The 70,479-nt window shown below is 32.7% G+C and overlaps 8 protein-coding genes across 15 annotated transcripts in view; 6 read left to right on the top strand and 2 right to left on the bottom strand.

Annotated features, from left to right (window-relative positions):
• Positions 1-9,995: 9,995 nt before the first annotated feature.
• Positions 9,996-14,175, top strand: LOC103496460 (uncharacterized). The gene is made up of 2 exons (XM_008458315.3): positions 9,996-10,791; positions 12,790-14,175. Exons 1-2 carry the CDS (start codon positions 10,082-10,084, stop codon positions 13,883-13,885), a joined length of 1,806 nt encoding a protein of 601 aa, XP_008456537.2. The 5' UTR covers positions 9,996-10,081; the 3' UTR covers positions 13,886-14,175.
• An 8,459-nt stretch (positions 14,176-22,634) lies between these two features.
• LOC103496462 (protein RNA-directed DNA methylation 3) lies at positions 22,635-34,742 on the top strand. 4 transcript variants are annotated; one of them, XM_051082529.1, is made up of 19 exons: positions 22,635-23,011; positions 24,758-25,020; positions 25,138-25,293; positions 25,378-25,536; positions 25,633-25,716; positions 26,994-27,061; positions 27,149-27,487; positions 27,594-27,648; positions 27,783-27,938; positions 28,033-28,176; positions 28,256-28,358; positions 28,433-28,585; positions 28,700-28,757; positions 28,843-28,895; positions 29,075-29,144; positions 30,674-30,710; positions 30,815-30,866; positions 30,957-34,087; positions 34,496-34,742. In XM_051082529.1, the coding sequence occupies exons 1-18, from the start codon at positions 22,837-22,839 to the stop codon at positions 34,079-34,081; spliced, it is 5,250 nt and encodes a 1,749-aa protein (XP_050938486.1). In that variant the 5' UTR covers positions 22,635-22,836; the 3' UTR covers positions 34,082-34,087; positions 34,496-34,742. The 4 variants fall into 4 exon arrangements, with proteins under 4 accessions (XP_050938486.1, XP_050938485.1, XP_050938487.1 ...); XM_051082528.1 differs by having other exon boundaries at positions 34,486-34,742; XM_051082530.1 differs by lacking the exon at positions 34,496-34,742 and having other exon boundaries at positions 30,677-30,710; positions 30,957-34,363.
• LOC103496461 (probable pectate lyase 12) lies at positions 34,706-39,280 on the bottom strand. The gene is made up of 5 exons (XM_008458316.3): positions 38,726-39,280; positions 38,492-38,668; positions 37,335-38,241; positions 36,328-36,533; positions 34,706-35,011 (listed from the first exon to the last, which is right to left on the bottom strand). The coding sequence occupies exons 2-5, from the start codon at positions 38,632-38,634 to the stop codon at positions 34,780-34,782; spliced, it is 1,488 nt and encodes a 495-aa protein (XP_008456538.2). The 5' UTR covers positions 38,635-38,668; positions 38,726-39,280; the 3' UTR covers positions 34,706-34,779.
• A 4,019-nt stretch (positions 39,281-43,299) lies between these two features.
• LOC103496463 (SHUGOSHIN 2) lies at positions 43,300-46,136 on the top strand. Of its 2 annotated transcripts, none has more exons than XM_008458318.3 (12): positions 43,300-43,448; positions 43,808-43,977; positions 44,055-44,092; positions 44,208-44,316; positions 44,440-44,463; positions 44,558-44,626; positions 44,707-44,742; positions 44,820-44,919; positions 45,004-45,055; positions 45,148-45,303; positions 45,415-45,570; positions 45,682-46,136. In XM_008458318.3, exons 1-12 carry the CDS (start codon positions 43,403-43,405, stop codon positions 45,974-45,976), a joined length of 1,251 nt encoding a protein of 416 aa, XP_008456540.2. In that variant the 5' UTR covers positions 43,300-43,402; the 3' UTR covers positions 45,977-46,136. The 2 variants fall into 2 exon arrangements, with proteins under 2 accessions (XP_008456540.2, XP_008456542.2); XM_008458320.3 differs by having other exon boundaries at positions 43,304-43,444.
• Positions 46,137-52,463: 6,327 nt separating this feature from the next.
• LOC103496464 (uncharacterized) lies at positions 52,464-54,115 on the top strand. Its single transcript, XM_008458322.3, has 2 exons — positions 52,464-52,806; positions 52,888-54,115. The coding sequence occupies exons 1-2, from the start codon at positions 52,753-52,755 to the stop codon at positions 53,590-53,592; spliced, it is 759 nt and encodes a 252-aa protein (XP_008456544.2). The 5' UTR covers positions 52,464-52,752; the 3' UTR covers positions 53,593-54,115.
• A 3,609-nt stretch (positions 54,116-57,724) lies between these two features.
• On the top strand, positions 57,725-59,634 carry LOC103496465 (zinc finger protein ZAT5-like). Its single transcript, XM_008458323.3, has 2 exons — positions 57,725-58,189; positions 58,897-59,634. The coding sequence occupies exons 1-2, from the start codon at positions 57,943-57,945 to the stop codon at positions 59,439-59,441; spliced, it is 792 nt and encodes a 263-aa protein (XP_008456545.2). The 5' UTR covers positions 57,725-57,942; the 3' UTR covers positions 59,442-59,634.
• Positions 59,635-61,074: 1,440 nt separating this feature from the next.
• Positions 61,075-64,713, bottom strand: LOC103496466 (ras-related protein RABC2a-like). Its single transcript, XM_008458324.3, has 6 exons — positions 64,310-64,713; positions 63,183-63,251; positions 62,876-62,941; positions 62,221-62,342; positions 61,897-62,025; positions 61,075-61,552 (listed from the first exon to the last, which is right to left on the bottom strand). Exons 1-6 carry the CDS (start codon positions 64,452-64,454, stop codon positions 61,436-61,438), a joined length of 648 nt encoding a protein of 215 aa, XP_008456546.2. The 5' UTR covers positions 64,455-64,713; the 3' UTR covers positions 61,075-61,435.
• A 4,595-nt stretch (positions 64,714-69,308) lies between these two features.
• LOC103496468 (NAC domain-containing protein 78-like) overlaps positions 69,309-70,479 on the top strand; it is a 3,543-nt gene continuing 2,372 nt past the window's right edge. For 2 of the 4 annotated variants that reach the window (XM_051082527.1, XM_017046507.2), the window contains exons 1-3: positions 69,359-69,779; positions 69,871-70,148; positions 70,243-70,440. In XM_051082527.1, the coding sequence (XP_050938484.1) occupies positions 69,614-69,779; positions 69,871-70,148; positions 70,243-70,440 (642 nt within the window). In that variant the 5' untranslated portion in view covers positions 69,359-69,613. Of the gene's footprint in view, positions 69,780-69,870; positions 70,149-70,242; positions 70,441-70,479 lie in introns of all 4 variants that reach the window. The other 2 variants (XM_017046509.2, XM_017046510.2) reach the window with 2 other exon arrangements.

The raw sequence follows: 70,479 nt of genomic DNA, 5'->3' as shown, positions 1-70,479 counted from the left end.
AGAGCAGTACCATCGTCATCGTCATCGTCTTGGAGACGCGGAAGAAAAGTTGCACCATCATTGTCATCTTAGAGAGGCGAAGGCAGAGCTGCTTCATCGTCGTCATCTTTGGAGAGGTGGAAATGAAGTTGCACCGTTGTTGTCATCTTAAAGAGGTTGAGGTAGAGCTGCACCGTCGTCATCCTCTCAGAGTTGCACCATCCTCATTTAGAGAGTTGGAGGTCGAGATGTACTATCATCATCATGCTTAAAGCTACAACAGATTGGAGATGAATGAACCCTTCGATGGTCGATATTGGACACGATGATCCTCTCGATGGTCGATATTGGAGATGATGATCCTCTCGATGTAACATATTGAAGGTGACGACCTTCTGAGCTACAACATATTTGAGATGACAACCTTCTCTTGACTGCAACATATTTGAGATGACAACCTTCTCGGCTGCAACATATTGAAGATGAAAATCTTCTCGACTGTAACATATTGAGATGGCGATCTTCTCTACTGCAACCTATCGGAGATGAAGATCTTCTCAGCTGTAGCATATTTGAGATGACGATCTTCTCGATTGCAACATATTTGAGATGATGGTCTTCTCGGCTGCAACATATTTGATATGAAGATTTTCTTGGCTGCAACATATTTGAGATGACGATCTTCTTGACTGCAACATATTTGAGAAGAAGATCTTCTCGGCTACAACATATTTGAGATGAGGGAAAGTTTGCTGCATTGACATTTTGGAGAGGAGGCGAAGCTGCATCTGTATCGATGAAGCCTAAAGTCTTCAAGCTTGAACTTAAAGAAGCAACGATGAAGTTTTTTTTTTTTTTTTTTTGCTTGAAAAAGACAAAACTTTTGAATTTACGTATGAGAAAGCGTTAATGAAGCCTTCGAGCTTGAATATGAGGAAGCGTCGAAGAGGCCTTCAAGCTTGAATATGTGGAAGCATCGATGAAGCTTTCGAGCTTGAATATGAGAAAGCATCGATGAAGCCTTCAAGCTTGAATATGAGGAAAGCGTTGATGAAACCTTTAAACTTGGACATGGAAAAGTAACAATGCAATCCTTGAAGTCGGTGAAGCATGGTGAAGTCTCCAGTCTTGCATTTGAACGAGCTTTGATGAAATCTTTGAACTTGAATTTGAAGAAACATCAACAAAGTCTCAGAATTTTGATTATGAGGAACTTGATCTAAATTTGAAGATGCAATGTTGAACTTCAGGGGAGTGATGCTCCCTATAGCATTTAGCTTTGCAGTATTTTGCTCCTAGTGCAACATCTTTTTAATTTGTTATATTGCCCCCAACAGGACATCTTCAACTTTAAGTTGATATTTTTTAATGAGATTGAACACCATCAATTACCTAGTGCCATGCTTTACGTGGTCATGACACCGCTCTTGTTTGTGTGCAACTAAACTTAAGATTTATTTTAAGTTGCCTAGTACCCTTATAAGAATCAAGTCAAAACATAGTTCAACTTGAGGTTTTTTTTTTCTTTTACTAGACTGAACTTAAAGTTCCTCTTAAGCTACCTACGTGCCCTTTACAATATAGGGATCAAGTCAAAACATAGTTTAACTTTTTTTTTTTTGCCATTCACCTTTTAAGCTCTTGTAGGATATGAGCACCATGCAGTTTAGACTCTTGTGATAAGAATCTTTGCATGTTCAGTAGTTTATATTTTTATAAAGGATTTGTTCACCTCCTTCGTTTGTAGGATTGATGAGTATAATAAGTCTTGGCCTCACGGTCAAAGGACCTTCTGTATTTATGTCAACAGACAACTTCCTCTTCCTACGTGATGGGACAGACTGCGAATCTTACCATCATCATTATTTTCTTCATGAGATAGTTTTACCTTCAATGTTTTCATCTCTCTTTGTTGTTGATCATTTGTCATCTTTAGACGATCAAAAACAGATGTTGAAGGTTGATCTTTCTTCAATGTGGAGATACTTAGTCTTTTGAAAGCTGAAATTCGAGTGGAAGTAAATGTTGGACATTGATTTTCTTCTTCTTTCGTGGCCATACTTAATCTTTGAAAGACTGAAGATTGAGTAGTTGAAGGCTTGATACGATCAAAGACAGAAGTCATTTGCTTAATTTCATTTGAATTGTCCATTTCTTTAGAAGATGCATAATTGTTGTCGACTTTTGCTATGCTGACAGCATGACATGTAGTAACTTTCAATACTTCTTCTGGATGATCATTAAGGAAGCTTCTTGGGAGGAATGCTGTAAAATTTATCGATCGTTGAGGTTGGAGGAAGTCCTCGTTTTTTTCTTTTGATAGGTTTAGGCTTCTAGTACATCTTATTTCTTTTTGTCTTCTTTTTATGGGAGATGCTTCATTTTGCATGCTTTTGATGGGAGTGTGACTTCGTTTAAATGAAATTTGTTTGTCTCCCTTTTCGACAAGCCATGACTATCTATCCTTCGCCATCATCTTTAATAGGCTCTTCTTTGTTTTGAGAGTTCGTCGTCATGATATTTTGCTGGAATCGAACAAGTATAGGTTCGAAAGTCCCAAATTGAATCAAACTTTCCTTTTGATCATGAAGCAACATTGATGGCAGAACACTTAAAGTCATCTTGACTGCAACATGATTTATTTGAGCTACTTCATCAATATCCAGCTCAATCTTATTTTCACGAGCCAACTTTAGAATTAGCTCCTTCAACACAAAGCACTTTTCAACAAGGTGACTAATGACTCGATGATACTTGAGTAGTTAGGATCATCTACTTTTCCTGCTTGCTCTAGTCATTTACATTTTGGCAACTGAATAAGTTGTTTCTCTATCAATTGCTCCAACATGTCTGCAACATCAGAGTCAGAAAAGGGATAAACTTTTTCTGTCTTTCTCTAAGAGTTGGGCGTCGCTTTTCATCGCCATTATGATTTCTTTCATGTTTTGTTTCTTTTCTTTTAGAGAAAGATTTCGATCAATGGAGTCTCTTGAACCATAGACTCCTATAAGACACTATTTGCAATATTTTTAGTGTCATTGATTTCATTTTTGTCACTCATTCTTTGAACCAAGATATCTGTTGCTCCTCTGTTGGCAATACTCAACTTATCCAACTCTTTGTTAGGATGGTAAGTTCAAATGTGCGAGGTTTTATTCCCTGTAAAATATAGAAAAGTTTCTGTGCATACCTTGGATACACATCTCCACTGCAGACAGTTCTATGAGCTTGTCTTGCATTCCAGGCTTAGAACTCTCTATTGGTTTATGTAGTCAATGACTGGCTCTCCCTTCCGCTGTTTGGTGTTCGTCAACTCCATTATGCTGATGACACACCTAGTGCTATAGAAGCGGTTGAGAAACTCTATCTCCAGCTGTTCCTAACTGTTAATTACTTCTAGCTCTAGATCAGTATACCACTCGAAAGCATTTCCTTTTAAGCTTCGAACAAATTGTCTGACTAGTTGGTCTCCTCTTGATCCTACGTTTTTGCATGTTTCAACAAAGTGAGCCTTTCCGTCGAATTGTTGAAACTTTGGAGGTTGGTACCTAACAAGCATTCGTAAGTCATTGATTCTTTTGGTGTATGGCTTGGAGTACATGAAAGAAGTTTGTTGTAGTCCTCCATACTGAGCTCTTATGGAACTTGTATCATATCTTGCAGCTATTGTACTGACAGGAAGGCGACAGAGATGAACTGTTGCATCTGATTTTCCTGCAACATAGCTTTTCCTTTGTGTCAGCTTTGATGGTAGGAGTTTTGCTCGACTCAAAAGTTTCACAAGCCTTCATTTGATCTTTCAAGGCGGCGATTTCATGATCTTGTTCCTCGACAGCTTTCATAAAGAAATTTATTTTTCTATCTATCTCTGTAATGGCTGCCTCAGTTGTCACATCTGCCATCATGACAGACACTACTTCAAGGTGTGATTCTTTATCTAATAAATTAGAAGCAAGCGCAGAGTTGTTAAACAAAGGATTCTCTCTGATGATGATCTCGCCTTTAGGAGATTATATCAATTGTTTCCAACTTTTGTTCTTGAGGATAGAACTTTGTTCTTGTTCTTGCATGCTTCTCTTTTTTTTCTTTTTTTTTTGAAAAGGTAATATTATTATACAACAACAAGGAGGACCTCACAGTCTGAGGTCAAGGCAACAGAGCATAGAATGCTTACAAAACAAAGATAGACACCAAGCATAACAAAAGCACAGACAAAAAGTACATAAATGTAAAAAAAAAAAAAAAAAAAAAAAGACAAATAGACAACAAACTCAATATAGTCCCACAAAATAGGGAAAAGTCAACATAACAGGAAAAATAGGAAAAACCCCACAGCCTGGGGACAAGCAGATAAAACCAAACAAAAGAACAAGTTAAAAAAGAAGTTGAGCATCCTCCCGCCAAGAGCCAGCATGAGCACGAATACATATACAAATAAGGTGGAAAAGGACATTAGGATCACGAGCCTGACCACCATGGAGACGATGATTCCGCTCGTTCCAAATAAAGTAAATAGTTGCACACCAAAGAACGCGCCACAACTTCCTCCTTACACCCTTCCCAATACCCTGATGACAAATCCAAGACAACTCAACCTCTCAATGCTCAATCCTATGAGAGGAAGCCATAACCCAAAGAACCCGAGACCAAACATCCCCCCGAACGAACACGAAAAGAACAAGTGATCGCGAGACTCCACACCCCCTAACAAAGAATGCACGACATCGATACCGAACTATCCCACCTATGCAATCTATCTCTAGTGTCCAACCTATCTTTAATGGCCAACCACGCACAAAAGGAATGCTTTGGGATATTCCCCCGACCCCACAATAAACCAACCCAACGAACCCGACCACCCCTAGGACGAATAGCTTCCCATGCACTTGCAATAGAGAAACCACCCTGACGACCAGGAACCCAGACTCATCTATCACTAACACTAAGACACGGACTAACCGCCTGAACCCTATCCCATAAATCAATTAACTCCATAGACACTCGCGGCCATTGCCATTCCCCATCTGGGCCAATAAAATCAGAAAGTCTAGCCTCCCACCGACTTGCCGCATCATAAAGCACCCTTTCCCCAACCTGCTCAAGAATGGGACCCCCTGCAACCACGGATCAAGCCATACTCTACATCTACTACCATCTCCCACCTCCATCCTCACATATTGCTTCAACCTCTCCCACTTACGTAAAATAGCCCAAAAATACCAAGACCGACCCACCCTACTTTTCTTTAAGTGACTCTGGGTGACAAGTCCAGTGTAAGAGTCGTTTGTGACTGTAGCTTTGGATGCAACTTTTTTTAGTACATTAGCTTATTTGTAGATTTGGATGACGAGAAAGAGATGAGAGGTAGAGATGTCCCATTGGACGTGCCAATTTGTTCACACGAGATTTCTTGAGAAATTTGGAACTTGTGTTGATGTTGTATTTATGTTGATTTGTTGCGATGTGGTTCGATCTCTAAAATTTGATTCTCTGATTCTCTCTCGACTAGATGCTTACGCTTGATTTGAGGAAGCGAAGCACGTGCTATTCTTGGAGTTGAAGTCTTGGAAGAAAGCTCGTATCTTCAAAGGAGCTTCAATCTTCGAGGGTGTTCTTGAAGTTTGAGTCTTGAAAGGTGTCCTTGAAGTTGGAGTCTTGAAAGAAAGCTTGTATCTTCAAAGAAACTTCAATATTTGATCTTCGAGGGTGGTCGACTTCAGGAGTTAAAAGTCTTCTATCTCTCTAGAATTTTCTTTAGATGTTTTGGAGTAAAAAATTTCTCTCCTCACAAATGAAGAGAACTCCTCTATTTATAGAGTTCTCTAATGAGCTTTTATGAACTTGGACCTGGTCTGGTCCATGGACCATAGCCATAGGCTCAATCACATAGATTTGGGTCATGACTAAATTAAGCTTTTTTTTTTTTTTTTTTGTTCAATTGAATTTTAGCCCAAGTAAATAATATTTAATTGAATCAAAATAATTATTTAATTCAATTTTCATAATAAAGACATGTGACATCATTAGAATTGTCCAATTTGTCTTCAAATTTAATTTGGGACACATGCCAATTTTTAGTTAATCCAAAATACAATTATTTTAGTAAATGACGTGACAATTTGTAATTGGTTTCAAAATTTCTTATTCAACAATAATTTTTTAATTTTCTTGTTTATGAAAAATTGACTAAGATTTTAACTATTACATATAAGAATAAAAATTAGATGGTTACGAAACAAAAAAAGTCTTATATTAATTATCTTTTTGAAAGATAATAACCGACTACTTTTTTTACTTTTCTTTTCAAAAGTACACATTCACACGACACAAAAAAATCTCCATACTTTGTCAGATCGGCGTCATTAACCAGTTGGAAAATCTCAATTCCCATAAATATGATCTAGAATTCAATCACATCCGACTTACAATTTTGTTAAGCATCATAACAACTATATCTTGTATAACAATTATAGCCAAAAGCAACTAGAAAAGTGAGAATAATAATTAACCCTCCTTTTGATCTTAGAATATTTGAATCTTCAAAGGGTTGAAATGTCAAATAGACTATATATTAGTAAACTTTCTTTTCCCAACTTATCCAACTCTTTGTTAGGAGGGTAAGTTCGAATCTTATATATTTTTGTTGTTTGTAATATTTTCAAATAATACAATAAATTTAATCTATTATAAATGAAGTGGCCATTGGATATTGTTATAATTGTATCATTATCCACAGTATATCTGAAAATTATAAATAAATAAATAAATTTCAAACTTCAAATTTAAGGTCTACAATTTCAATGATGTCAATATCACCATGTCTTTAGAAATAATATCTCATAAGTTGGGGTAATCAATGTATAATAATTCATAATCAATAAATACAAATATGCGTATACTATCAAAAATAATAATATCAATAGTTTATTATTGACTTTTATAGGAACGATCATATGGTCTTTTTCCAAGTTTTACGTTAAAATTATTTCAAAATATAGGGTTTTCAAGAGACCGTTTGGTCTAAAAATTATTACTTTTAAGTTGGATTAGGCTAACCTAACACTTGTTTGGAGGAAGGGTTACCATAATCTTAGTTTCAGGGTTATCATAGCCCCTCTTCCATATCTTTTATTCTTCTTAAATTCTCTTTTAACTTCGTATAACTATATATCTTTAATAGTTTTATTATTTTATTTCTTTTTTAAATTTTACTATTTTATTTATCAAATGTCATTTATTTTTATTTAATTTAATGATCTTAAAAGAATATTATTTTTTAATTTATTTTATATATAGAATTAATTTTATTTAAATATTAATCATGATTAGTTTATACATTTTAGTCCTCATATTTAACTTCTTTTTTATTTTTTACTTTTATTATTTCATGTCTTTTATTTGTTTTTATTTTTTTATTTATTTTTCACATTTTTAAATATTTTATTTTAAAATTAATCTATCTATATCTAAACTATTTTTGATAAATTTAATATAAATGAATTTCTAAAAATTTGTTTTATTAAATTTATAAAAAATTAAAACAAAATAATATCAGACGATTTAATATTAAATTAAATAACTTTTGAATCCTTAAATAACCTAAAAAAATGTATAACAAATATTTTGAAAAGTACTTATACTTTAAACGTATAAGACATTTCTTTTTTAAAAAAAATTAATTTAATGGCGAGATTTGATTTAAGATTTATTTCAATTAAATTTTGAATCTAAAATTTTTACCAAAATTTACCTAGTTTCTTTTTCTTCTTCCTTATTTTATATTTTCATTAATTCATTATAATTTTTATGTTAAAAAGAAAAATAAGAATTTATTCGATCATAATAATTACTTATAAAAAGTAAAAAAAAAAAAAAAAAGGTCGTATTTAAAAAAATTAAGACAAATTGTTTTACGAAAACTAAGACGATTTGATAAATTAAATATATGAAATTGTATTAGATTTAGAATATGAATTTTAAAAATATGTATTCTTTAATTGGTTTATACGTAACAATTACGAAAACTAGAACGATTTCATAAATTAAATATACAACCTTTGCGTATTGGAGTTAAAATATGAATTTTTTAAAAATTAATAATTTATTCCCGCATAACAATTATGTAAAAAATGTTGAAAATGAACGTCGAATTTAAAAAAATTACTGGAAATTATTTTACGAAAATATGACATTATGGGAAATCAAATATAAGAAATTTGTGTATTATATTTAGAATACAATTTTTTTAAAAAAAATTAATGATTTATCTGCATGTAATTGTTGTAAATGGATGTCACATCTAAAAAAATTATTTTACGAAAATAGGATAACTTGATAAACTAAATATACGAAACTTGTGTATTGAATTTAGAATACGAAATTTAAAAATGTATAAAAAAATAAATTTCATAACACGTAATTTTTTTCCCAAATACATCTTATCATAAAGCAATTATAACACTACTTCCATAATCCTGCCACCAAACAACCCGTAATCCTGCCACCTACATACATATACTATCACAACATTAGGTTTATAACATTAGTTTTATCATAACACTAATACTTTATAATTTAATATTTTCTCCAATCAACCCGTAAAAGTACGAGCTTAAAGAAAATTATTAATGAAGTTTCCAAGTTTGGATACTCGTATGTAAAAATAATATGGCTGATTTTAATGAATAATCAATCGGCATTGATTCTTGCAATATAATTATATATAATCATCAAATAAATAAATAATGACAAAGTAATTCGATGTATTTTTGTTTTTGTTTTTTTTTTTTTTATAAAAAACATGGTGGAAAGATTTTATGAAGATAATTAATTTGTATGTTAATTGAGTTTGGTTTGTTTTAATAATTATATATCTTAATTTTGCTTTTTAATAGAAGTAATAGTCTCAATTTTACATGTGATAATTGCGTACCAAACACGTTTTAAAAAACAAATGTGAATTTTTACTACTTTTATATAAATAGTACTTATGTATATCATATATTACCACCTTTTTTTTTCTTTCTTTTTTGTGAGGTGTGCACAAATAATATAAAACACGAATACATTAATCAATGGAAATTGTAGTGACACAAAATGAGATGTATAAAATGGAATTGTTTGAAAAAAGTGAAAGTGTTATTTCAAAAAATGAGTTAATCCGTGTAAAGGTTGAAAATTTAAATTTTTGATTTTTTTTCCTCCATAAGTATATAAATTAAATTCAGTTCATACATGATAAAGTATATATAATATATTTTAAAATACGTAAGTAAGTTAATTAGGATAAGTATCAAACGAATAACTAAAATAAACAAATTTTTATAGTAAGATTACGAAGAGAAGAATTTCATTCTATCACATACTATAAAATGATCAAAAAAGACTATTCTTTTGTTACGAGATAAATAGTTTTAACTCTAAGGTGCAACCTTAATTATTTAAATTGTCAAATCTCAATTATTATTAGTTTAGTTTTTAAAACTTTTAATAAATATATTTTAATAAAAATTAATTTTCATAAATATGAAATTAATTTCATTCTATCACATGTTATAAAATTAATTCTCAAAATATTTACGATGAGTTTAACAAAATCAAAAAGTCCGCTAAACAAATTTTTTAAATATTATAGATTTGTTCTTCTTTTTCATTGTTTCCTTCTCTTCCTCTTGTGTTTTTCTTTCCATCATTGTATTATTTGGTTCAAGATTATATATTAAATATAAAAGATGTTAAAAATACGATTGTTTAGTCAAATCTGAACGATTTCATAGCTAAAACTAAACGATTGTAATTCCAAATTTAAAAATAGGGATGAATTTTTTCCGTTTCGAAATTGTGTAAATATATTTGTATTTGTGTATAGTATCAAATTGTTGAGTGAAGTTTTGTTATGCTGTAGATTATTCATATTTATTTTATGAAATGTTTGTTTGTTCCACACATGACCAAAATCGGGTAAAAATGAAGTCAACTCCCAAAGAAACTAATCTCTATATAAACCCATACGGTAACAATAATAATCAAAATCTCCACATACAATATCCCCAAAAGTTATATATAAATTTTTTAAAGAAAGAGTGATAGAAAAACCTTTAACATGGAGGCTACCGGGAGCGGCAGAGCCAGGGACCGCGGCGGAAGTTCATCAATGGAGATAGAGCGTCGTTCGCTGAGAGCAATTACGACCTCCTTCTTCGTCGAAGTTCTAACCGGACCTTGGTTCATGGTATTCGCTTCATTCCTAGTCATGTCCACCGCTGGAACGCCGTACATGTTCGGCCTTTACTCCGGCGCCATAAAATCCGTCCTTGGCTACGACCAGAGCACTCTCAATCTAATTAGCTTCTTCAAAGACCTAGGCACAAACGTGGGAATAATTGCCGGACTAATCGCGGAAATCATGCCACCGTGGGTGGTTCTGGCGATCGGAGCAGGGATGAATTTCGTGGGATACTTCATGATTTGGCTATCGGTGACGGAAAAAGTGGCGGCGCCGCCGGTGTGGCTGATGTGTCTTTACATTTGCATAGGGGCGAATTCGACGTCGTTTGCGAATACAGGGGCGTTGGTGACTTGTGTGAAGAATTATCCGGCGAGAAGAGGAGCGGTTTTGGGGATTTTGAAAGGATATGTAGGATTAAGCGGTGCAATTATGACGCAGTTTTATCATGCGATTTATGGAGATGATTCGAAATCGTTGATTCTTCTTCTTGCTTGGCTTCCGGCGGTGATTTTGGTGGTGTTCTTGAGGACGATTCGGATTATGAAGGTTCAACATCGGCCTAATGAACTCACAGTCTTTTACAGGTCACTTACTACGATGATTTCATTCTTCAAATTTAATTTTTTTGTTCTTTTTCAGAAAGAAATATCTTTCCAATATAGGATTCAAAATGTTATATTTTGGTCACTAAATTTTGGGTTTCAAATTATGATGGTCGTGTTCGTGGTTGGTTTTTAAAAATTGTTTCTTTTTTCTCTTCAAACTTTTATCATCGTTTTCATTCTCTCTCTCTCTCTCTTTTTTTTTTTTTTTTTTCTAAGTTGATTAGTTGAATTTTTAGTGGTGTTCGAAAAGCAAAAATAAATTATAGAAGATGGATTTTATTTCCGTCACGGTTTGACTTGATCTTTCGAAATATTACAATAAAGCAAGGTATGTATTTGTTCTAATTTGGTCTTAAAAACTCTGGGATTTACTTTTTAAGTATTGATTTTTTAGTAGTTTATGGTATTAAAGTCTACCAATTAATTTGGAACATACATTAATTTTCACTTATTTATCTTTTATTTTTAAATTTAATCAAAATTTTACTATTTAATTATTTTAAATTGAATAATGGAAAGTAAAACATATAAAATAATGAAATTTGTGAATAAAGAAAAATTAAATCTATAACTTAGAGATAAAAAGTGGATCATCTTACATAAAAGCCATCTTCAAAATTTATTAGACAAAAAGTTGCTTTTTTTATTACAAAGTTGAAAAATGGAATATAATACACTACAAAAAGATAGATACGCCTTTATATTATTGTTATAAACTATAAAGGGTAATTAGAATGGATAACAATTGTTAGAATAATTATTAACTATGTAGCAACATTTTAAAAAAATTGCAAATATAGCAAAATCTATCGGTGATAGACTTCTATCGTTGATAGACTCTTATGGTTTATCAGTGATAGACCAACATTTGCTACATGATCTATCGATGATAGACTCCTATCATTGATAGATTTTGACAAATTTTGTTATATTTGCAAATTTTTTAAAATGTTGTTATATATTTAATTATTTTGAATATAATTGCTACATTTGCAACTATCCCAACTATAAATTATGGTAAGGAGGGCAGAGTAAGAAAAATAATAATAAAAAAGTGTTTGCAATGTTAATAGATATATAAAAGAAGTACCAAAAAAGAGAATAAGTACCGACAGAATTATTATTATTATTATTATTTAAATTACAATAGATGGATATTTGGAGTCTCTTGTTTACTAGTTGAAATTGAAATATATGTCCTAATCTGCTAGCTAAGCTGTCTCAGACTCTCAACTCTCAAGTCAACGACATTTGTTAGAATTTTTATTTTTTATTCCATATTTTCTTTGAAAATTAAAAATTGTTTAGATAAACGTTGATTTACACATATGCAACAAAACATAAAAAGTTATTGGGACCATTTGGTTCAATACATTTCTTTCTCTTTCCTTTTATAATTTATTTTTTTCCGTTTCATATTGTTATCGTTATTTTATATATATTCTCACTTCATCTTATTTGTGATTTTTTCATTATTCTTTCAAATTTTATTTCTTCTTTATTCTAGAATTTATTTCTTCTTCACCTCTTGTTTTTTTTCTTCTTAAAATATTGGTATACGATCGATATTGGTATACGATCCTATACCAATATCTAAACAATTAGTTGTCTATCCCAAATAACAGATCGTGTACCAATATTTAAATGATTAGTTGTTACTTCAAATAAATAGAGGTAGACACGTTTTTTTACGTGTGTGATCGAAAATTTTGTATTATTACACATTGTCGACCTCGACTTTTTTATTTTTCAAAATTATTATAATAGTTTGTAAATATTTTACCACTTTATTCTATTTTTGAAAAAAAAAAAAACTTATTATAATTTTTTCCAATTTCGTTACCCTTGTGATCATGCTTTGTAATTTTACAAAATTATTTACTTTTACATTATTTATTGAATATACTAACTTTAATTATTTAATTATTTAATTAATGTTTCTGTTTTTCTAAAAAGATTAAATCTTATTGTTGGCAGATTCTTGTACGTTTCTCTTGGTCTAGCCGGATTTCTCATGGTGATGATCGTTCTTCAACAAAAATTCAAATTCTCCCGCATCGAGTACAGTTCCAGCGCCGCCGTCGTCGTCTTTCTCCTCTTTTTGCCCATCTTCATCGTCATCGCCGAAGACTACAAATTCTGGCGCGTAAAACTATCTCAACTCCTAAATCCTTCTCCACTCACAATCATCACCCAAAAACCAACACCGCCGCCGCCGCCGCAAAACCTCGAAACCTCCGGCATATCCCCCGCCGGGAAGCCAACGTCATCAACGCCGTCCTGCTGGACAACCGCCCTGAAGCCCCCTCCAAGAGGCGAAGATTACACGATTCTACAAGCGCTCTTCAGCGCCGACATGTTCCTCCTTTTCCTCTCCACCGCGTGCGGCGTCGGCGGCACTCTCACCGCCATCGACAACCTCGGCCAAATCGGCGCTTCTCTACAGTATCCTAAACGGAGCATTAGCACGTTTGTATCATTAGTAAGTATTTGGAATTACCTAGGGCGCGTAGTTTCGGGTTTCACCTCCGAAATTTTCCTCACCAAATACAAATTCCCTCGAACCCTAATTCTAACCTTAATTCTCCTCCTCTCCTGCGTCGGCCATATCCTAATCGCCTTCAATCCTCCTGGCGGCCTCTACTTCGCTTCAATCGTAATCGGATTCTGCTACGGCGCTCAATGGCCGATTCTATTCGCCATAATTTCAGAGATCTTCGGCCTCAAATACTATTCCACGCTTTACAATTTCGGATCCGTTGCGAGCCCAATCGGGTTGTATTTTGTCAATGTTCGAGTCGCTGGACATTTGTACGATGAGGAGGCGAAGCGGCAGTTGGCGGCGTCCGGGATGAAAAGGATACCCGGAAAAGAATTGAACTGCGTTGGTGTGAATTGCTTTAAAATGTCGTTCATTATAATCACCGGAGTTACGTTGCTTGGTGCTCTGTTCTCGTTTGTTTTGGTTCTTAGAACTAGAGCGTTTTACAAGACTGATATTTATAGGAAGTTTAGGGAGGAGGTTGAAGAAGATGAAGCTGGTGGAAATGACGTCGTTTCGAGTAATAAGTAAATTAAAGGTGGCTTATTGTTGGACATTTTGAATTGGATCCATCTTTGTGAATTCGACTCCGATCACTAGATATATAGTTTCTAAAGTATTTTTTTAAAAGAAAATTAATAGTTAAACGATGGAGTGAACTTTGCTCGATGCATCTACGCAGCAAAGTATTTTGCTCATTTTTTTGTTATATTACTTTAATTAAGTTGTAGTTATTGTTGTTTATCATTTCATCTTGTGTAATGGAACTCTTTTTTACACTATGAAAGTAGCTAATCTATCTACGTTTGTTTTAATTGAAATTAGAATATATTTCGGTATTCATGTTTATATGGATAGAATTGAAGTCACGTTTTAAAGTTTAATAGAAAAAAATACACTATTTTGGGCGGCTTGTATCGACCTCCTTAAGTCACAAAAGTGATTAGTGAAGAATGTTACTATTTCGTTTCATACATATAAGAGAACAACTTTGTTTCAACCATGAGAGAGAGTGTGTGGCAACAACTATAGTTTGAATTATATGATAAGAACAAACGAGATGGTTTGGACCCTAATTACGTTTTGGTGGAATGGGCTCATTTGAAGGTCATCATCTTTTTATTATTAATTTGTTACATGTTTACTATTTCATGTTCAAATTAAAATAGTTTACAACTTAACCGCGTATGATAATATGCCAAAATAAATAATATACATATAAAACAAATTATTATAACCCACAAACTACAATTAAATTTCAATATTAGTAACTACTATGTGAATGGAGGTGATGACAACACAATTGTGTAGACAAAGGTGATAATTAGATGAAAGAGAGTAGGGGAAAAAAAGACGTCTCTCAACCCCATAAAATTAAATAATGTTAAATTATTAAAATTTGTCAAGCCAACAAGTCGTATCGGTCCATCTATTTCATTTGTCAATGGTCGATGTCACATAATAGTCACAATTGTTGCTCTTGAAACGTCAAAACCAAGCAAACACCGATTACAAACTTAAATATATATACATACACACATTGATATGTATAGCATGCAAAATTAAATTATGTTTAGTCTTTTTCAAGGTATGTCGAGTTGGTTTCCAAATTAAGAATAATAATAATCCAACGGTGTAACATCCCTTCTCAATTCATCTACTTGAACCGAGAGAAAATACAACAAACAAAAAGAAAATGGCAATAATGTTAAGGGTGACATTTGATGCCTATAACATAATGTTATCGTTCTGCACGAACTTCCCCTCTAGGTACGTAGCTTTACACTAAGATGCATTTAGGATTAACTCTAGTTAGATACCAAGTACGAATAATGTGATAGATAATCATAAAAAACAATGAACTCAACACTTTATTAAATTGATAGGCTTAGACCACCCTAAATCGATCCATCAATCAACCAACCAATGGTCGATTTGTTCTCTTTCATGGTCTTAGCCGTTTTAAACATTTAACAAATCAACCAACAGTAGTTTAGTTGAAAAACTGACTTCTACCGACTGACCCTCACTCTTGAAATTTGGAAATTTATCGTAGGCTTAAAGAAATGTGCGAGTCATTTGATCTCTTTATTAGGACTAAAATTAACTTAATCCGTGGAAATGACAAGTATAAGAATAGAAAATAGAAAAATAGCAAACTATTTTTTTTTTCTTATGGCTAACTGATTTAAATATGTTATCACTTTTTTAGGCCAAAATTGCCTCTCCACGGATGAGAACTGTCTAGATACAAATACAGTGTATTTCATGAGATCGAAAAATTAAATAAAATATCACATATCCAATTAGAGTGTATTTGTAAGCACACCCCCTTATGATATATAGTTATTAACTAAATCAAAAAACTATTATATTCTTTTGGAGATCCTTAAACATATTCAATTGGTTTCAATATCCTCTAATTATTTCGATTTTTACCTTCAAATTAATGAAAAATAACTTCACATATTTAAATTTTTCACATATTTAATTTTTAATGCAATAATTATAAATTCAAAACTATATAATGCAGTAATTATTTATTATCATAAAAAAAATAAGAAATTAACGAAAAAGATATTCAAATCTTCTTTTTTAAAATTTTGGAATTATAACATTCGAAAGTGAATACGTCCTAAAATAATGGCAAAGATAATGTAATAATTAATTATTATTAACAAAAACATTAAAAAAGTAACGAAAAATCATTTAAAAGATTCAAATTTCAAAGCCCACGTAAATACCAATCATTCCCTAAAATTGGCAAATATAATGCAAATAGTTAAGTTTAATTTTAGATTCAAATCTCAACCCTTCCTAAAATCATGCCAAATACAATACAAATATTAATTATCTAAAAAAAATGCGGAATTAAGGGAAACGAAATTAAAAGATTCGTAAGACCATATTGACAATCAACCGGAATGCTCATGGTCGCAGAAACGTAAATTTGAACAAAGAACGTAGTAAAGGATATTGTTTTCGAAATTTTAACTGCAGAAATCCAACGGAAGGTTGAAGAACGAACACAATGGTATAAACGATTAGAAGGTTGAAGATTGATGGAAAGAGATCTGGGAACGGTTTCGATGAAAAGCAATTGGTGGTGCAAAGCGATTAAGTGGGGAGCGATTTTAAAAGTTCTGGTGAAAAGCAATTAGTGGTACAAACTGATTAAAAAAGGAAGGTCGAGCGTATCTAGAGAAGTAGAGTGGTTGCATGCAGAAGATGTGATGTTTTATCGAAGATGGTTTCTTTTTTGGGGAGAAAATTTAGAAGAGTGAAGGGAGTGCATAGTATATATTAATTATAGGGTATTTGTGGTTTTTTTTTTACTATTGTATTTAGGAATCTATATTGTTAATTAGGTAGGGGCATTTAAGGCATAGTTGTCCCATTTATTACGTGGAAATTAATTGTTTTGCTATTTTGACAATTTAAAAATAAAATTGTCATTTATCCAAGGTAAACCTTATATTTTGCTATTCTTCTTATCGCCCCTATCTTATATTTGCATTTTCTTTTAAAATTTATGCAATATAAGTAATTAAATTAGGCCAAAACGACATATTTAAAAACAGTCCATCTTTCAAAGTAATGGTAAAAAAACTATCTCAATTAATTCATTCACTCAAATTATAAGTTTAATTAATTTAAATAGTAAGTTTCACATGAAATTAGTCAAACAAGATCTAAAATATTATATAAATGGATACCTCTATAAAAAAAACGAAATTTAATTTGATATAATCCAAAAGTTTTAAAATGTAAGGTAGAAAAAACTACAAAAATCATCTTTAAACCAGAATGAAAGTTAAACTTTCGGTAACAATAATTGAACCCATAAAAAAGTGTTAAAATTTGACCCAAACTTATAACTATTGTAAAATTTGGACATATGTATTATATAAATCGGAAACTATCAAATTTATATAACCAAAATTTCAGGAAAATTTTCACCCTGACGTGACGAGGGACTGTAAAATATCTTTTGAAATGAAAATTCCTCTTGCTCAAGAGACTCTCCAATCCATTTCCATGGTGTTTTGCCATTACATTTTGTTATCCTCACCTAGGAATGCTTTGCATTTGATTTAATGTCGTTTTACTTCGTTTCCATAGCTATTTCCCTTTAGTTTCATAGAATTTCTGGTGTTTTGCGGTTCTTGTTCCGTCTTCTGCAAGCAACAGAGAAATATCTTGCGAAGAAGAGCATGGAATATTCATCGGGGGCTTATCGTGGTGCACCAGTGACCGAGGACTCAAAGACTCCTTCAGCCGTTTTGGAAGAATTCTCGATGCTAGAGTAACATTCGTTTTCTCCACTTTTTTCGTGCATTTTATTGATGTGTTGGCTTGTTTATGTCATATGTTCTTGATTTTTGGCCTCTGCGTTTATCGTGGACTCAGTTGATTTTTAGGTTTTCGTTTTTCTTGATCCAGTGATTGCACCGCATGTTTGGGATTGCTTGTGTTTTGAGAGAAAACTAGAAGATTTGTGATATTGTAATTTTGTTTTGGCATTCTCAATGTAGTGAAAACGACTTTCGTTTAGTTTGGTTTATGCTAGAAAAACCTAGATGGATGTGTTTTCCCCTTTTGTTTCTCTATTTTATATTAGTTCATATTTTAGTGCTTTGTATTAACACGAGGTGATAAAAATTAATCTTGCATTCATTTATCATGATTAATAGATGGCATATATAGCCACTGATACAAGGCAACTACGGTTACTAAGAAACTCAACTATAGTTAGGAGTAATTGTACTCAAACGAACTCTAAGACTTTAAGTTTTTTTATATGATTGATTAGTCACGATTATGTATTAAGAAAGTCTCATTTAGTTGTCTCTGTACAAGCTTTTTGTTAGTCTCAAGGATTATATGAAGAATGCAACTTATTCTGTTTGAGCTTCTATCCTTCTAAAAGTTGGTTTGTTTTCGTGAGAATGTAACTTGTCGTGTTTCTGCAGGTTGTTGTAGAGGCAAAATGCGAAGAACCAAGCTATTATGGTCAGGTTAGCTTTAAGAGAGAATCTTTGATACATGGTGGATGATGAATCCTTGAAGTGTTGACGCTTTGGGCATTGGGCACGTGATTGTTCTTTAGTTGATAGGTATAGGCCCTCTTTTTCATCTTATTTTTGGTGTGAAAGGGATGACAGCGAGGATTCTTTCGAGGAAGACCTTGATCAGTATGAGGATAAACATGATAATGGAGGACAACAAGTCAAGTATCATTTTGATGGATGCAATGACTACGAACATAAGGACTGGTATACTAACCTGTATTATTTCTATTCTAAATCCATGATGGTTTGATTTTGGCTAATAAATTAAGTACGGTCTTATATGTTTTAAAGTTGTTTCCTTGCTTTATTTTATATCATCTGATTGCCTATACTTCATCAATTCGGTTGATATCTCTCCCCTTGAGTTTCATTCACAAATATGGAAACATTGTTATATGAGGGGAAAACAGTTGTAGTTGTGAAGCAATAACAACTCGCATCTTTCGTCGATGATCTGTTTGCAGTTATTTGATGGAATGGTGTCATTTAGCTTTGATATTTTATTTTATTAGTTTTATCATTTATGAATAATGATATATGGATTTTAAAAAGCAACGAGATTTGTATCAAAGTCTGTCAGCTGATCTTGTTGACTGGGAGAAATTATTTCATTAACTACTTTGATTTTTTTTTTTTTTAAATATAGGGTGACTTATCCAAAAGGAAGTTCTTGCTCTCACTTGGTTGACTTTATGGTTGGAAATATACCTTTGAGTTTTACTGGTAATATTGATAAATAACGTGAGAAGTGGAAACACCTATTCATATTCCCTTGAGGATTGCGAACATAAAACTTCATGATTCCAAAATGAAGAGGAAAAGAAGGGGAATAGTAATGCTTGTTTAACAGCTATAAACTTTGCTCAAGAGGATTCTAGGACAATGCTTGCAACAATGGTTTCATTTGATGAGTTGTCATTTAAGATGGTGGAGAGTGAAATATTCCAGAAATTTTGTCAATCATTGCACCTTGAGTTTGTCATTCCATCACGAGTTACAATAATACAAGATTGGTTTCAAATACATTTGAGCAAGAGGAAGTGTCTGAAACATGTCCTCACACAGAATTGTCGAAGACTATGTTTGACCATTCGTAGTTGGACCTCTGTTCATGAAGAAAACTATTTGGTTTTAACTGCTCATTTTATTGACAAAGGTTGGAATTTGCATGAAATGATTTTGAACTTTTCTCAAATATCTGATTGTAAAGGAGAGTCGGTGGGTAAAACAACAGACAGAGAAGTGTTTGCTCCAATGGGGTATCAATAAAGTATTTACCATAACCGTTGGAAAAGAGAACTTCAATGATGCACTAAAACATGAAATTCCACATTTGTGTTGGAAGCAGTTGCGAAGTGTTGAAATGTTAAGAGTCTTACATTGAAAAAACAAAGAAGACTCACACTCCTTATAAGGTAGATGAGCTACTCCCCTTATTGTCAATTGGTTTTGAGATGAAATTCTATACTATCAAACATGTTATAAGAGCCTATTAAGCCCAAACGGGTATTCAGTCAAAAATAGGTAAACACAAGAGACACCATCTTGAGGGGGCATGTTGAGATGTTAAGAGTCCCACTTTGGAAAAACCAAGGAGATTCATACTCCTTATAAGGTAGATGAGTCACTTCTTTTATTGTCAATTGGTTTTAAAATGAAATCTCATACTATCAAACACGAAGTTCTAGCATACATTTGAGAGGATAAAAGATCAAGATATGAAGCCATAGCTTCACCGAAGGATTGGGTAAATATCTGGTCGTTTGTTAAATTATTGGTGGCTCTTAACGACATTGCTTTAAATAGTTATACACTTTACTAAGTCAACTCCAAATTAATATTTTCATAAGCTTTGCTCGATACATGTTTTGATTCAAGAACGTTCTCAGTATCAAAATGATAACCCGTATTTGCATGGCAGATGATAGAAAGCTTGCAAGCTAGGTTTAACAAATATTGGGGCAACTCTAATAAAACAAACTTGCTGCTATGTAGCTTTGGTTCTTGATCCCAGTTATAAGTTGAAGTATTTGATGGATCAGTTTCGGGAATTTTGGGGGATATTATTGGTGATGCGATGACTGCAAAGGTGGTAAGAACCTTACAAAAAAAATGTGGGGAGAGTACTTCAATATGACAAGAGATGAACTTAATACTATCATACCTGTTGGTTCTTCTTTTAAATTTCTTGATAAAGAAGCATCAGATGATTGTAGGGTTGAGGTAGATAATTATTTGAACAAAGGTTGCCATCGAAGAGATGACAAGAATTTTGGTGTTTTGAAGTGGTGGAAGTTGAACTCTTCTCGATTCTTAAAAGCCAAGTTCGTGTACTGGATCATTTTCGGTACTCATTTCCTCCCAAGACATTAGAAGCTCTCATTTGTACTCAAAATTGGATACAATCTAAACCTCATCTGGTTAATATAGGTGATCATAAATAGAATTTATCAATTAGATCAAGGTAGTACATTGATATCTTTTTACTGTTACATTATTAAACATATTTATTGTAATTATTTGTTCTTTTCTCATTCCTATGATTTTCCAAATTTCATTAAAATTAGATTTAAAGTATTTCTTTCTCTAACCAACTCAACTCATTCTGACTTTTTTAATGATGTTTTTTTCTCTCCAAATTAAACACTTGAAAAATTAAAACCAAATACAATTTATAGGTATAATGTAAGACCTATATTACTTTTTAAGTCTTTTAAATAGTGAATTAATTTAGGCTCATTTATTTTATAATAATCATCCATGTAATTACTCACCATCAAGAATTAATGTGAATGGTTTCAAAAGTTATAGTAATAAACTATTTCAACTAATTGACTCAATTTATATGTCTAATTAATTTAAATAATAAATTTTACATGATATTAGTAAAATAATATCAAAAAAGAAAATATGAATTTTACTATATCTTTTAAATAGTCTTATTGTTTTGATACGATATAAATTGATACATCTAAAAATTAGAAATTTAAATCGATACAACTTAAAAATTCTAAAATATAAATTATGGAAATTTACAAAAATCACATTGAAGTACTTTTAAAAGTTCTAAAATATAAATTGTGAAAATTTGTAAAAACCAAATTGAAGTATAGCCGTAGTTGTAGTTATACCCTTAAACTTTTAATCGTAAAAACTGAACACTTAAACTTACAATCGTAAAAACTGAACATTTAAACTTCCTAAATGTTACTTCTTTATTTTTAAAATTTAAAAATAAATATATTTGGTCCGTATGATGTTTGAAGCCTACCTTTTTTCAAACTATTTTATTTTTAAGAATGTGTATACATTTAGTTCATACATTTCTTTTTTAAATTTTAGTTTTGGAATTTTTCCAATAACAAAGTGTAAAATGTCCATGCATTTATCTTTTAATAAAGTATATTTAAAATGAATTTAAAACATTATTTATTCATTCTAAAATTATTTCTTGAAGCATAAATTTAATCTAGAATATCATAGAAGTATTCAACACAATAAAAAATTACTTCAAGAAACTTAAATCCAATAATCTACACGGCAAAGTTTGGAATCAATCAATAGAATGATTAATTTCATTGCGTTTTAAAATTAAGCAGAATACATCAATGTTTGTCATTAATAGGATACTTTAGAACAAATTTCATTTTCTCTTAAAATACCGTCAAATACAATTATTATTATAACACTAAAAGAAATATCTCAAATGATAAATGTTGAATCTCAAACTTATAAAATCATGCAAGCATGAGTGTTAAATTTGAACACTTACATACATTTGAGGACTTAATTTTTAAGTTTGAAAGTTGAAGGGTATAATTAAAAACTATATTTTATGGATAGTTTTTGTAATTTATCGATTAACAAAAGAAAAACTTGTAAATTGCAAAAATTACTCTTAAAGCATGACGTTACAAATTTACCTACTTTTGAACTTCTAAAATTTAAAATCAAGAAATTAATTTTATCAAAGTTTTAAAATTAGGTTCTCAATTTTTCTCACGTGTGGATTCAACTTTTACAAATTTCATAAGTTCGGGAGTTAAATTTTCACATTTTTAGAAGTTTAGAAGTTGGATTTCATAAGGTAGAGAAGTAAAATTATTATTTCTAAATAGTTCAGGAACGTAATTGCAACTCTGCCACTACATTTTTTTTTTCTACGGCGAGTTTGGTAATTTCCAAAGGAAATAAAAGAAAGGAAAATGTTACGGAAAAAGGGAAAAGGAAAAAGGAGAAAGGAAAAGAGAAAAATGGCGCATCGACGGTAGAAAAGAGAGGGAATTGGCTACAGAGCAGAGCTAAGAGTGGAAGACGATTCATTTTCACTCACAACTCTAACATCGCACTTCCATTTCCACTCCCAATTTGCATGCTCTTTCTGTTTCTTCACATTTCTCCGCCCTAGCCATGGCGTCTAAGGGCAAAGGTATTGCCAAAGATTCCCCTTCCGGTAAACGGAAGCTTCGCGATGACAATACTTCCTCCGCTGCCCGCAAGAGGCGCGACCGGAACGTTCTCCAGTTCTTCGAGGATGTCGCTCCCGAAGTCGGTGGCGAAAGCGACGACAGTGATTTTTTTGATGGTAGATTCTATCTCTCTCTCTCTCTCTTTTTTTTTTTTTTTTTTTTTTTAATTCAACTCATCGTCGTTGTTTTCGTCGCGTTTGGGGGTTTGGTGTACTGTTTGAAGCTTGTTTTTGTGTTTTGTTGTTCTACATTGTGTTGGGTTTTGGTATTTTGGTGTTGTTTTTATTAAAATTGGTCTGTTGGAGGTAATTTGTGAAGATGGTCGTATTCTAGGCTCGTTTTGTTCGTTCTTGATGATCCCTTGCCTAAGACTATTTTTCTGCTTTGAGAAAGCTCGTTAAAGTGAAAATTTTACTCAAACGGTTTGATTTGAGAGACGTTTGTCTCATTCTATAGGTTGATGATGATTTTGACTTATTTGCTTAACTTGTGGAGAGACTCGCTGCGGATAGTATCCGCTGCTGCTTCTAGCGAGATCGATTGAAGTAGCTGGAGTGTATCCGCTGCGGCTCTCTCGTTTTGGGGTTTGATGCTCTGAATTTGTTTGTTCACGATTGAACTGATTTTGGAACTCTAAGCCGCCAGTGGTTGCATTGTTGTGGGTCGTTTTTTTTCCTTTCAAATTTCTCTTGTATCACTGTCTTTGTACTAGAAGGTTTTGGTTTGGTTTTTGACTATGAAGAGGATAAATTTTTGTTTTAAAGAGTGCAATTTTTATGCTAAACTACGAGCTTCCCCCCTCTATTTTTGCACAAAATATTTGGAAAGGAACGTACTAGAATCTAACAGAGAAGCATGCCAACTAAACTTTCTAAACCAGAACTAGGCAGCTGTATACGAAAGCAGTTACAGGAAAGAATTAATCTCAGAATATGGGCAACTATGAAAGGTGTGGGAGTGTACTCCAAGAGGGCATATGAACTTTAGCCATCAGTTCAGTATTTTAATTTTTAATGTTTACGTTCATGTTAACTGTGAGTTGGGTGCATCTTCACTATCAGTTTCTTAAAACCATGGTTTTAGCATACATAGGCAAAACTTACTTTTAAATAATAAATTTGGTCTTTGAAACTCATACTCGGGAATAACAACTATGGATAGGGAGTGCTCATTTTTGGCTTCTTTGCGCTCAATTGGGCCTTTTATATGTGCAGGTCCTTCATTTTATAAAGAACGTTTTAAGTTTTAAAATATTTGGTCTACTTGTTGGAGGTTGCCTAGAATCATGCTCGAAGTTGACACTTCGGCATTGAAACCTGAAGGTTAAAATTTTAAGAATGGGATTACTTCTTTGGCTAAAAATTGCAATTTACTCTATTATTTTTATTTTAATTACTTCTCTGTCATTCTCTTTTCTCATTGGTATTTATATTGTGGATAGAACTATATGATATTTGTTAGTTCTGTTTGTACAATCAATTTGGATTTTTGAAAAAAACTGGATTCTGGTTTTCCCCTTTCTTTCTTCTTCCTTAAATGATGGGTTGGTTTGGCCCTATTTTTTTGCCACTAAAAAAATCAAGCTGAATTGAGTCCCTACCTTCTTATCTTTCTATCATGGGGAATTGAGTGCCCTTGATCCGTTGGCTGGATTCCCTAGTGTCCACTGTCCATTAACAAGTTCTTATATCATTCAAGAATTCTGTCAGAAAGTCTGTTATTTTCTCTTTTTTGCCCGTGGTTAACGAAAAAAATCAATGTTTTTCTGTCCAAGTTGGGGTGTACATGTTACCTCTGTAAAGATAAGCCTCTAGACAACCCATTCTTTTCTTTTTACTCAACCCTCTTACTTGGCAAAATAGATCTCATGGACATGGAGGAAAATTTGGGGACATTACCAACATTTAAGAATGATGATGCAAAAGCTCAAGATATTCCATTCTTCCCAAAAGAAGAGGAAATGAATGAAGAAGAATTTGATAGAATGATGGAGGAAGTCTACAATAGAGCACCTGGATTAGGTGCATTTGCAGATGAAAATTATGAGAACAAAAATTCCACTGGAAGAAACCCTCCCGCACAATCTGCCAAGGAAACTATCTCTTTGTGGAAGGTTAAATGCATGGTATGGTGCTTTATTGATGGAAACAAATGCTTCAGCCAATAATTGAGCTTCCACTTTTCACTTCCATTTTTTCTAACTTCATACGTTGATTCTTATGGTTTGGAATTTTATTTGTAGGTTGGGCGTGAGCGGCAATCCGTTTTTTGTCTTATGCAGAAATTTGTTGATTTGCACTCATTTGGTAACAAGCTACAGATAAAATCTGCATTTTGTGTGGAGCATGTAAAAGGTTTTATTTACGTTGAAGCTCCAAGGCAGTATGATTTAATTGAGGTAACCTGAGATTTTCTGGTAATGCTAGCATAATTTTAGTGTTCAGTAATAAGTACAAAATTTGATGGATAATTCTGGTTCCAGGCATGTAAAGGCATAACTGGAATATACTCTACCCGTGTAGCTTCTGTTCCTGAGAATGACATCTCTCAGTTGCTTACTGTTCGAAGTAGAGTTAGTGAAGTCACTGTGGGTACGATGGCCCGTGTAAAAAATGGAAAATACAAGGGAGACCTTGCTCAGGTAGAGCGTACTAATTTGGGGAAGATTGGGTTTAAGCCTTATTAAAAACAAAATTCCCCTTAGTTTTCAAAAAATAATATTCGGTGATTCCTGTAGATTATTGCTGTCAACAATGCACGTAAGAGAGCAACAGTGAAGCTGGTTCCAAGGATTGATCTCCAAGCTATGGCTGAAAAATTTGTATGTAGTTTGGAATATCTTTTAAACTCTTTTATGTTGAATGGGTGTAGTGTAATATTTTTCTGCTTGTTGCGTCTTTTAACTTTTATATGATCCTAAATTACTTGAAACTAATATATTTTTCCCACAGGTTTTTTCTTGCCTATTCCATTTAAATATTTTGATAGTAATCGTCTTGGGTTGGCCTAGTGGTAAAAAGGTAAACATAGTCTAAATAACTAACTAAGAGGTCATGGGTTCAATCCATGATGGCCACCTATCTAGAAATTAATTTCCTACAAGTTTCCTCGACATTCAAATATTGTATGGTCAGGCAGGTTGTCCCGTGAGATTAGTCGAAGTGCGCGTAAACTGGCAAAGACACTCACGGATATAAAAAGAAAAATTTTGGTAGTTCTTTTGTTACATTTGTACACCACAAAATGTAGGTTTTTTTTTCATTCTTTCAACCTTAACTTGGTTTTTAACTTTTTATTTAAGGATTTTATCCATCAGATTCTCTGTAGAGTTTTTCCCAAAAAAAAAAAAGCTGAACCTTTTTTAAATGGTAAATGCACTTAAGAGAATTAGGAAAAGGAAGAAATAGATCCTTTTAGGATAGGGAAGGTGATGCTTTAAAGATTTGATAGTGCGTAAAAGTAATTATATTTTTGGTCATAGGGGGTATTTTTTTATGGAATTGATGTCTTATTTAAATCACTTATTCTTTTTTTTTGGGGGGGAAGGGGGAGTCAATTTTCTCCTTGTGTTGATAATATTATGCCCTTTTCAGTTTCTTAAGCTTTTACTTCAGTCAACGAATCTGGGAAAGTGAAACAATCTTGCGGGGAAGAAAAAGTGTTAAATGCCCAAAAACTTAATTGATTTTTTTATCGGTGTAGCCTTATGGATGCTAAACCCTAGAAGGGTGGGTGTGTGTGAGGTGGAGGGGGTGGGGTAGTTCTTCGATGTATCGTTGCTCCTTGGTCAACTCCGTGCATATTACTATTAGATTGGAATGAAAAGATATATCTGCTTTGGGAGGAAGGTATTGTAGTTTAATGAGTTTATGAAGTTGATTGAATACAGTATCTCATTTCACATGTTTTTCTGCATGAAAAGATTTGGTTGTAGATTTTCTCATAGAGTGTTCAATCGTAATTTGTAGGTGCAGTTTCTGATATAAAAATCTCTCTCTGTCTCTCTGGTTTCTTCTATATATACTTGATGCCTTAATGTTTTAAGAGAAATGTTATGTGGACATATTTGAGCTGAAATGATCTCTTTTCTCATTATAGGGTGGAGGAGCTGCTGCTAAGAAAACTGTCAATCCTGCACCACGATTGATCAACCCTAGCGAACTTGCGTAATAAGAAATATTTTGTTGCTTTTATTAGGTTTACTCTCTTTATGGGTACATTGACATCGAGATTTTTTTCCTTGCCTTTTACAGCGAATTTCGACCACTTATGCAATTTAGACGTGACCGTGAGACTGGAAAGCTATTTGAGTTTCTTGATGGGATGATGCTCAAGGATGGATATCTATACAAAAAAATATCTTTAGATTCATTAAACTGCTGGGGAGTGATGCCTTCTGAAGATGAGCTCTTAAAGTTCAAGCCTTCTGAGAGCAACGAATCCAATGATCTGGAGTGGCTTTCTCAACTTTATGGTGAAAAGAAGAAGAAGAAGAAGGTTGTTACAACTGAAAAGGGGGGTGGAAAAGGAGAGGGCTCATCAGGGTCTAGTTCCATGAGCAGCTTTGGAGATCATGATCTTGTTTGTTTTGGGTGAGTCCTTCATTATATTTTCTCAATAATTGTGCTAACAGATTTCTGTTGGCTCATAACTTTAACTACTTTATAATGGTATTGGTAATCTTGCTGTCCCTTGCAGCCGGAAGGATTTTGGGATGATATTAGGAACATCAGAAAAAGATGATAGTTACAAGGTATATATGTCACTTCAATTTTATTTCATTTCTTTATTTATTATTTTTAAAAAATCATGGGTATCATCACTTAATTCTATTGCTTGTGATTGATCTATACTTTATTTTCTCCTTTCTTCATTTCTATTTTCTAGATTTTGAAGGACGGCCCTGATGGATCTGTTGTGGTGAATGTGCAAAGGAAGGAGTTGAAAAGTGGGGCTTTAGATGCCAAATTTACTGCTGCTGATCACAATGGAAAGATCATATCTGTTTCAGACAATGTCAAGGTTTTGGAAGGATCATTGAAGGTTTGCTCTCGTTTTTTCTTTCTAAAAAACGATCTACCTGTTGGTGTACTGCATATAAAGTAGCCTGTTTTACACAATTCATTTGAACTTACAGGATAAGCAAGGAATTGTTAAGCATGTGTACAGACACACACTGTTTGTGTATGACGAGAACGAGGTGGACAATGATGGTTATTTCTGCTGCAAATCTAATATGTGTGAGAAAATCAAGATGTCTTACGATGCACCTGGTGGAAAGGTTGTGTGAACTCTCGTTAATATTTTTTAATCAGTTGTTTAGCCTGTGCCCTATCCAACAATTTTTCTTCTCCATTTAGGAGGATGACAAGGGTTTCTCTGGTTTTGAGGATTTCTCCTCTTCTCCCAAGTCACCTTTATCACCTAAAAAGTCGTGGGCAGAGAAGGAGACTGGTCGTGAGTGTATGTGTTATATTACTGATGCATGGCGTTTTTGCTCTGTATATTATTTTTTTGAGGACCTTTCTTGTGTGCAGACAATCGTGATGACAGAGCAGATGGAATGTTCTCCATTGGTCAAACCTTGAGAATACGTGTTGGTCCTTTAAAGGGATACCTATGTCGTGTTATAGCTGTACGCAAAAGAGATGTTACAGTGAAGCTTGATTCTCAACAAAAGGTTCTGACAGGTCTGTTGGTTGTGATTGTACCTTGGCCCTGTTGAATATTGTATGAGTACTGGTTGGTTTGGAGGGTAGTCAATTTTCCTCTGTTATTCATTTTCTTAAATTTAATTTCCACAGTCAGATCTGATTTTCTTTCTGAGGTACAGAGAAAGAGCTCTGCAGCAGCACCTCTAAGGTACTTTAACTACAAGTGTTAATGTTGATTGCACCTCCTCTGTTTCTCTACCTCTCTCTCACGCAATACAAAAATCATTTTACAGTGAGGATCCCCTAAAACCATTTGATATTCTGGGAAATGAAGGCGGCTCCCAAGGTTTGAATCCGTATTTGAAATTTTGCAACTACTTTCTTCAGTGAATGGGTTCACTTGAATGTTTGAGATGTTATATTTCTTTTCCTAATAAAGTTGTTTTATTTTGCCATTTTCTTTTCCTCTGAATTTTTTTTTTTTTTTGAAATGATTACTTGTTTGACACACTTGTTCTTTTTAAGATTGGATTGGCGGTGGGGGGTCATCTGCAGGTGGTGATGGCTGGAATTCTGCCGCGCCTTCTTCAGAAAGGTATGTTTTTGGATACCAATGTACATGGATATTCTTTTCCTTCCTTTCTTTCTTCCTCTTCTTCTTCTTTTTAAAAATATATATAATAATTATAGTAATTGTTCTTATTTTCGGTTCTTGATTTAAAATTAAGAAGCAACTGATAAAAACAAAGCATTTATGGATAAGTTAACCTTATTATTTTACACAATCAAGTCTGAACTTTGTAGAACATGATTATCTACCTGGTTTTCAATGTATTGTTGTTGGTCGAAGTAAGTTCTCTTGAAGTTATATGAACCCATAATCAGGTGAAGTTGTATAAGGAATTACTTGTGGATAGATCCGTGAGTGTGTACGTTTTGTTGAAATGCATTCAGTCTCATCTACCTGGCTTATGCTTTCAGTCTTAAGCCCAGTCTATTAAAAGCCCAAGTGCCCATCTCACATCCCATTTTATTTAAAAGCGTAATTAAATCTGGCAGTCCACTATCCGAATCACGATTCCGGCCCCCCCCCCCCCCCCCCCCCTTCATCTTCTACTCTTCACTGCTGTTTGCTCTACGATTGTCACCCAACCAACAGTGATTTTCGCTAGCACCAGTTATGCTGCTGCTGCTGCTTTTTCTTTTCTATTCAAGTTTACTGTCTTTTTAAATCTACTTTAATGTAACTTAAAATTCGTATTATTATGATTAATTGGGTATTATCATAAAATTCATATATATGTATGTAATATGTAGTATATATGTGTGTGCATACTTATGCATGCATCTATTGTATATGTATGTATCTAGAAGAAAATAATTAATCCTAAACACATTTGTATCTTAGTTTTTCAGAAATTGGTGCATCATCGTATCATATAATATCTGTTTGCACATCCATGTATGCATCTTTTTATCCATTGAAAGTTTATAGTGCAAACCATCATGGTTTGGCCTAGTAGTAAAAAAGGAAACATATTTCAGTAATTAAGAGGTGATGGATTCAATTCATGGTGTCCACCTACATAAGAAATAATTTCCTACAAGTTTTCTTGACACCCGACTGTTGTAGTGTCTGACGGGTTGTCCAATGAGATTAGTCGACACTCACGGATATAAAAAAAAGTTATGGTGCAATGGTGGGTGCATTGTATGATTTTTTCTTTTTGGTAAGGAGTGAGGCAGTGAATGGTGGGTGGTGGTTGTATGATTTTTTTTCAAGGAGTGGGGCAGTGAAATTAACTGGTGGAGATATGACCATTAGAAATTTATAGTGCTATGGTATGAAAAATTGTCATGAATATTTTTTGACTATGCATGCATCAAGATGTGTTATGGTCAGTCAAATGTTGAACTGTCGTTTGTTTATGTCTGAATAAATTTCTTTTATTTGTTATATCTAATCTATAAACCGTTTACTGTCGCACCTTAAATATAATATTTTTAGATTTATCTTATCTAGTATCCAATTGTTGCTTATTGAGACATTTGTATATATGGACTTAACTACCTTTTCCCTATGTACCTTTAAAATGTTATTTATGTGAATGTGCTTCCCTGCAGAAGTCCTTGGCCCAGTTTCCCTGAGTCTGGTACCTCGGTTAGTTTTTCTCTTCTTTCACCCTTTGTTGTTCTTTGTGCTGTTAAATGTTAATGTTCCAAAAAAAATTCAATGCATATCTTTGTTCCTCTTTCTGGTTGCAGAATGGTCCAGGGTCCAGTTCTACAAATCCTTTTGGTTCTGATGCTATAAATGGTACACTTAATAGGGTGTTTTGCTTTCGTAAATGATGCTTTATTTTGCACGAATGATATTTATGAGAAACTGATTGTTGCTTTATAACAGATGAAGATTCTCCTTGGATTAGCAAGTCGACTCCAGAGGCAAGCACATCCTGGGGTGCTGCAAAATCAAGTGTAGATACTGCAAACGATGGTCAAGCCTCTGGATGGGGAAAGGGCGATTCTAAAACTTGTTCAGATGGCAATGCCTCTGGTGCTTGGGGCAAAACAGTAGCACCTAGTGGACATTCTGCAGGCTTTACAGATTCAGAATCTGGAGGTTGGAAAAAGAATCAAAGTGCTAATTTTGGTGATGATAAAACTCCAGCCGAAACCGCTGCTGATAGGTGGGGCAGCAAAAGTAGATCAAGTGGAAGCTGGGGCGATCAAAATGCTTCAACCACTGTCTCTGAGGTTCAGCCAGCTGGCAAAGGAAATGCAGGTGCCTGGAATGAAGGCACTGCCCAGGATGAGTCAGGTGGGTGGGGTAAACCAAAGAACTTTGGGGATGTTGGCAGTTCTGCTTGGAATAAATCTACTGCTGGTGATCGAGATGGTGAAAATGACAGTTGGAATAAACCAAAACCTTCTAGCCACGATGGAAGTGTTGGGAAAAAAGAATGGGGACAGGGTAATGAAGCCAGTGATAATGGTAACAAATGGCAGAGTTCAAGGTCTGATGGTGGAAAAAAATGGGGCAGTAATGAAGCAGAACCCGAGGGTGGAAGCAGTTGGAATACATCCAAGTCATCTGATGTTGTTTCTGCTAGTTGGAAAGATAAACCCGACTCCTCAAGTTTGACAGCTCCTAAAGGAGATCAATGGGCGGGAGGTTGGGATAAGCAGCACAGTTCAAATAATACAAAAGCCTCTGATGACAATTCTCCTTGGAATAAAAAATCTGTTGAAAGTGGGAAAGATGGCGAGATTAAGAATCAAGGCAGTGGTTGGAATGTTGGAAAAACTTCCGGTGGAGATTCTGCATCCGGATGGGGTCAGACAAGCAAGGAAGCTGGTTTGAGCGATCAAGCAGGTAGCTGGGGTTCGAATTGGAAAAAGAATTCTGGTGCTGGGAATGAAGATTCTAGTTCGGCCAAGAAAAGCAGCTGGGGTTCTGGAGGTGGCAATTCTAACTGGGGAGAGAAAAGCAACTGGAACTCAGGAAACGAATTTAATGCTACCACCGGTGGTGCTGAAGCTCAAACTGACGTTTCTAATGATACCTCAAGTTATGGGAGTTGGAAGCCAGAAAGTAGTGATAGAGGAGGGTATCGTGGAAGAGGTGGTTTTAGAGGAAGGGGTGAAAGGGGCCGGTTTGGTGGCAGAGGCAGATCTGATAGAGGTGGTTTTGGCAGAGGTGGATCAGACAGAGGAGGTTTTGGAGGCAGAGGCCGTGGGAGGTGGAACAGTGAAGGTGGTTCAAATGATGGTGAAAATAAAGGATGGAGCGCTGGTGGTGGTAATGACAACAAGGGATGGAGCAGTGGCGGCGGAAGTGATAGCAAAGGATGGAGCAGTGGCGGCGGCGGCAGTGACATCAAAGGATGGGGCAATGGTGGTGGAGGCAGCGACAATAAAGGATGGAGCAGTGGCGGTGACGGCAGTGACAATAAAGGATGGAGCAGTGGCGGCAGCGGTGGTGATAATAAAGGATGGAGTACTGGTGGTGAAGGTGGTGGTGACAGCAAAGGCTGGGGTAGTAGTGGTGGCGGCAGCAGCGACAATAAAGGATGGAGTAGTGGAAGTGGTGTAGGTGGTCATGACAATAAAGGATGGGGCAGTGGTGGCGGCGGCAGCAGCGACAATAAAGGATGGAGTAGTGGTGGAAGTGGTGTAGCTGGTGGTGACAACAAAGGATGGGGCAGTGGTGGCGGCGGCAGCGACAATAAAGGGTGGAATAGTGGTGGTGAAAGTGGTGTAGATGGTGGTGACAACAAAGGATGGGGCAGTGGCGGCGGCGGCAACAATAAAGGATGGAGTAGTGGAGGTGGAAGTGGTGGTGGTGGTGATGGTACCGGAGATAAAGGGTGGAGTAGCGGTGGTGGTGGCAACAACAAAGGATGGGGTGGTGGTGGTGAGTCTGGTGACAACAAGGGGTGGAGTAGTGGTGGTAGTCGTGAATGGGAGAAATCTGGATCTGATGGAGGTGGATTTGGTGGCAGAGGACGTGGAAGATGGAGCAGTGGAAGTGGTTCAAATGACGGTGACAGTGGGAGTGGGGGGTGGAGTGGTGGTGGTGGTGACAGAGAGAAATTTGGATCAGAGCGAGGTGGAGGTGGATTTAGAGGTAGAGGCCGTGGAAGATGGAACCAAGAAGGAGGTTCCTACGATGGTGACAATGGAGGGCGAAGAGGTGGATATGGAGGCCGAGGACGTGGGAGATGGAATCAAGAAAATGGTTCGAATGAAGGTGGTGACAATGGTGGTAGAGGTGGATTTGGAGGTCGAGGCCGTGGAAGATGGAATCAAGATGATGGTGGTTCAGGAGGATGGAGTGGAGGAGGTGGTAGAGGCGGATTTGGTGGCCGAGGTCGTGGAAGGAGGAATCAAGATGGTTCAAATGAAAGCAATAATGACGATAAACCTGCAAGCTGGAGCGCAGGTTCAGGTAATAGTGGAGGGTGGAGCAGTAGTGGTGGTGCAGGATCTTGGAACCAAGGTGGTGATGAAAAGAACGAGCAGCAACATAGTTGGAAATCGAGCAATGATGGCGGTCAGGGATCTGGTTGGAAGGAACCAAGTGGGAATGATCACAATAATTGGAAATCATCTGGTTCTTCTGGTGCAGGCAATAGTTCTGGCTGGAACAATTCAACTGCAGCCAAGGAGATGGAAGAGAGTGGGGGTCAGAACAGCTGGAGCCAATCGACAAAGACGGATTCTCAAGGTGGAGGCTGGCAGAAGTCAGCATCTAGTTGGAATGCTGGAACTGAGAACCAGACAGCGACCAAGGATGTGAGTTCAGGTTCTAAAGATGGAGGTTGGGGAAAATCTGTTGAGCCATCAACCCTGGACAAAGAAAAAGCCAACGTAGGTGCCCAAGGAGGAGCAGCAGGTTGGGAGAAGCCTACATCTAGTTGGAATACAGAGCAGTCTCGGGGTGAAAATAACAGTGGAGGAGGAGGAGGAGCTTGGGGTAAATCCAGTTCTGCCGGCGAAGGGAAATCATCATCTGGTTGGGGTAGCTGATGAACGGTAACATCTCAACTCACATTTCCTCCTGGACAAACCTAATGGAGTTTGGCTACTAAGAAAACTGTTGCAAGGACATGTATGAATTATGTTAATATCTTTATAACATTTTGAATATTTTGGGTAATGCATGCTCCGAATGTTTTAATCACAAACTATTATTCTTTGAGCATGCTTTGATTAACCAAGGAAGTCGTTAGGATTCAAATATCTTTCTTCTTGGTTGAGAGTCTGTCTTAACCAATTGCTTCAATGATATTGTTTCTTGTTTTCCCTTTTCCTCTTTGCTTCTAGTTTTCTTCTATCGAGAATTTCACACGTTCGATCTTCAAGCGAATGAGTTGACAATTAATCTTGACAGTTGATAATAACTTTCAAATTTCTAAACGACAATGGTGCAGTACAATGCAGGTTATCTTTTGCTTGTTTTGGGGGAGACAGACAATCATCCTCATATCCATTTTCCACATGATGTGTACGTTGTAGACAAGACATGGCGGCCGTTTCAATAGATTCCATTTTGTCAATCTTTCACCGACTTTAAGATATGCCATGTTTTAGTGTTTGAAGTTCACTTATTTTAGTTTACTTTATCTTGTATTAAATATCTGCAACGTTGCGAAAGGGAAAAGATGGGTCTTTGCTCTTTTTTGTTTTATATTCTCTTTTTTTTTTTCCATGAAATTCTCCAATTACTACAATGACAATGTTAATAATAAGGCATCGTAGTTGTTTGTGTACAGAATTAAGACAGTAAATAGAGTTAGAATGACCATGTTAACAGCCGAAAGAGATGGTGGTGGTGCATTGTTTATCCCGCCCCCGCCGAATATCATCCCAAAATAGTCACCACCACCATCGCTGCCACTGGATCCTGAGCTGGAGGAGGTTTCGTCTCCTGGGTACGAACTGCTCTGTCTAGTCTCCCTATCAACAATGAGAACGAAACAAACTTTTAGTTGATATATATCAACTAGCCAACTCTGAAGCAAATATGCAACTAGCCAACTCTGAAGCAAAAATGTCAAACAAATAAACATAAAATCGGTTCGATTAATATGCCTCGAATTATTTACAGAAAAACACAACATAAAAATGAAATTTATTGTCTTGATTTCATTTTATTATTAGATCAAATCATGAGCATTAATAGAAATAAATTGATCTATAAAGCTCATAGCATACAGAGAAAAAGTTTGAAAACTGTGGTCTTCTACTTTGATCCACTTGGGAAAAAGGGGTGAGTGAGAGGTCATAAGTTTGATTATAAATTGAAGCTGATAAGTAGGGTCCACCATTTCCAAATAATACTGAGAAAGAAAGTGGGACCTAAAAGACATAGCTGGAAAGCAAAAACTTCATATATGTATACACATATAAATATTTATGAAAAAGGAAATAGAAAAGGTACAAAACTACTAATACCATACTACTAACCAAGAGATGAACTTTTCACCACTGCCATTCATTGATTAATTTAATGAAAAGCTCCTTCACTTGCCCCAACGGCTTATTTTTTCACTGTACATACACATGCACTTACTCTCCCTTTTTACCCTTTTTTATGCTTACAACTAAAAAAAGACAAATTCATTTTTTTGCTTTTTCTTTCTTTCTACTTTAGTCCATAGGACAACTCTACTCTTCTAATTGAGCTGATGTTATGGAGGTTTAAAATACTCCTAAAAGACAGCACGTCATGTATTTAATCTAATATGAATATAGATATTAACAACTATAATCATAACTTACAAACTTTAATAAATGACGATCAAAGTCTGAAAACGAGTGACTAATTACTCGTAAAAAAAATTACATTGTGTTGGATTAGACGAAGAAAAGGAGTGACTGGTGGGATTATACATTCTAATTTCATTTTTTAAGCGAATCTTTTACCCAATGAATAAATGACGATCTAAATAAGATTTTGATGGGTAATGGAAAGCAATGGGTCTTATTTTTCCAGTGGACAAGTGGACAGGACAGGCAAAAGACAAAAAGAAAAGAAAAAGAAAAACAAATAGGGCTGTTGTGTCAGGTCAAGATTCTTTCTTTAGATCACATTTACTTTCTCATTTAACTCGTATCCCAAAAATTACCACCGCAATTTAATCTCTCTTTTCTTTTGTTAAGAATATATCATTATCTCTCTATATATATATATATACTTGAAATTTGTTCAAATAGGAGTATGAGGGCGTTTTGGTAATTGGAGGAATGAATAGAAGAAAGAAAAGGGGTACCTGGAGCCACCGAAGACGCCGGCGTTTAGAGTGAGCTGGTCGACAAGAGCGGCGGATTTGGGCGGCAAACTGGAAGCTTTAACGTACATATTGCTCAGTCCTTCGCCGGATGGCACAAAAAATGCTCCATTTACCATTATGTCCCCCTCCGTCCTCCAGTTCCACTCCGACCAATCTCCCGCGTTCGTGTCCACGCGCTTCGTCACCTACCCCACCCGTCAAAACGACACCGTTTTTCATTGCTTTAAAACTAATAATTATAATTCTGTCGCACGTGTGGCTTTTAAATTCTTTTTTCTTTTCAACATAAAATTTGAAAAATGTAGAAAAAACTAATTAAAATTTGAACATTTCAAAAGTTTTTAGAGATTGAGTATTATGTTTTAAAGAAAGATGGAAATCACCGTAAATTTACATGGAGGAAGAATCGATTTAATTTTTTAAAAATGATTCAATTTTTATAACAGACAAAAATCTAATTTATTTATATATTAGGAAAGCTAATTAGTCACTTAATACAATTTGATACTTAATTTTGATATAAGTTTTACAATAAGAATTGAAAACCATTAAAAACTGAAGTTGAATTTTAAGAAACTAAATCATTATCAAATCACCATTTTCAACAATTGTATTCCCTTTTCAATTAAAGGTTAAAACCTTTGAACTTTTTTCCAAGTTCTTTTCTTTTTTCTTTTTTCAAGAAAATCTCTCAAATTATTTCACACATTATAATATTTTCATTGTCCAAATTTCGAAAACAATTTCTAGTCCAAAAGTAATTTAAAAGGAAATTATTTTTAAAATAAAGTACAAAAAGTTAAAAGATGTTTCTAATAATTAATCTCAATTTAATTTTTATAAAAAAACATTTTAGAAACCAAAAGGACCTTAAAAATCGAACAACCTCTCCTATGAAAGCCTAATTGCCTCAGCGGAGCGTCCCGTAAACGCGCCGGTGAACACTATTACGGACTGGATAAACTGAGAGAGTAAGGTTAACGTACCTCCTTCGCATTGGGATTTCCAGGAGCAATATACCGATTCCCTTGGCTGTTGATTGTCGGATTACCACTCCCGCCGATGGCGTACATCTCCCACGATCGGAAATCGTTGTTTACAACGTGAATGTATCCCCGTCGGCACCGCGGCATCCTCTGAACCAGCTTCTCCCCGAACAAATTAAACGCAATTGTCACCTGCATCCCTGAGTCCGGCGTGAACCCATCGTCATGCCCTAACAACATCACCTCGTCGTGGTGCGAGAAGTAGTTGTTCGAGATCGTGATTCCGGTCGATCCCATTATGGCGTCGATTAAGCCATCGGTACAGTACGAGAGAGAACAATGGTCGATCCAGATGTTTCGTGAGCTAAAGATCGAGATTCCATCGCCGTCGGACTTTCCTCTGTATCCGACATGCGTAGGGGACGATCGGATGTTGGTGTGGCCGGTAGGGACACAGTGGTGGATGTTGATGTTGTGGATGATTACATTCGAGATGTATTGGAGTGTGATGCAACCGCCGCCGGTAATGTGGACATTGGCGCCTCGGCCATCTAGGGTTTTGTAACTGTTCATCATGAGTTCGTATTTGAGTTTGATTGTCATATCTGCAGCAAAGACGATCCATAGAGGTTCATCTTGAACCACAGCGTAACGGAGAGTTCCAGGTCGAGGGTTTACAGGGTCGGGATCGGAGGAATCTGTAACTACGTAGATCTGACCTCCTTTCCCTCCCATGGCATCTCGGCCGAATCCAATGCCGCAATCGGCGAGTCGTTGACGATTAGCTTGCCAGTTTGAGTCACAACGCCAACAATCGTCGATAGGGTTTCCGGTTTGACAGGAATTGGATTGCCCTTTTGAATGAACGGACAGCATTTGTCTTCTGAAAAAGGAATCGTTCACACTCCTGCAAGAAAGAAAGATAGCCTTGTATTAATGTGGGGGAAGCCATAGAAACAGGGGAGCTGCAGCTTGAGCAACACAGTAATGCACACCAATTGTTCGATAAAATGTCAAATAGAGTTCAAGTGCAGACCCCATTAGGGGTGTGCTCTTTTTACAGCCAGGAACAAAGGGGAATGGTGGATACCCAAGATTCCAAACAGAGAAACCAACAAGATTGAGACAAATGTTATAATGGGTGAAGAGATTGTTACCTTTGAACTTGATAAGCAACAGTCTCAGGATCTGGTAGAAGATTTTGCACAGTGAGATTGAAGTTGAAAGTTGCCATGGTAAGTGGAAGCAGAGTGCAGCTTAAAATCCAGATGAAGAAAAGAACCCCAGTAGTAGCAAACATTGTATGGAGCTGCTTGAGAAGAAGAAGAAGAAGAAGAAGAAGAAGAAGAAGAAGAAGAAGAAGAAGAAGAAGAAGAAGAAGAAGAAGTAGAGTCTTTTTAAGAATGAAGACTCTCTTTCAGGTACCTTCCTCTGGAATGAACTAAGAACAAATCTGGTTAACTAAAAATGAAACTGCAAAACAACATAGGAAAAAGAGAGAACATGGGGAATGGCAAAAAGGGTAAAGAAGGAAACTGGAAAGTGCTTTATTTTACTTTGTTGTTAGGGTTTTTGAGCATCAAGAAGGAATGGAGAGCAAGACAACTGTGTCTGTAAGAGGGGATGTGAGAAGGAGAAGGAGAAGGAGAAGGAGAAAGAGAAATGGTTCTTTCTCCCTTCCCTTCTCTTTATTCTCTTTTGCGTGTCCTTTTGCAGCCTGTTGCTTACATTTTTCTATCTGGTTTTTTTTTGGGTTGGCTAAATTTATTATAGGCATATGAAATGTTAATATTCTTCTTCTGCTTCTTCTTCCTTCCCATTTCTTTCTTTCGGTTTTCTGTCTCTGTATTAAAAATTATTTGCTGAGAAGAGACAGTCTGTTCTAATGTTCCTCTGCATTCAAAGCCATACTTTAATTCTTATTCTTCATTATATATATCTATATGATATTCTTCATCTTACCTTTTTCTTCTTCTTTTTCTAACAACTTCTTGTGTTTCATGGATCATGATTACTTTCTTCAAATATTGGATTATTTGTAGTTTCTATTTTTAATTGTCAAACCTTTAGATTCCTAAACTATATCAAATCATGTGGGATGAAAGGAATGGTTAGAGGTTGAGAGCTTAAATCTAAAATGTTGTGTGTGATTAGTTGAAAATGAGATTTGAAGATTAAGGCAAATAGTCTATATTAATTGTTTTTTATGTCAGTTCATGGAGAAATATTTGTTAAATGTCACATAAATCGAATTTCAATAGACTACTATTTGTGTTTATTTTTATACTATACGCAATAGTTTAGTTTTTTATAAATGCTTTCAAAAGTTAATTTAAAGAATAAGGTAAGGTCCACCATAAACCAACTATGTATGTATAAATAAATACAACAAATATAGGCATGTATAAATAAATACAAATATCTCTACTAAAATGAGTTAAGGTTAAATAAATTAGAAATAATCATTTCATAAAAGAGAAATAAAAATAATGATTTAGAAAAAATATATATGTAAGGACCCACCTCCAACCTCCCACATGCTATTCTATGTGTCTATTTTTCTTAATGAAACCAAATTTGACTTAAATTTTGCTTTGTAATAAATGGTTGGAGGTTGGATGAATTTGATAGATGCCTCTCTACTTAAACACACACACATATATTTCTTATCTATTTCACAATCTAATTAATTTATTATCAACTTGCATTATATTCAATTTAATTTTAATTTTTTAATCAACAATATTTAATGTCACTAATGATTAGGAGTAGTTGGGTATAGGTTTTTATTAAAAGAAAAATGGACCAAAGTTCTATCATTTTAAAGATATTGTAATTGGGCTAACTCCAAAAGAATGAATTTTGTGTGTGTAACTGTGTAGTCCATATTAGAATAATGTGGTGGATAATTGAGACCTAACATATATGAAAAATATGGGATGAGAAATATTAGAAAGCGACATTTCCATTTGGTATGTGACAAACTTTGAAAGTTTAAAGGATATAGGTTTGTAAAAAATGCTCGTGAAAAAAATAAAAAAGTGACACGAAAGTACTTACGATAGTGTAGAGTATGTACATAATACGATGAGGATCAAACCTCCAACTTATAGAAAGTAAGATCATGTCGAGCTTGAACTAATAAATTGCATTTTTTTTTCTTATAATAACACAATATTCTTTTGTATTGTTCACTGCTGTTTTACTTTGAGAGGTCTAAATTTGAAAATAACGTTTCTCTACAAGTTGTTTTTAAATGAGCCTTTAACTAAAATAACCTAAATTGCTATATGATATTACACAATTGGTTTTTCTTTCAATATATTACATAAAAGTCCTAAATGGGCTAATTTATTTTACAAGAGAATTGGTCAATTTACTTTAATACCCGTATTTATTTAATGTAAACGAAAAAAAAAATTGAAAAGGAAAGTTTTGGAGATGCTTGAAAAGGGGAAACTATTTGCACGTACAAGGAATTTGCACCCTGTCTAGTGAAAATTACCATCATTTTTCAAAAATCTCCCAGTCGTTCGCCGTCTTCCATTCTTTGCTCACATTAGGGTTTTCATTCTTCGTCTCCAACAGTGCCGACACCGTCTTCCACTGTGTTGCAAAGCAATCTTCCATTCCGGTGAGTCTATTTCTTTAGTCTTATATGAAATAAAATGAGGTATATTTGCAATGCAGCCTTGAATTTCTTTAAAGTCTACAATTTTGGCCACCCTAACGAAATATATTAGAAATATATGTCACCAATAATTTTTTGTTGTAATTAAGGAAGAGTATATATTTACTAAATCACTGAAAAAACATATAATCTTCTTCGGTTACTGGATGTCCATATATATGTATTATGGTAAACAAGGAGGAGTATATGTATAGGAAATCACATAACACACATATCATATTCATCGGTTATTGTATGTCAATTTATATGTATTATTGTATATATGAAGGGGTATATATATAAAAAATCACAGAACACACATATCACATTCATTCGTTACTGTATGTCAAATTTTATATATTATTACATATATGAAGGGGTATATATAAAATTATATGCATTATTCACATAATAGACAATTCATATTCCTTGGCGACTGTATGTAAAATTATATGCATTATTGTATATGAAGTGGTATATATGAAGTATTTTGAAATATAAGGTTAAAGAAAACTACGATGTAATGGAATATTGTATTCGTTACTGTATATGAAGTGGTATATATCTAATACATTATTGTATTTGTCACTGTATGTCAATTTATATATATTATTGCATATATGAAGGGGTATATATAAAATTATATGCATTATTCACAGAATAGACAATTCATATTCCTTGGTGGCTGTATGTAAAATTATATGCATTATTGTATATGAAGTGATATATATCTAAAACAAGTATTTTGGAATATAAGGTTAAAGAAAACTACAATGTAATGGAATACCGAAAAATATAAGGAATTGAGAAAGAAAACTAATCGAAAATATGAGGAGAACCAAAGTTGTCGGCGGTTGAGGAAGACAACTAACTGGAAGGAATCGAGGAAGATAATTAATCGGAATTGGTGAACAAATTCCATAAGTTGTCGGCGGCGAAAAGTGGATGATGTACCAAAATTTGATGACTGCAGATATTACTAGTGAGAAAATTGAAGAAATTGACGACGACAGACGAAGAATTAAGATGATTTAGCTGCAGATGAAGAATTAGTACCGAATTAATCAAAATCTATTTTTAAAATTATTTTCATATTAAAAGATATATTATTTGATGATAAATGAAAATAAATTATATAAGGTAACGTTTTTCATTAATAATTAACATTTTACATTAATTAATATAATAATTAAGAAAGTTATTAATTAGATATTAATGATCAATATAATGTAAATAAGGAAATATATACTATTTAAATTTGAAATACCCATATAATTAACGTAAACGATAAGGTTAAAATTGTTCAAAAAATACGAAATCCTATCAAGAAAAAATAATTATTTTAAAACATTTGTGAAATTTCCTAGTTAAAGTAGGCATTTTCACTAAATTTTTTTTTTAATAGAGGGTTTTGTATTTAACACCTAACCAAACTCAACTGTTTTTCTTCAATTTCATTGCAAACATCTCAACAAATATAATAAAAACCTTCGTTTATGCTATGGAGAAATAATTTTGACGTTTGAATTAATTTTGCTACAAAAAATTGAGACACTTTTCGAATTAGACTTTTATTTTACGTAATTTGGAACACATCCATTTAAAATCAATTATTTTTGTGACTTGTAAGTCTAAAAAAAGTTGCAAATATAACAATAAGATCTAAACTATTAACGAATACATAACAATAATTTTTTCTTTTTCATAGACATAACAAAATTTGGATTTAGTTCTCGAAATTTATTAGTACAGTGATATAGTTTGTCAACTAATGAGTTTACAAAGAATGAGGTTTATCACCGAAAAAATTTGCTATATTTACGATTGTTCAAAATTTTTGCTACACGCTTAATTATTGTATCTTAAACGCTATCCAATGCAATCACCTAAGAGTTTTAAACCATCATGGATTGACCTAAGGTAAAAAGGAGACATAGTCTCAATATGTAATTAAGAGATCATAAGTTTGATCCATGGTTGCCATATCTACTTAGGAAATAATTTATGCAAGTTTTCTTGACATCAAAGTGTTGTAGGATAAGCCCAGACACTCACGGATATAAAAAAAAAAAAGGAAACAACTGTTTTTTCTCTCTCTTTTTTTATTTTGGAAAAAGTTGCTTTTCATATTGGGCTTATGAAAACCATTACGGCCCAAATAGCCCATCGGCCCAGCAGTGTTTGGTTCGGTACACGTAGGAAAATTTAAATTAGGTTCGGAACTTGCTTCGGACAGCCGTTGTGCTGCTTGAATAATATCACATTAGAAATTTACCCTCAAACTTTTATCAATTTCGCGCTCTTCACTCTCCTCTCAGCAGAAGAAACTTTTATCCTTCTTTCCAAGATCTCTTGTTTAAGCTGAAAGATTTCAGGGTTCCATCGTAGAATCTCCAGCATGGAGAATATCATTTCGCTCGATCCGAAGAACTGCGGCGTTGTAGGTACTTTTTGTTTTTTTTTTCACTCAGTGCAAATTTCTTGATCTTTTCCTTCTCTTCAAATTCTTCAGATTCCCGTTTGTTTCCGCCCGATTGGTATTAGTACAGTTGGATTTCCGGAAAATTATTCTGTTTCTAGGCATTGGGATTGCTTAATTCGAACTCTAGTTGCATCTGGGGTTTATATCATTTACGAAGGGTCTAGGTTTTGCTTAATTAAATCCTGTTGTTCCTACCGTTTAGGGGTTTTGTCAATTTTGGCTGAATTATTTAATTTAGGTGAACTACCTCGGCCTTGTTCTTAGTAAATCGAAGCAAGCGATTTTCAAGTTTGTCTTAGTGACTGAGAAAGTTGGTTTTAGGTCAAAACGTGAAAATAGCTGGGGAGAAAACGATGAAGAGCTCCAAAGGGCAGAGGAAAAGGCTTTCCGATATAAGCAACTTGAAGGAGCAACCTACACTGCAGAAGCGAGATACGAAGACGCAGCCGGGTTTGCTTATGACCTATGAATATGTTGATAAGTTACAGAAGGTAATTCTGATGTGTTCTATAAGCTGCCCTGTTTGATTGGCTAATATTATTGATGATGTTTTGATTTTTCTTTCCAGGAAAATATGACACTCATGAAAGTTATCGCGGAAAGAAAGTATCCTTTTTGACAGGTTATATTTATCCATAACCAGCAATAGCAATTTTTTTTTCTGAGCTTTCTTTTTCTTTTTAATTAATGAAGTTTTTCCTTGATGAGTATTTTCAAATAGTCGCATAATTGAGATAAGTGGAAATGAGTTAGAGAAATTGAGAACCAATTTTCAGAAATTGCAGCAGCAGAACATGCAACTTGCCCAAGCAAACTGTCAAATGCTAGCGGTAATTTTGAATCTGCTTTTTTCTGTCTTTAGTTTCTATTGTATCACTTGTTCATGAGAAACTAATAACCTAGAAAATAAATTTAATACCTGGAATGCGTTTTTTTTTTCTTTCTATTTTCAGGAACTGAATTCAAGTAAAGATCGGGTGAGATAAATTTCTGTGATCTGAAATTTGATTTAGTTTCCACATCAAACCCCCTTTAAGTTGCTGCAACTGAAACTAATTTTATTTTATGCAGTTAAAAGCGCTTCAGCATGAGCTTGGATGTAAAAATGGCATTCTTATGTCCAGAAAGCTGGTTTTGGAGGTTACTTCGATTCCTTTTAGTCATTTCAAATTTGCAACTGAGTGTTTATTGATTACTGACACTAAAAATTTTTTTCCCAGAGTAAAGGAAAATCAGCAACACTTCAACCTGGAGAGGTGCATAAACAATACTATTGTTATTCTTTAGTAAATATTTCTTAGGCTACTTACACATTTCTTTTCTGTACCTCAAGGTAGGGACCACGGAATGTAATGAGGCAGAGGAATCTATAAGTGCAAATCAGGATAACAGGCCTTGCAAATCTAACAGGAAACGGCAATCCAGACGAGAATGTAATTGACAGTGCACTAATTTACCTTCAGCTTCAAGATATATATATTATCGTTTTTTGAAAACCAATTCTCTTCTGAGTGCAGCTTTTGGCACGTCAAGTCTTCAGACAGAAGTTCCAAAGATCGAAGGCAAAAGGTCTTTGCGTGGATTTAATTGCTTTATTGGGTTTATCTGATTTTAGCAAATTAAAGATAAATCAACCATGATCTTGGTTTAATTTCTGATAGGCCTTGTTTGAGACAGCAGTCTGCAAAGTTCAAAACAGAGGAACCCGTGGCTGCCAATGATATTTTGGAGACAGAAAATTCCAATTCTAATGACGCTTCTCAATGTAAAGAGACTTCAGTTCTACAAACAGAGGTGCAAAAGGTTGAAGGCAAGAGGTTAGTGCATGGATATTTAGTTGCTTTATTTGAGTTTTTGTTTTCAGGATGTGCTCAAAATGACATAGCATTAATACATACTGAATATTAGCTTCATTGATTTTCCAATAGGCCTTGTTCGAGAAGGCAGTCTGCAAGATTCAAGGCTGAGGAACCAGTTAATACAAATGACTTGCAACAAATAGAAACTTCCGATTCTACCAATGCTTCTCAATGCCAGGAGACTTCAGTTCTTCAAGCAGAGATTCAGAAGGTTGAAGGCAAAAGGTCTGTTCGTGGATATTTAATTGCTTTGTTTGGCTTCATTTCTTAAACTATTCCAGATAATATAGCATACACGAGATCGATTGACATGAGCTTTACTGACTTTCTTATCAGGCCTTGTTTGAGAAGGCAGTCCACAAGATTCAAACTCGAGGAACCAGTGGCCACCAAAGACTCACTTGAGATTGAAAATTCAAATTCAACCAGTGCTTTTCCATGCAAAGAGACCATGTGTGAAGTTGTTCCAACTTCATCAGTAGGAAAAGAAGATTATGACAATTCTATTGATAGATCAGAAGTTCAAGAATGTCGTAGGACATCTGTTGGTAGACCGTCAAGGCGAGCCGCTGAGAAAGTTATCTCCTATAAGGAAATTCCAGTTAACATCAAGATGCGCAGACAGGTATAATCAATCCTAACCAAAATTGGCTCGTCCTGTTGTCTAGATGAGAGATTTGTGATATTAGTAGATATTGAAGACAAGACTGCAACACTAGTTTTGTATCTGTATTCTTTGATAGCATTAGATTCTGCTCTTACTGTAAAAAGCTCTAGTTTGCTTCCTTGTACCTTAAGACTTAAATGAGCTCATTGAATGAAACCAAACCTTACAACACCTTTCAGACTAAAATGACCAATTAGTTTTAGGACACAATTTTATCTTTGAAACACACTCTTATTTTGCCTTGGCAAAGTTAACTAATGCATCTAGTTGAATGTAGCACAATAGTTTTGCCTTACCAAAGTTAACTAAGTCTAGCTCTTGATCTGTTCCACTTGAAAATCTTCTGAACTATAATTCTGGCATGAGGAAGCAATGGTATTATGTTTCCTTTGCCATTATCTGATGCTTGAATTAGTTCAAGGGTTCGTTTTCTCTCACTTTCCATTGGCATGTTTGGGAGGATGAAATACAATGAGTTTGTAGTGGGTTTTAATTTCAAGCGCCTATATTTGGATTGAGCATTTTGGGGCATGGTTTGTAATATCAAACTCATTCCCTTCCCTCAGTTTTCAACTCAATGCTCTTTCCTATCATTTTCACACTTCACAATCCCATTTCTGTTTCGCTCTTAATTCTACACTCGTTCCTACACTCTCTCAAATTCTCGAATACCAATCTTCGCTCCTGTCTTTTTCATTTTCCTGTTTTACTGTCTTGCTGCTGCATGGCCTTAGTTTTTCTTACCTGATATGATTGAATATGCATATTCTTTTGGAAAAAAAAAAAAAAAGATGAGTCCCAGTTTGTTAAAACCAAGAGAATGTACTACTACTACTACTAAATACTGCTACATTCATTAGTGCTTTAGTCTGCTTTTAAACAGTTTTGAGTTTGGAAAAAATAGTAGGGGGAAGAATTTTTGTGGTGAGTGGTGGTGTGTGGACCCCCCAAAAAAATTTCACCTGCTCTCACATGCTAAAGCAGACAAGGAGACACTAAACCAAAAGAAAAAGGTGGATTTTATGTTTCATCTTTTTCTTCTTCAAATCCAAACCGCGTTTGATCCTTAAGTGTAAAAGAAAGAAATATATATATATATATACAAAAAAGGAATCAGAAGCCTTTGAATGTGTTCCTTCTGGCTGCATAAATCATTTGTATGATTTGCTGAATGTGTTTGGGATTCACCCAAATCACTATTATTATAACATTATCCGTAGACTATGCTAATTTTGTAATTCAACTTAATGTTTTCAAAGGTAAACGATTCATTGTATTGTTATGAGAAAATGCATCTGAAGGTATAGTGTAAATTTCGGGTAAAACCTTTTTGTGACTATGCAAAGAGGATTCCAGCACATCCCCCTTTTTATTTTATTTTTTTTTAATTGGTAAAGTTGAGTTTTCCATTGTCATTAGTTGTGTGTTATAGTTATTATTGTTTTATCTTTTTGCAATTTAGTCCTTGTTACCAACAAAAAGTTTCAATTTAGTCCCTTTTGATCCTTGTGTTTTAAAAAACATGTGTGCATTTGTTCCCTAATTTTCAAATTGACATTTTAGTCTCTAATTTTCAATAATTAATTTAAAAGACGTTTTTGCTAACAAACCTAATTAAATTATAAAAAATAAAATAAAATAATCTAAATATTAAAACTATTTCCAAAATACAGTAAAATTCATTAAACCTCTTAACTTATTTAAATTTGTTTTTGTTATATTTTTGTAAATAATTTCAATATTTTACTATCAATTACAATTTTTCCTTTTTAATATTTATTTTAATGCTGCATCATATGGGAAGAAAATATGAGGTAATTAAACACATTGTGCCTTATGATTGTTATTTGAAGTTTTAAGAATATTATATTCTCTTTTTAACTGTTCATAGGGTTTTTTCCCTCTCCAAAAAAGACAAAATAATTCCCATCATTTTGAATCTGAATATTGAATCCATTCATGACAGATTGAACATAATCATCAACCTGCACTGCATGAATAGGACAATGTAACCAATAGAAAATAAACTATATGTATGTTTGGCTAAATTATAAATACAGACATTTGCATATATAACCATTAAGTACACAATGTAAAAAAAATATATATGAATATATATATATATATATATATATATATATATATATATATATCTTATCATTAGTAGGAGGGGTTCTATCAGTAGTTAGAATTTATATTTATACATTTTTTTTTACGATATGCATAACCATTTAGTTATCATTTCCTTTTTTATTTTTATTTTTTTTCAAAATTAAGTTTATTTTCTCTCCATGTCTTACGATAATTTACATATTTGCTAAATAAAATGGTTGAATTCTAAGTTAAATTTAAAAAACAGAAACAATTTTTTAAAAACTATTTTTTTAGTTTTCAAAATTTAGCTTGATTTTTTAAACAACGGGTAATTTGGAGATATTATATGCTTAATTTCAATAAAAAAAAAACAAAATAATCTTCACAATTTAATAAAAAATACTCATTCTCTCAAAAGTAACCTTTACGATAGAAATCATTTAGAATATTGAGTAGAAAATGGAACCTAAGATGTTTTCATTTTTTATTGTTATTATCATTTTGTTTGCTCTCTGTCACAATTTTAATGGGTTTGTAAGAGGTCAATAATAAATATTGTATTTTGAAAGAAGTGTATTTCTAAACAAATAATTGGGTGTCATAATTTAATTAAAAAAAGAGAAAGGAAAAAGCAAAATTTGTTACAAAGTTATTGCACCAAACAAACAGACTCAAAGCATCAAACATAACCTTTGACTGCCACCGTTTTCTTTTTCTCAATTGGTCAAGCATCTATGTATTCTCCACCACACATAAGCATTCATATACACAAACACACACATACATATAGTTTCCATATTTTCTATCTTACTAATCAAAGAAATACGATATTTTTGTTTCTATTTAATCTTTTAAAAACATGTTTAACATGTTTATAAGCTTTCGAATTAAGGAATTAAACTTGTCACTTAACCGAAGTTTAATGATAAGAAAATAATAACTACCCGTGTATTTTAAACCCTAATTATAGTGAACTTCGCTTTTGGGGTGTGTATTAAGAAAATGGGGGAGAGGTGATTTCTTGTTTTTTGTTTTTTTAACTCTGGTTTACTAAACGCCAGATCTATACAACTCAATAGTTAGAATAGTCAACTCTTCCTTCTCTTTCGAACATTTCCTTTGAGTCCACGTTGGCGACCAAATCCAACTCTGATAACCACCTTTTGCTGCCAACTTAAGTGAAGATGATATATTTGACAACAACTAAAAAGACCATCTCTAACAAACAATTCCAACAACAAACTCAAATGAGCAACTCAATTGGCTATATATATACTAAAACAAGACTTGGAGGATGAATGTTTTAAAGAGAAAATTGAAATTATTTTGTTTATATATTATAGTGTTCAATATTCTCTTTTTTTACTACAAGTTTGTTTGCTTTGCCATTATTAATATCAAATCACTATTTTACAAACAACATAGAATAAGTGAGATAAACAACTTTTAATAACTATATATACAAATTAGGGAGAGAAAAGCCATGTTTCTAAAGGTTAATTTCAAATAACCAACTTATTTTAGAAACTTCGTTAGTAAAATGATATATTCCAAAGACATACACCATTATTAAATACTCTCATTTTTAGGCCCATAGATTATATTAGATACCTCTTTTTCATATTAGAGGAAGTAGGGATTTGGCTGTTTTTCTTTCTTGAATTTCTTTCTTTTTATGTTTCTTGCAACTTGTAAAAGTATCTCAAAAGACACTAACATTATCTCAAAGGCTCCATTTTTGTTTCTTTTATTTTATTTTGAGTGGGAAAGAAAAAAAAAAAGGAAAACTTTGGTCTCCCTCCCATCTCTGACTAATATTGAAATTTAGACTCTTAAATATTCATCCACATAATCTCAATGTTGTTTATGGCTTTATATTTCGGTGCTTTTAGACTATAGTTTTGGGGTTTTGTTGCCTTTTGTTTTTGGTCAAAAAGAAGTTTGGATTTGGACTAAAATTTAGAGCCATTTTTGGTAGAATAATGATGTATTTGAGTCCTCCTTCATATCACTTCATCATATATATATATATATATATATATATATATATATATATATATATATATATATAATCAAATATATAATATTTATTTTTTTCTATTCTTACAAAGGTTAAGTGTTTTTTAATGGGAATCTTGAATTTCTTTAAAGTCTATTCTTTTTTCTTTCTTTTTCGAGGGAATGTCTCATATATATATATATATATATATATATATATATATATATATATATATATATATCCTGAGCCTGAGCCAAACATGTTTATAACAAATTACCAACTTTCGTATATGATAAGTCAAACTTAAAAGGTAATTTTTTTTAAAGGTTTTTGTGTATGGAAATGCGACCAAAGTCTCATATTTGTTAGGTAAGAGGAGGATTATGGATATATAGTTAAGGATAACTATCACCATTGTTTGAGAACTTTTTGTTTGAAACAAAAAATAAGTCATAAGCATTTATGTTTAAAGTGAATAAGATTATAATTCATACTATCACTTTGCTTCATAACTAAACTTTTTTAGAAGTGATTTTGAAAATGACAAAAATGATTTTAAATATTTTAGATTTCCTCTTAAACATATGTTAACCAATGACTAGTTTATTTAAAAAACGAACCCAAAATCTAATAAGAGAGTATGATTTCTTACCCGATTAATTAAGTAGGGAAAATGACACACTTCCGAACTTGTTCATGATCCACATGATTTGACAGATGAACTTTTCTAACTTGTTTGTAATGACTTTTTAATAGGTAAAAGCATTTCTTTTTACAACAATGTGAAGTGGAGAAATCAAACCTCTGACTTCAAGATTGAAAATTACAAGTATTTTGTCGATTGAGCTATAATCGTTTTGACAGTAAAACAATATTTACGATTCTATGTAAAAATCTAAAGAAAAAAAAAGGGTTAATACTTTCACCCGTGCATACAACACGTGCCAGCTTTAGCTATACAATATATGTTGGGTTTACCTTTACATGTTGCTTTCACATTCCATCTCTCTTTCTTGTAGCCTATGAACCAAACATTCAAAAATCAATTCCCCACTCCACAATCCTAAAAGTATTTGTAGCATTTTCCCCTTTTCTATTTTTATTTCCATCATCTTAAATTTATTTTATTCTTTTTCCCAAAAAGAAAAATATAATAATAATAATTTTCACAAAAATAGACAAACAAATTACAACAAACTAATTGTTTTTTCATTTGAGGTGTCAAGCTCTAAGTGGACCAAATCTCTATATATAAGTCTCCATTATATATTACTTTAATGAAAGTCAAATAATATTTGTTAGCATATGCTTGAGAGAGTTGAGATGGACTTCTTCTGTTTTGTGTTTTTAAGCATTTCCTAATTCTTTTTTTTTTTCATATTATTATTACTATTATTATGAAAAGAATCTTTTCTTGATTTATATTGTGTTAGTCTTTTTAATTACTTTTAAATATACTTTTAATTAATCTTTAAAATGGTATTTTTTTTTATAAACAATACAAAAATTAGTCTCTAATAGTCCTAACTATGTACATTTGGGGAATAAGTTCATTTTTACATGAAAATAATTATCAATTTAATGCTTTTAGTTAATTTTACTGATACAACATATCAACGTCTTTTTTAAATTAACAGATAACGATATTTTTTTTTAAAAAAATAAAGGAACAATCAACCGTTGAACTATTAAAAGTACGTAAACTAAAATAACATTTTAACAAAAATGTGATTAAATTGTGGTTGAATTAAACAATTAGGGAATTTTTTTTTCCTTTTTATTATTGCAATAATAGATTGGAATAGGCAGTAACAATAACAATTAAATGTATAACATTTTTAAAAAAATTTATAAACATAGTAAAACCTATTTGTTGGTTGGGTCTATTTCTCGATTCAATAGCTTTCAATCGGTTTGGTAAACATTTAAACTTTAAACTGATTCTGACCATGAAGAAATACAAATCGACCGTTGGTCAATTGATCGGTCGGATCAAGTCTTTGAATTTTTTTTGAAATATTGTCGGTTTGAATTTTTTCAATACTCCACCAACCAAAGCCCTCCGTATCTCGAACCAATCCCTTTCGATTCAATCGATTTTGGTCGGTCGACTTGGTTTTGTAGTTATCAAACTCATCCCTAATTTTTTTTCATAATTTCTGATCGACTTCATAGGTGATATGATTTATCATTTATAAACTTAAAAGTATTAGTTTCAAATATAACAATTATAAATTCTTTTACATCATGATAGATCTACCGAATGAACTAAAATGGATAGAAAAATGAGTTTGAAGAGTGAAATTAGATCCCAACATATATTCAACAGTTTGAACTTATTTTTTATAAAAGAGAGCCTATATGGTTTTCTTTGTTTGTTTTTTCATTATATAATTAAATCTCTCTCTCTCTCTCTCTCTCTCTCTCTCTCTCTCTCTCTCTCTCTCTCTCTTTTTCTTTAATAATGAATATATATTTGTCCTATAAATAGCCTAATTAGTATGAGTGAAAGACCCATCATACAAAAAGTGAAAAGGAAAGAAAAAAATGGTAATGCCAACATTTCTCCTCTATCAATAGTTACGAAACTCCACAATAGAAATCTCCTTCTTCAAATTCTTCTCAATTCATCACTACTACTCAATCAATGGAGGCTGAATGCACATCTCTCAGCTGGGAATTCTCCGCTCATCAAGAAGATGTGGGTATCTAATTTTTATACCCTGTTTTTATGTTTCTGGGTTTTGTTCTAAATTGCTAAAGTGGTTCAATTTTTTTTCAGGGAATGGAAGAGCTTAGGCATGCTCTTTTGTACACAACTTTGGAGCTTGAAACAACAATCATGTCAGCAAAGGAGGAGATTTTGAGGAGAGAATGTGAAATTATGAACTTGAGAGATCTTTTGAACAGAGCCATTAAAGAGAAAGATGAAGTTGAAGCAAAATGTGGGAAGTTAATGTTTGAAAATTTGTTTCTGCTTGATCAACACAAAATTCAAGAACATGAACTCACTCCACAAAGTGATAGTGACTCTAGTAAGATCTTTGCTTGTTCTGATTCTGATGACAATAACACAATTCAATCTTCTCAGACTGACCTAATTGTGGGAGAGCCATTGTTGTTAAATGAACACCCACCAACTGTTTGGAAAAATGCCTGTGAGAATGAGAAGCCATTGTTGTCTCAAGAACTCCCTCCAACTGATTGGAAAAATGCCTGCGATAAGCCATTGCCACAGAAAGGCAAGCTTTTGCAGGCTGTAATTGAAGCTGGCCCTCTTCTCCAGAATCTTCTCCTTGCCGGGCCGCTGCCTCACTGGCAGCACCCTCCACCGCTCGTCGACTCGGGCGACATCCCGCCGGTGATCATTTCACCTCGCCCTTCACAACCCCTACCTCAAAGCTCACCCATTGACATTAGGAAGAGAAGCCATTCATTTCTGTCTGATATTTCTCAACGTCCTCTCAAGCATCAAAAAGTGGTTTAGTAATAGTCTCAATCACTCTAATTCCTCATTCTCTCTAGTTCTTTTCAATGCCCTAATTTATTTGTCATCTTTTTTTTAATTTTTTTCTTTTTGCTGTGATTGTGAGATGTGTAATTTGGAGTTTGTTTGTCCATTCTCTTTCAAATCACAATTACACCAAAAAAAAAAAAAAGAAGAAGTGGGTTGAAAAGAAGAAGACATAAGGGGAAAATTTCTCATTCACTTTGTTCTCAGTACAAAGTACTTGAACAAATTCTTTGTGATGCTGCAAATGCGGCAAATGCCATACATTTGAAGAACAAGTATGGCTTTGTTTATGGATCATTTTTCAGTTTTGTATCATATAACTTTTTATAACTAATGAAAATCCAAACTTTCGCTGCTGAATGTTGAGGTTTAGAGTTCATTTTTGTGTACATTTTAGCCAAAACTTTGGGCCCTTTTGTTGCTTTGGCTCTGTTTTAAGAGTTGAAGTTGTGATTGTTACATGCAAGGGAATAGATCTTCACAAAGATTCTGTCTTTGTCTCTCAAGTATTTGGAGATCCCCACCATTCTTAGTGGGTATGTTGTGGCTTTAATTAGTGCAACAATCTTTCTAGATTCCCTTTCATTATTAAAGCATTCAAAATATGGCCTTTGTGCAAAAGGGAACACCATTTACCCAACATTTAGATGGTTAAACACACTAAAAGTTAACTTCATGCATGTTAGGTTCCTGTTCTAAGTCTAGTTAGAGATTGAAAACTCAATGAGATTTTTATTTTTGTTATCATTGTGATTTTTTCGTGTAGTCAGTCATTATTGATTATGGTAGTGTTACATCAATTTTTTATTATGTTCTACACTAAATATGAAAAAAAAGAGGTGAAATAGGTGAAAATGTAGAAGTGTTTTGTTATAAGGTATGTTTTAACTAAAAGTTAAGTGTGTCCCTCGACGTGTTAAAGTGAGATGAATGATTTTTATGTTTTGTAAATAATATCATGGATATTACAAAATGACAGAAAGAATTTACGTTTTTAAATGTTTAAAGACATATTCTATTTCTATATATGCAACATTTGAATGATTTAAAGTTATATACTTAGAGATGAATTTACGCCGTTGGACAAGTATGAACGTGTTGTTTCGGTGGTTCTTGACTTTGTACCTTTTTTGAGTTGTGCTAACGAGATAAATAAATCTACTTGTATTTTATTAAAATTAATATTTTAATAAATCATAATCAATAGTATGAGATAATTTTCCCTTGGAATTTAAACATATGAGTTTCTTTTGTATTTTACATTTTCTTTTAAGCGTAATAACGGTGAAAAAAAAGCAAATCTTTTAACTTCTCATGAATAATATCGTATCAATTACTATTGAATTGAATTGAACTCACTTTATTTTTTTTATTAAATTATTTAAAAGTTGGTATATTTTAGTTAATGAGCTAGATTACTATCATATCACTAATATACCTACCAATGACAAGTATGTTTGATGACAACTAAGGAGGATTAGATTGAATTTGACTATTTTTGTAACCTTTATTATTTATTTTTTCTTAAAAGGAAATATTCATTATTCACTTTGTTAAGTGTTTGATTGTACAGTTTCATAGGGTTTGATTTTTTAGGACCACTAAAAGAAAAAAGAGAGAAAAATTTGAATATCCCATTGGAGCCAATGTATTTTTATTTTATAGTTAGAAATGATATATTAGGTCCAGAAAAAGTCATTGAAAGTATTGAAAAATAAGGCTCAACTTTCTTGAAAGCGCGTTTGGCTTTACCATCCAACCCCACACCCTCATCATCATGCCCTCTTCCAAATTATGACCTCACTTGAAAATGACAACTTATACACATAAGTATGTATGTATGTATGTATGTATAATGAATTTAGGCGATGATGGTGATAATGATATTAGTTTAAGTAGTTCTAAAAACCAAATGATTCATTCATTATCATGCTTCATGATGATGATATTATTAAGTTAAAACAAATGGTATCTGAACTGCCTCTTGTGTAAATGATAGTGTTAGACCCTCTTTTTGTTTAATGCCATATAATGATTTTATGTTTAGTATGGTAACAAGTTAATTTACGTCGGTTCACAAATTTTATTATGTAATATCATCTCATTTGACAATTTTTTGTTTTTCTAAAATTAAGTTTATTTTCTCTCAAAATTAATACGAAACGTTTGTTTCTTTTTTTCTTTCAAATTTTTTAAGTAAAAATGTTGAATTTTTAGCCAAATTTCAAAATTTGGAAACAAATTGTTTTAGTTTTAAAAGAAAAAATTGTTATTTTTTTAAAATGTAAGTCAAAAGTAGATGATATTACAAATTAAAGCATGAGATATAGAGTTGTAATGAGCGTCTATAGACTTGGACTTAATTTTCAAAAACAAATTCGACAAAATATTTACAAAATATAGTAAATTTTCATATTCTTTAATGATAGATATTGATATACTTCTATCAGCGACATTGATAGACAATAATAAAAATTTATTAGTTTTTTATCACTGATAAAATTTAAAATTTTGTTCTAATTTGTAAATATTTTAGTTTATTTTATTATATTTAAAAATGTCTAAAAGAGGAAATATTTTATTAAAAAATTGTATAGTAATTTACAATTATTTACTTGTTGACAAATTTTTCTCAGTAATTAATCATACCAAAAGGGAAAGTTTTACATCATCACAAGAGATCTCTTCTTGAAAAACTTGTGTTGAATGAGGCAAGTGAAGTGGGCAATTTTAGGCCCATTGCCAACCCATCAATTGCAAACCAAAATGGGCTTCTTTAAGAAAAAGACATATATTGAGTGATACAATTTTCATCCCTAATTCACTTTTTTTTTCCTTTTCATATTATTTTTGAAAAGTAAATATATATGTAATATTCTATGTTACACTTTTTTGTTTAAGCATTAGCTTAAAACAAATCATGAGAAATGTTTTAATCAACCAATTTGTTACAAGTTCATTCTCATGGCATTTGAAATATTTGGAAGTTAATTACGTGAAAAACGTTTTTATTCAATATCCTACCTTTTTTTACTTTTCTTACGACTCTCTTCTTAGATGTTGTAATGACTGGATATGACATTATATTTCTATTGCCTTACAACAGTAATCTCAATGTTTACTAGGTTAATTGTTGCATTGTAAAATTGGTTATTGATATTTAATAATTCAAACCTTGTAAAATATTTTCGTTTCAAACTTTTTATTCACTCCATGAAGTATCAACTTACTTAAGTGAAATTTTCTATTATATTTTATTCACAAACATATCAAGATTACAAAAGGTTGCAACCAAATTGGAAAAAAGACTAATACTATGTTGGATCACTTATTGGTTTACGAATAATTTCAATTTCCATTCAATCTATTTAAAAAAGTCATCGGTTTTAGAATAAGTTTTTGAGATGACGTAGAATTAATAGATGAGCTCTTCCATCCTTGTTAATTTAGACCAAAATTGAGTTGAATAACCTCTTTATGCCCTTAATTAGAATTTAAGAGTTGCTATATAAAAACAAGTGTATTAAAGTCAATGCTATTTTTAATTAATACAAATCCAAAATAGGTATACCTCCAACTCAACCTATCTTTACTCATTAGTCCTTAGTTCTAAAACATACTAAAATCCTAATAATATTTTATCATTACTCTATCAAATAGTTGACTAATTCATAAATAAAATGAAAACCAAAACATGTTGAGCTGTGTGAGAATTAGATTGAGTCTTTTTTTTTGTTTTTTTTTTCAATTGTTTTTAAATACATCAAAATAAATTAAAATATTTACAAAATATGTATACTGATAGAGTAGTATCGTTTATCACTAATAGATGTCGATAGATATTAATAAAATATAAAGATTTGTTATATTTATAACTATTTTCAACATTTTCACGATTTAAAGCATTTATTTAGGGTGATAGTGAGTGCAAAAACAAATGGACTATTTTTTATTTATTTTTTTATTTTTAAAAAGAAGTTGGAAAAACTTCATTGTCCTTCCTCTCTATACAAATCATTAACCAAATTTTTCTTTCTAAATTTGCAATTCTTTCTGTTATAACTCTCTTTTTATTCTCTTCTAAACTTGAACTTTCCATCAGCATATTAAGATAGACAGCTAACTCAGATTCACTGTTCTTTTTGTTGTCATTTTGACTTCAATATATATATATATATATATATATATATATATATATACATATATATATATATATATATATGACACAAATGTGTATATGGAAGTGGGCGAAGAAGATGAGAAATATTTGATAGCAAAAGAAAAGATCAGAGAAGAAGTTATAAGACTCAGAAATTGGAGATCATGGGTCCCAATTATTTGAGTGAATTATTGCCAAATAATTGTGAGGTTATTGGTGAATATCACACCTTCTTAAATCTCTCTTCTCCATCTAATTCTTCCAATATTGGTCGAGACGATGGTGGCAACGACAACGAAGACGAAGATATGGCGAATTGTCTAATCCTTCTTGCTCAAGGTGAACCTGCAGCTTCTCAACCATCTTCTTTTTCCTTGGGAAAATTCATCGGAGACCCGGAAGGGCAAAATGGTAATTACATGTGTCCTTTTTTAGCTTTGTAGAAATTCAAAATCTAAAATAATTTAGTAATTAATAGGTTTCTTTTTTCTTTTAGAAGAGTAATTAATAAGTAACTAAAATTGTTCATTTTACAACCAAAAAGAAGAAACTGATGTCGAGGCAGGAATGATTTTCTATTATAATCCTAATAAAATGCCTCAATTGATTGACTTTTAAAAGCCTACAAATTTAATTGGTTCCAGGTTTGATATGATATTGATATCAATCAAAACTCGAAAAAAAAATGTTAATTAGTACACTTTCTTACCATTCATATTTAATTCTTTTAAATTTTTACTCGTTAATATTTTAGAGTCATATATATATATATTTATATTTATATTTAATGAGTAATAATTTTAAATATATTAATTAAATATATAACAATATTTTAAAAAACTGTAAATATAACAAAATTTATTAGTGACAAACTTCGATATACTTTTATATAATCTATACTTGATAAACTAACCTGTAAAGTTAGAATAGTTACAGTTTGATATCATATGTTAATATTCTTTTAAGAAAAAATTTGAAAAATAGCTAAATTTTTTCTTCTAATAATTCTTTTTGTGTAAATGAGTTTGTTTATTATTATTATTACTACTACTTAGAAAAAAAAAAAGGACGGATTGAATCAAATTGCTACGTTTTAAAGTTCTTATTGACAATGGCAGGTGCGAGCAAGGCAGCCGATTGTTGTGCCTACAAATGCAAAACCTGCCGCCGAACATTCCCATCGTTTCAAGCCCTCGGTGGCCACCGGTCGAGCCACACCCACAAGAACACCGCCATTACCGCCACCGCCCTCGACCATAAACCCATCTCCAGTACATCGCCGGCCAATAAACAGCACGAACAACGATTCAATTACAACAACAACGTTTCAAACCAATTGGATCAGGTTCGTATGAGCCGAAGCGATTATTACAACAATTTCAAATCCTCCAATAATTATAGAATTAAGGTCCATGAGTGCTCTGTTTGTGGCGCCGATTTCATTTCCGGCCAAGCCCTCGGCGGTCACATGAGACGCCACCGCCGTGGCTGCGGTGGAACTTCGAGAGATTCTAGTGAGATTGACCGTCGTTGTTCTAAAAAGCAGAGAAGTAATTTGTTGTGTTTGGATTTGAATCTCAATCTTCCGGCACCTGAAAATGATAAAAGAGAGAACTTGGGTGTTGCAATGGGTGCCACGAATTTGGTGGACTGCCATTACTGAGAACATTGAGCATTTTTGCATATTGAATGTATGATTTCTAAATGAAAAATATTATGTGTATTTGATATATTTATAATTCCAAACCTGATCGAAAAGCATACAAGTAGATACAATCCCAAAACTGTGTCTAGCGAAACCAGTTAAGAATTACGTACAAATTGAACTTAAAAATCGATCCATTCAAACTAATAAAATTACACTAGAGTACAAATCAATTTCAGTATGGGTATCCAAACTATTTTTTTAGATGATAGGTCTCAAGAGTTTTTATTGTTTTTCAGATTGATGTTTAAAAATTAGGAAAGGGAAAAAAACTAGTATTTTTTTTTTGTTTTATATTACACAAGTAACATAATTTTAGAAAATTAGTAATTTTGTATTTTCGGGGTAAATATCGGCCGAGATCGACCCCAAAATTCTTTTCAAATTTAAAAAACACTTTGAAGGATCTAGTCATACTACATAATACTTATGTAGTTGAATCTCAATGCCATCTTATGGCAACTTTGGCCCGAGATCATTATATTATGCTATATTAATTTGTGTATTAATTGAAAAAATCCAAAATTATTCTATAATCTTAGATCAAATAAGACTTTAGAACACATAAATACCAACGGACTCTCTAGGAAAATTTGGCTCAAGAAGAGTTAACCTCAATTTTAAATTTTTAATGAAAAACACACTTTCTCGATGATGTGGCTAAGAGAGACCAAGATAAATCCTTCAAAAGAATTCTTTTAAAATTTGGAAAGAATCTTGGATGGATCTCGATCGATCCCGAAAAAAACATAATTACTAATTTCCTAAAACTGTGCTACCTTTGAAATATAAAACAAAAATGGGTTAGTTTTGTCAATTTTTTAAAAAACTTGCATTTTAAGAAAAGAAACCTCTAGTTGAGTTTGAATTTTTCTTAAAATTTCGAAACTTCTATTTTTATGCATGAAATTTAAACTTCGAGATAAATATACATATTCTTCACAACATCGTTTAATGAAATATCTCGAAGACTCCATATTCTTCGAAACATCCTTTAATGAGATAAAATATGTTTGTTATGTTTATATATTCACTAAATTATAAAACTTTCTATATGAATAATATGTTTGAATCTCCACTTCCTTAGGCAAAAAAATCACAAAATGCTTAATAAGATTTAAGATCAATTAGGCGATAATATTTGAACTAAAAGAGGTTTTAATGTTAGCTTCTTACTAATTAAAATGGAAGTATAATTAATTTAATACCATTCTTCTTATTTACAGATTTAATACCATTTAGTATCCATACATATCATTAGTTTGATGGAATCATAATTATTAGTAGCATTCATTATCCATACATAAATACATATATGTTATGACTGCATTTATTTATTATCTATGTATGCCATTGCTTTTATAGGACGTGAGTTCATATGCATTTGTCAACAAAATAAAAAGATCACTTACCAAAAGAAAAGAAAAAAAAAAGTCACTAAATCGGGTTTAAAAGTGAATTTTAAAATTTAACAACAAAATCGAAGATCTCTACTTCCTCACTTTAGGAGCATTATTTAAAGCATTCTATGGCATAAAGAAGCTTCTACAACATAATAGCCCTTATCAATATATAAAAATATAAATATAAATAAATAAATAAACTGTATTAACATCATCTACAGAAAATTTATCACATTTTCTCACTCAAAATCTGTCTCAACAAAATTCAGCAACTCGGTTTTTACAAGTCCTCAAACAGCCCAAAATATAACCAACCATATACAGTGATCTCAAAGATACTATTGAAATGCATTTTTATTCCCTTTTTAAGAAAGAAAAAGAAAACTGATGGAAACAGCGATAGCCAAAATAGAATTGCAAAAGATCATGTAATCTTCACTTTTGTGTATTTTCTTGGGTCTGTTCTGATCAACGTTTTCCATCAGCAGTACCTTTGGATCTTTTAAATCTGTTTCTGTAAGTTCTGTTTTGTGCCATCACACGGTTTTCTCAGTGGCAACAACCCCTGTCGTTCACTTCGACTTCTTTGTGTGCTCGTGTTTTGTCCAAAATTTTCTGTTTCACAACAATAGATCCATTTTCCAGTAGACTTGGAACTTCCAGTATCTGGATTATACATGATAAACCACTTAGACCATGCCCAAAAGCCATGAAATAATATACATTTGACATCGAAGATCGGGTTTTGATCGTTCTTTACAGCCAACCCAACATGGACAATAAATGAAAGTTTTCTGCCATTACCAGAGCCATTTTTAATTTTATGTTGAGAGAAAATGTCCCAACAAGCTATCATACTTTTTAGTATGAAAACGTAACACAGACGAGTTATTTTCTTGGTTTTCTTTGGGCTTAAGGGAAATTAAGATTATATGTTTTGTTCTGAAAGATTATAACTAATTCTGATTAAAATTCCTAAACTAATACTTGTGTATTAAGAAGAGTGTTACCTTTGAAGAGAGTTCTTTAAAGCATCTGTCGACATTTTCTCGAGTTCGAGCACTGCATTCAAGAAACAAACTTTTATGCTCCTTGGCAATTTCCATGCCTTCTTCTGTTGTTACTGCTCTTTCACTACCCTGTCAATAATATTTAGTGAACATGACAGCCACACTTAAAAACATGATTTAAAAATTCTCTCCTAATGTAATGTAAGTTGGAATGAAGGATTAAAGGTTTGACGAATATCAATGTTGTCCGACGCATGCTAATTAAGACAGTATGGAAACAGAATGTTGACAAAGGATGGATGTGGAACAGTAGTACAAACTTACCCGATCGACTTTATTTCCAACTAGAATCTTTATGCACTCACGATTGGTCAAGTACAGCTCTACTTCCTTTGCCCATATGTTTATCAAGTTTGTGAACGTCTCCCGTCTGGTAACATCGTACACTATTGGCGAAACATAGATCAGTGTCAGGCCTCATGAAGTTCAAACTAAATCCAAAACATTCAATAGTGAGAAAACATGCCATGAGAGATAGTTTCCAAAATAGAAAGGTATCGGATACTTATAGAGTGCAAGAAAGAAACACATGGGAAAAGAACACAACAAAAATGAGGAGAAAAAAGCTGTCAGATGTTGTTAGCGTGACAGAAAAAAAAACAGCCAACTGTTTTGAATGGAGCGTTTGTTTTCAATACTGCTTAACTCGGACAGGCAAACAAACGCCTCAACTTCTATTAACCATCTGTACGATAGAATATAAAAGATGAAGGGGAAGCACGATTCTCATCTCTTCAGTCTATTTCTAATGTCAATTCGCAATTCTAGTTGTCTCAGTTACCAAGAAAAAAGTCTCCATATGCTCTCAATTTCTGATTGTTTTTCGTTTAATATTATTGAACAGAGTCTTGGTTAAGAATTCAAAGATTATTTTCAGGACAATTGTGGAAAGAGAATTTTTGTCTCCTTTCTATCATACCTAGGATGATTCCATGTGCGCCTCTGTAGTAAGAGCTTGTCAATGTTCCAAATCTCTCTTGTCCAGCTGCATACAAGAACATAGAATAAAACATGCTCGAAAGCATCAAACTGGCAAGTGCCATAAACGAGAAAACCCTCAACAAAGAGCATTGAATCACACTAGTTCTTTACAACACCTGAACAAATGTTATTTTCTCACATTGGATGGGAAAAAGAAAACTTCATAAAATATCCTGTGTAGATAAGCTGGGACAAGTGAAATAGTAAAAATTTAACCAGAAAAAACTAGTTAATCATCCAGTTACCTGTGTCCCAAATTGTTAGCTTCAATCTTTTTCCACCAACTGTTACCATCTTGATCTTGAAATCCACACCTGAAGCAATGCACGAAATGGAGATTACTCGAGAGCAACGGGAAGTTAAAGAAGGCTGCTTCTCCCCAGCAAACTTAAACAGGGGAAGGGAGGAATTGTAAGGTTAAAATAGCATCAATCATCCAATCCATCTTACATAATATTCTTGCTTTTTGTTGCAACAATATTTTAAACTTAAATGGGACATGGAACATTGTGCAATAGTGATTAAAATGGGGAGTGATGAGCAACAGTCCAATCCATAAATCATGATGATCACAAGCTTCTCTCACAGAAATTAATTGTTTGAGAAAGAAAAGAAAAAAAAAACTACTCTCTCTAGGCGACCTTTTAATTGTCTCTACAAACTCCTCAACAACGAAAACCTTAAGGGCACCTTGCACCTGCATCACCAAGTATAATTGGCTCCTTCGAAGGACACATAATGGCTCTCCTAAGTCATGAATTGCTAAGTGATCCTAAACTCAAAACTTAGTTGATAGGTTATGATAAATTTAATTATATCAATATTTTAACACTTCTCTCACTTGTGATATGGGCTTGAGAATTCCTAAAATACCCAACAAATGAAAATCCTATGGAAATGACAATATTTCAAGCACAAAACGTCCTGCTCTAATACATGTTAATTCACCAATGAACCTAAAAGCTTAAATGCGTTGTGGTAAATTTAATGATCCCGATACTAAACAGCAAGTATATGCGAACAAATTTTACTAAACCAGAAAGTTGGTTCAAAGCCACTAGCTCACAGTACAGCAACACTGTAGCCCTTGAAATTCCAGAAAGCATTCTAGCATATAAATCCCAATTCAACAACAACTTGAAATATCAGAAATCAATCAGGAAATTAATTATAAACAGCAAAGTAATCAAAAAGGAGAAGAAAAAAACAAGAATATCTGATCAACATATGTTCAACCAACCAACAGAGCTATCGAGATTACTTTGAGGATTAAAATAAGAACAAAACTCAGAAATGGAGCATCTGGGTATGAGAATTAATCATCAAAACATGCATATATATATAAAATATATATAGAGAGAGAGAGAGAAACCGATGGTAGGAGAAAGATCATGAACAAAATTGGAGATGTAGCTAAGGAGAATACTGCTTTTTCCAACACCAGAATCCCCAATCAACAAAATCTTGAAAGAGTAATCGTAACTAATGCATCTTCCTTTTGAAGAAGAACCCATCATTTTTCTTCTTCTTCTTCTACCTCACAACTCACAAATAAGCAAAACAAGCAACCTTTTTCCGTTCCACCCCTTTAAAAGTTTCTTTGAGAGTAACCCTTTTTCAGAAAGAAGAAGAAGAAATCAAAATCATGGGGAAAAGAGAGAGAATTCGTTTTGAGAAAAATGGAAGTGTAACAGTGAAGGAGCTGGCGAGAGCCGGTAGTGTACGTGTGTACAACTAGTCATCAACGGGCTCTCCGCTTTTTGTTTACTTCTATGGCCTGCATTTGCAACAACACCCATTATTTGTCACTTTGTTGAATTGTTCGTATGAAAAAAGAAAAGTCTTCACAAATTTTCAAGTTTGTTTTTTCTTTTACATTTAAGTGATCCTATCGACTGAATTTCATTGCAATTATCTATAGTTTTCCTCCCTAATCCATTCTAAATGGAATGGGTTTGGAATCCTTTAAAGTCTAATTTTACATATATTGCAACTCATATTATTTGATTAATTAGTGATTTAATGGATTGTTCAAGTCTTAACGTTTTCATATTTTTGTCATCTATATCCATTAAATTTTTACAAATTATTAAGTTGACAAGTATAATGAAAGATTAATGCTCGTGTATTTAATTTTGCTCTAACTCAAACTTAAACTTTTAGATGAATTCACAATTTAACACCATCGAATTTAATGTTGTTTATTTGAAGTTATTTGAAATCATGAATAGAGTGCCAACTAAAATAGATAATTATTCAAGCGAGCTAAATGAATCCTACGTATGATAATAAACTTTTTTTTCTTCAATTTCTCTTTAGCAACGGAAAGTTTATATTTCATTTTATTTGAGATTATGCTATTTTTATTTGTTGAACATCCAAGAGGCTATCTCTTTTATTTTCTAAACTTATTGTTTATTTTGGTTCATGTAATTCTTTTTTACAAATTAATAGAATAACCTAAAATATATATGTTATATTCAGACATGCAAATTGAAGAAGAAAGTCACCGACATAAAAGCTAAAAGATCAATGATAATTGATATGACTTTTTCATCTTGTGAAACATTTTATATGATCTCTACAATTGTCGTACTATATGGTAAATAATTTGTTTTTTTACAAAATTTGTATAGTAATGACTAAATATTTATTTATCTATTTTTTAAAATTATTGGAAAGAAAGTATAATAATTATATCTTTTAAAAGAAAAGAAAATAGAAACTAAAGGAACAAACATACAGGTTGATATCTACCAAAATTGAAATTTAAACACAAGGAAGGCTGTTTGAAATTGTTTAAAAGAATAGATGTAGTTTTAGAATACTTACTTCTCAAAAAAGTAAAATAGTGTTTAATAAATTTCAGCTTAAACTTAAGAAAAAAAAGTAGGTTATAGTCTTTTTAAAAAAACAAATACAACATCTTATTCTTTAAATAATAATTAAAATAGGCTTCTAGTTAACTTTTTTTTTTTTTTTTTTTTTTTTTTGTAATTTATATTTAAAAATTATTGGTTAGTATGATAAAAAAAAATTGCATACTTTATTTTTAAGAAAATAAAGGCTAAATTATATATAAAAAATGTTTATCAAATTTGTGGTTCGTGACTTTCAAAAGTTTAAAAAATATTTTTCAATTAAAAAATCTCTTGTCATTTCCATTATTTTTTAAAAGATATTTTTGGTACTTTTTAAATAAAATTTAATGATTTCCATCGAGACAATTTTAAAGGTGTATTTTTCTTAACATTACTTAGAAGTTTAAAACACATTTTTGAAACATTTAAAATTTTAAAAGTATTTCTTATACAAACTACAAAGGTAGACATCTTTTTAAATTAGGTTATAATAGATGATAAATAAAATTTAAAACTAAATATTAACAAAAAAAAAAAAGACTTACCTGATTTTCGGAGAATCTATAAACTATTAGAATCCTATTTTTAAATATCAATAAAAATTAACATATTTTTTAAAAGTGATTATTTCGAAACAGTTGTTCAGACGTATTCAATTTAACCGTACTGTCGAAAAATAAAATATATCTGAATTTAAACTTTTACCTCCAAATTGTATTACAATACCTTTAGAAATAGAAAAAAGAGCTACCATATATAGGAAAGTTGTTTGGTTTAAGTTTAGAATTATTTAAGGAAATAAGTTACGTTTTCCTTTTCAAATTCCTCTCTCATCAATCACAAACAATATCTGATTACTTCAAACTTTTAATATAATAATAATATCCAAAAAGAGAGAATCTTTGGAATTATCTTTGAAAGCAAAAGGATTCTGTTTGTCCAAATATTTTTTTTTGGATGATATTGAAGAGATTCACCAAATTATACCTATTTTGTATTAATATATATATAAATTAAAATATCATTTTGATCTTTATACTCTACGTTTATCTAATTTTAATCTCTATATTTTTAAATATTTAATTTTCAATAAATCTCAAATGTAGTCTCTATCACTCATTTAGTATAGTTTTTCATAACTTTTTTATTAACATTGTAAATATGAATTTAAAAAATCAGGGACATTTGTAAATATAGTAAAAAAATTTATAATAATAGAGCCAACGTCAATTTTTTAAATTGCAAAACTAGCAAATTTAAAAGCAGACAATCTTCTGATAAATTATTTGTTATATTTGTCATATTCACAATATGTATAAAAAAGATGTTATGAATTGTTTTTTTCTAATTTTTTTTTTGTTATATGATGTAATTTTTTAAAAATATATGAAAATTATTAGGATTATTTAATTAATTTTAATATTAAAATGTTAAATTTAAGATTTATTAAAAACATAAATATTAAAAATGAATATTTAAAAGTTACTAAACAAAATTTAAAGTAAAAGCACTAAAATGTCCTTTAACCCTAAACATAAAATATTTGAAGTTTTGATTTGATGATGATTATTATTATTTAAGTTGGGATGTTTGAGTTTGACTGAATTAATTTTAAAATGATGTCAAATATTAAAAGGCATGGCAAATAGGAGAGATGAACAAGTGTTATCTGTGTTGTTGCCACTCAACAACTTCTTACCTTCCCACCTCATCATCTCTCTCTTCTCTTATTTAATCTTATCCTAATTTTATCTTTCTTCTTCTTCTTCTTCTTCTTCTTCTTCTTTTTTTCAAACTTATATTTAAACATTTACCATCCCAAAAAAAGTGATGTCATGGTGTTCTTTTTTTGTTGGATAAATCATCCTATCGTAAGATATAAATTTGAGATACTTTTCTCTCTATCAAATAACAAATAAGGTTAACCATGGTTTTATTCTTTTATTTTTTTAACCATATTGGGATAAAATTTTAGGATGTAGATGAATAATAATTAATAGATATTAATATCAATAACGAAAAGTGAATATTTTATGTTTTTGAAAAGAAAAAACTTAAACGTTACAAATAAATAAAATTGCAACCTCTTGAAATTTATTAACCATAATCAAAATTTAAATACATAGAAAAAGTATTTTTCCAAAATGGTAAAATGCACCCTTCGAGTAATTCAGCTGGACCCATTGAAAACCACCAATCCAAAATGGTCTGGACGTATAGTGGCGGTCAGTAGGCCCAATGGGCCGTTAATGATCTCAAAGCGAGATGTTTGAGCCACTCATAAAGGAGCGTCCAATGGGCCCCTCGCTACTCGTCTCGAGGAAAAACTAGGCATTGTTTGGATTTTTTTTCTTCTAATATAGTTAGTCTCTTATTTTTAAATATTGATTAAAGTACACTTATTAATACGAACATGTCTTTTATATCTTTATATTTGTATAATGTCGCATTTCGCTTACTACAACAAAAATGTCATATAAACTTGTGTACTATCAATCTCAAAGTAAGAATATTATATTATTTGATTTTTCTTCTTCTATAATATCACTAAATAAATGAAGTATCAAATATCGTGTAGTGTTTGAATAAACCTTAACAAGTAGTAAAATAATAATAAAATATATAAATATATATAAGTAGGTTACAAGGCATAATTGTACGGATCTAGTATTCTATGCATGTTTAGATTATTTTATAATTAAAAATTAAAATACATAGACAAATTTGACATTCATTTAAAAAGGTGTTGTCAATTATTTATAAAATAAAAAATTGATGCCTATTCTTTGAAAGAATATATAAATTTTGATAAGATAAAGCATAAAAAATGAATGGTCAAAAGTTAAGTTAGAGCTAAAATTGATGAGGAGATTAGGTAAGCCACCTTCATTTCTTTGACTTATCAATTAAGTAATAGCCTTGGAACCCTCCTACCACATTCTTTAGATTTTTACTTTTATATAAATATCAATTATACTCAGACATACCTTTATTTTTAATTTCCTAAAGAAAAATAATAATGTATTGGACAAAAATTTGAATTTATGTTTATTGGAGCTTCAAATTTTAATTTTGTGTATAGTAAATCTAAAAATATCCAAGTAATAATACTGGATTTGTGTTTAAATCCTTTTTTAATAATAATTTTAATTTATAAAAATTAGGATTATTTTCTTACTAATTCATTAACCACCAATTTATTAACTAACCATTTGAATTATTAACTATAGATAAATTATTGATTTTAAGTGTAATTCATTAAATACACTTATGATTAAGAATTTGTTAATAACATTGCATCTTAATTAAAATTTTGTAAAAACACAATTGAGAGAGGGTTTGACGATAATAACCCCTCGATTGCCGGTACATTAAAAAAGATTAATCTGACGGATGCAATTACGTCACAGTAAAATTACCAATTCCCAACAAACCTCTACAAGCTGTCCACGTTTAAACATTTGATTGGCAGCACTCCCACCACCAGCAATACCTTCACTTGGAAAGTGCGACAGACGGGTGATTTTAGGCTACATTAATTCCCGAACCTTCTCTAATTGTTTCGTGACTTAAAGAACAAGAAAAAGAAATGGACTTTTTTTTGTTTGGCAATGGTTCGGCTTTGTTCTTCCTCCGTCTGCCAATTCGTTCATCCATACGATTACGATTGATTGAAAATCAAAGGATTATTTGATTAATTCCCGAAGATAAATTTGGAAATCTAGTTTTCAATCCCACTTCTTCTATTTTTGAGTTTGGAATTAGGTTAAACCCTAATTCATCTTTGATCTTTGATCTTCTGGTTGTTTTTCTTTATGGGCTCTGATTCCTCTACATCTCTTGCACCGGGGTTTCGATTTCACCCCACTGACGAGGAAATTGTGCGATATTACCTTAGGCGCAAGGTTTCTGGCAAGTCTCTTCGTTTTGATCCCATCTCCGTCACTGAAATTTATAAATCGGAGCCTTGGGACCTTCCTGGTAAGATTTCTTTCATTTTCTATTTTGATTGGTGTATGTTTTGTTGGGAATTCAGTTGATAGAGTTATTTATTGGGAATTTTAATTGTTAGGGAAGTCGAAGCTGAAGACTAGGGACTTGGAGTGGTATTTTTTCAGTCCTTTGGATAAGAAGTATGGTAACAGTTCGAGGACGAACAGAGCTACTGAGCATGGGTACTGGAAGACGACTGGGAAGGATCGGCCGGTCCGACATAACTCCCGAGTGGTTGGAATGAAGAAGACTCTTGTTTACCACAGTGGCCGGGCGCCTCGTGGGGCTCGCAGCAATTGGGTGATGCATGAATATAGACTTACCGATGAGGATTTGGAGAAAGCTGGGGTTGTGCAGGTGAGGAAATTTGTTTTTGTCTTTTGGGGTTATTGTGCTTTGTGTACTTTCTATTCTTATGAGTTTGTTATTGAATTGTGTTTTGGATGGGCAGGATGCTTATGTTCTTTGCAGGATATTTCAAAAAAGTGGTTCAGGCCCTAAGAATGGAGAACAATATGGAGCTCCATTTATTGAAGAGGAGTGGGAGGATGACGAAGAGTTAACTGTGCCTGGCGAGGAGGTAGTGGCCAATGAAGGGTTAGTTGATGTTGATGATTATATGCATTTTGAAGTGGATGATATTGCTCAGGTTTGTGCTTTGTTAAATATATCGACCTTTATTTGCTAC

The sequence above is a fragment of the Cucumis melo genome, chromosome 3, assembly GCF_025177605.1.
Source record: "Cucumis melo cultivar AY chromosome 3, USDA_Cmelo_AY_1.0, whole genome shotgun sequence".
Taxonomy (NCBI): Eukaryota; Viridiplantae; Streptophyta; class Magnoliopsida; order Cucurbitales; family Cucurbitaceae; genus Cucumis; species Cucumis melo.
This window is presented reverse-complemented; position numbering and strand designations above follow the sequence as displayed.

Bases quoted from the DNA above. Each gene is read 5' to 3' on its own strand.
- LOC103496460 (XM_008458315.3), top strand. From the start codon at position 10,082: ATGGAGGCTACCGGGAGCGGCAGAGCCAGGGACCGCGGCGGAAGTTCA. The intron at 10,792-12,789 runs GTCACTTACTAC...TATTGTTGGCAG, and splicing joins GAACTCACAGTCTTTTACAG to ATTCTTGTACGTTTCTCTTG.
- LOC103496462 (XM_051082529.1), top strand. From the start codon at position 22,837: ATGGCGTCTAAGGGCAAAGGTATTGCCAAAGATTCCCCTTCCGGTAAA. The intron at 25,294-25,377 runs GTAACCTGAGAT...TTCTGGTTCCAG, and splicing joins GGCAGTATGATTTAATTGAG to GCATGTAAAGGCATAACTGG. The intron at 28,359-28,432 runs GTATGTGTTATA...TCTTGTGTGCAG, and splicing joins GAAGGAGACTGGTCGTGAGT to ACAATCGTGATGACAGAGCA.
- LOC103496461 (XM_008458316.3), bottom strand. From the start codon at position 38,634: ATGTTTGCTACTACTGGGGTTCTTTTCTTCATCTGGATTTTAAGCTGC. The intron at 36,534-37,334 runs GTACGTTAACCT...CGGGTGGGGTAG, and splicing joins GAAATCCCAATGCGAAGGAG to GTGACGAAGCGCGTGGACAC. The intron at 35,012-36,327 runs GTACCCCTTTTC...CATTGTTGATAG, and splicing joins GGCGTCTTCGGTGGCTCCAG to GGAGACTAGACAGAGCAGTT.
- LOC103496463 (XM_008458318.3), top strand. From the start codon at position 43,403: ATGGAGAATATCATTTCGCTCGATCCGAAGAACTGCGGCGTTGTAG. The intron at 43,449-43,807 runs GTACTTTTTGTT...AGTTGGTTTTAG, and splicing joins GAAGAACTGCGGCGTTGTAG to GTCAAAACGTGAAAATAGCT. The intron at 44,093-44,207 runs GTATCCTTTTTG...ATTTTCAAATAG, and splicing joins AAAGTTATCGCGGAAAGAAA to TCGCATAATTGAGATAAGTG.
- LOC103496464 (XM_008458322.3), top strand. From the start codon at position 52,753: ATGGAGGCTGAATGCACATCTCTCAGCTGGGAATTCTCCGCTCATCAA. The intron at 52,807-52,887 runs GTGGGTATCTAA...ATTTTTTTTCAG, and splicing joins TCTCCGCTCATCAAGAAGAT to GGAATGGAAGAGCTTAGGCA.
- LOC103496465 (XM_008458323.3), top strand. From the start codon at position 57,943: ATGGGTCCCAATTATTTGAGTGAATTATTGCCAAATAATTGTGAGGTT. The intron at 58,190-58,896 runs GTAATTACATGT...TGACAATGGCAG, and splicing joins AGACCCGGAAGGGCAAAATG to GTGCGAGCAAGGCAGCCGAT.
- LOC103496466 (XM_008458324.3), bottom strand. From the start codon at position 64,454: ATGATGGGTTCTTCTTCAAAAGGAAGATGCATTAGTTACGATTACTCT. The intron at 62,942-63,182 runs GTAACTGGATGA...TCTTGTATGCAG, and splicing joins GCTAACAATTTGGGACACAG to CTGGACAAGAGAGATTTGGA. The intron at 62,026-62,220 runs GTAAGTTTGTAC...TATTATTGACAG, and splicing joins TTGGAAATAAAGTCGATCGG to GGTAGTGAAAGAGCAGTAAC.